Source organism: Ammospiza caudacuta, chromosome 10 (genome assembly GCF_027887145.1).
Source record: "Ammospiza caudacuta isolate bAmmCau1 chromosome 10, bAmmCau1.pri, whole genome shotgun sequence".
In the NCBI taxonomy this organism is placed as follows: domain Eukaryota; kingdom Metazoa; phylum Chordata; class Aves; order Passeriformes; family Passerellidae; genus Ammospiza; species Ammospiza caudacuta.
The window spans coordinates 2531013-2601185 of record NC_080602.1 but is presented as its reverse complement, the minus strand read 5'-3'; the positions used below and the strand labels follow the sequence as shown (position 1 = coordinate 2601185).

The 70173-nt window shown below is 53.0% G+C and overlaps 1 protein-coding gene across 1 annotated transcript; it reads left to right on the top strand.

Annotated features, from left to right (window-relative positions):
- Positions 1 to 12165: 12165 nt before the first annotated feature.
- Positions 12166 to 27112, top strand: LOC131562098 (serine/threonine-protein kinase pim-1-like). Its single transcript, XM_058811672.1, has 7 exons — positions 12166 to 12187; positions 17386 to 17513; positions 24610 to 25197; positions 25324 to 25374; positions 25572 to 25938; positions 26581 to 26757; positions 27006 to 27112. Exons 1-7 carry the CDS (start codon positions 12166 to 12168, stop codon positions 27110 to 27112), a joined length of 1440 nt encoding a protein of 479 aa, XP_058667655.1.
- Positions 27113 to 70173: the final 43061 nt, after the last annotated feature.

Genomic DNA, 70173 nt, shown 5'->3' with positions numbered 1-70173 from the left:
TAAAGCCTCATTAGTCAAAAGCTAAATTTTGCTACCAGAAGCAGCATAGGCTTAGAGTGCATGGCAGTCTCTACAGCTTCACTCTCATCCTAGGCTCCTGAAGCCCAGAGCTGCAAGTAGTGATGGCTGGGACTTGTCAGTCCCGTGTGCCCACTTGATAGAACCTATTGTTCACTGCTCTGTAAAGGGGCAGGAAGGAGAAGCGGGTTGTTGAAGTAATTGTAACTTAGCAACATGCTCACCTTCTTGGTAGGGGAATCCTCAGCAGGGTCATTCTCTTTGCTTAGGAGGAAATTTGCCATCTCCATCTGCATAATGCTGCGTTTGGGAATGTAGCGATCCCCCCCGGCCTTTGTGGGGTAGCTTTGAATTTTGGATCCAGATTTACCTGCATTCACATATGAAAATATTGTCTCACAGCTATTTAACAGCCTGTATTAGAGCTTTCACGGGAGCAAACCCAACACTCTTCCACATCACACCCACCAGACAAGTAGGACTCTGAGGTCTCATGCCACACAGTCACAACTAACTTATATTTTCCTCCCTGCCACCAAGTTGGTTAGGGACAGTGTGGTGCAACTCCTTGGGTCTAGTGCAACAATTCCAGAGTCCAGAGATAAGGGGAAGATACAAAAACGCTCACAGGATGTAAAGCTGTCAGCTGACAGTCCTGCCCACACTCGTCCTAGCATACAGCTGTGCCAGCAAGGCTCAGCTGGGCGAACAGCAGCTGGCCAGCCCCAGTGCTCAGAGCTCTGCCCCTCATGCTGGCAAGGAGGTGGGTGGCTGTCAGGAGCACAGCCCACCTCCTCCTGCCTGAGCAGCAGCCGGTAGGGCAGCGTGGCAGGGAGCCCAGAGCCCCGTGGCTACGGACAAGCAGCCTGGGCCAGGCTCCCACACTCAACCTCGGCCGCCGGTGGCCGGCGCTCACCGGCTGTCGTGGACGGCGTCTTGCTGGAGCTGTGGGAGCGACTGGCCGGCTTCAGGGGCGACACGCCGACAGGGCTGGGCCCGGGGCCGCTCTCCTTGGCCTTGCGCTGCCATCGCGCAGGCGGCGCGGTCGGGATCAGCGTGTCCAGCTTCAGCAGCCCGTGCAGGTCCGCCTCCAACAGGAACTGCGCCGTGGTCCTGCGGGCGGGCGGGGTTAGCCGTGCCCACCGGCCGGGCTGAGCCTACTCCGACAGCCCCGCCGGCCTCCCCCCACCGGACCGTGCAAGCGCTCCGGCCGCTCCTCCCCGCCAAAGCACACCCCCACTCTCCCCAGCCGCTCCTCGGGACACTCCGTCAGCCGATACGCCCTCCCTCCGCTCCTCGGGGCTCCTTGATCAGCCGGCACCTCTTCCAGCCGCTCTTTGGGGCTCCCTCCGATAAGCGACATTCTCCCTTCCCCTGCCCGCCTCACCACAGCCTCCCCTCTCGGGACTGCGCCTCCAGGCCGCCTCTCCGGCCCTGTGGCACGCTCACCTCAGCGGCGGCGCCGCCGCTCGGCCGCCCCGCAGCATTTCAAACGGCGGGCGGACGGGGCCGCGCTTGGCCGCTTCACACCCACCGGCCGCGCACTGTCCGGCGACGGCCGCGCGACGCAACGCGATTGGCTGAGCCGCGGGACGGGGCGGAGCGCTCCGCGCGTGAAGTGAGGGGGCGGGACCGGGGACGGGACCGGGGACGGGACCGGGCGGGACCAGGGCGGGGCGTTCTTGCTAAGGTGAGGCGATCCGGGCCGGGGGCGCGGCGGCGCAGGAGGAACCAGGCGGGGGCTCGGGGGGAACAGGAGTTTATGGCGGGGTGGGGGCGGTCGTGGCTGCCCGCGGCTCCCAGCCGCTCATGAGCAGGTAGGACTGGTTGGCGATGTCAGTGCTGGACAGGCGGCCCCCAGCGTGCTCCGGCGGCGGGCCCGCCTCACGCCGCGGGCCGGGCAGCACCTCCAGCAGGCAGGGCAGGACGGTCTCCTCCGGGGCTGCTTGTCGAAGGCATGGCCTGGGGCGACATGGAAAGGACGGGGTAGGGGCTGCCCTTCGAGCTGCCCCCGGGAGCAGCTGAGTCGCCCTGCCCACCCACTCACCTGGCCGTGCTTGCTGCTTTCCTGGAGGAAGCTGCCCAGAGCACGGTGCAGCTCAGGAACGGGCGGCCAGAGTTTCTGCTTCATGTTGCTGGCTACGCAGGAAGGGGCATCGAATTGACCCTCAGACTTGAGGTGCCCTAATGCCCCATGCAAGGTGCCCAGGCTTGGTGCTGGACCCCCCCGCCTGCCCCCGGCACAGCCCTTACCTGTAGAGGGAGGGGAAGGTGCAGCGCAGCCCCAGGAGCACTGCTGAGAAGAGCAGCAGCACCACCGTAACACTGGGGATGAGCCAGCCTGCATCGGAGGAGGAATGCCGGAACTGTAGCCTTTCCCAGAGACACCATCTCTGAGCCCCTCGCAGCCCCCTGCCCCGTGCCCCCCTCCCCATTTCCAGCACTGTTCGCCTCTTGCCGTCAGCCGTGTGGCTCCTGCGGCCGCAGCCTCCAGCCCTGCCCCTTACCCGCATCGGCCACGGCATCAACCACAACGGGTTTGGGCCCGGCGCTCCAGCTGCCCCGGTACCACGGCCCGCTGGGCCGGGCCCGCACCTGCGCGGGGTAGCGGGAGCCTGGCCGCAGCTCCAGGACCTCGTTCCTCGCTGCTCGCGGAACCTGCAGGACCTGCGGGGCAGAGCCGAGCTGGAGGCAGGGCTGCTGTGGGCTGGCACCAAGGGGCGGGTCCCGCTTGGCCCGACCCCGCGCCTGCCGTGTGTCAGCAGCGGAGGGGTCAGCGCTGCTCGGGGTACCCTGGGCAGGCCTTGCCTTCCAGTCATGGCTGTTCTCCATGGCATAGCGGACCTGGTAGTCCAGCTGCTCTGCAGGCAGCTCCAGGGGCGGCAGCCACTGCAGGCTCAGCCGGCCCTGCGACGCTGTTGCCTGCACAAGCTGTGGGGCATCTGTGAGCACTGCTGGTGTTGGGGATAGGCATTTGTCGCTCCTGTGAAATGGGACATGGGACACTGTGTCCCCTGTGAGCCAAGCAGGGGCTGCGGTGGCACTGGGACTCACCAGCCTGGTGCAGCCAAAAGGGCTCCTTGAAGTAGCTGAGTGTGGGCAGCATGTGGGTCCTGGTGACATTCACCAGGACAGAGATGGCACTGCCAGCCTTGGGCTGGAAGGTGCAGGCATAGGTGCCCTGTGCCCCCCTGCTTACCTCCTCGCACTGTTGCCATGCATCTTCCCTGTGGGAGGAGTGGGGAGCCAGTCAGTCTCACCAAAGCATACCCACAGCCAGCAGTCCTCCTGCTCTTCCCCAGGAAAGCTACTGCTGCTTGTAGTTGGAGGTGCAATGTGGTGAGGGGGTATGAGATTGGTGGTGGAAGGGCAGGACAGAGCAGGGCATGGGCAAGGGGCCCAGTGTGGGATATTGGGACGCAGCAGGACCAGTGGTCTCTGGGATGTGCCTGCATGGGTGCCACCTGCCTGCCATGCCCCTTACCTTGTGCCAGCCCCGCTCGGAGGTGGCCGGTAGAGGAGCTGGTGGGAGCTGTGGGGCTCTGCAGGGTCCCAGCCCCGCTCGCAGCGCACGTGCCGCAGGTCAGGGGTTCTGCAGCACAGCCCGATGTCTCCTGGGCAGGGAGAGCCAGGACAGGGAGGGGGCTGCTTCCCCTTGGCCCCCCAAAACTTGGGAGTCACACCTTGCTACAACAGGACCCCCAGCCCTGCAGCCCCAGGCGTGGGTGCCTCCCTGCTGCTGCTGCCAGCACCCTGCAGAGGGGATGGCTGCTCACCGGAGGAGTGGGGGGTCTCTGCAGCCAGAGCCTGCGACCAGGGCCCCCAGACGCCGTCCATGGAGGTACCGTCGGGCTTGCTGCACAGCTGGTACAGATGTGGTACCTCACCCCTGGCTCCAAGGCCCCGGAGCACCACCCAAGTGTTGGCCTGGACCAGCCTCTGCAGGAGAGGGGCCAAGCTGAGGAGCAACTGCAGGCTCCAAACGCCCCTGCCCATCCCTGACACCTCTATGTACCTGTCCCAGTGCTGCTCATTTCAGAGGGTGCTGCCTTGGTGGAGAGAAAAATCAATCTTCTGCCTTGCAGGGAGCTGAACGAGAAGGGACTCTTCACCATCCAACACCTGGCTGGGTCCCATTCAGAGGTCCTGCTTTGAAGCCTCCGTGAGGTTTGCTTGGCAGTTACCAGCGAGGTGAGAACGTTGTTCTGAATTGTCCCCCATACTTCATACACGGTGTGTAGAGTAGGTATGTGCTTGTTCATCTCCATGTGTGCTCAGGGTCTGCCTTCATTTCTGGTTTTAGACCTGAGATTTCTAATTTCTGTCAGCTGTCTGTAGGATCTGTGGGCACATGCAGCTGTATTTACTGGCAGGTCGGGTATCTGACACTCATCCTTGAGTGCAAATGCAGAAACTGAGACGCTAATGATGTTATTTCCCAGAGTCCCAGTTTCTGCCCAAGCTGTAATTCAACAATGCAAATTATTCTGTAGAACTGAGCCTGTGTTTTCTGTTTCCTGGCTGAGTGCTTCAACTGCTGGTGTTGCTTTTTTGAACAGGAGCACCTGACTCTTTTATCTTTATGACTTGTGCTTTGATGATTTGAAAGCAGCCCTTGCTTTAATTTTCTAGTAAAAGGGCCTAAAATCAAAGCTGTGGACATTTTAGAAGTGTTAAGTAGAACACTGAATGAAATTTTTATTTTAGCCCTGAAGTGAGCAGGTCTGAGGCCAGAAATTGGTGCCAGAGTAAGTGCCTTTCTGTGCTTGTGCTCTCCAGCTCTTCCTGTACTTGTACGTTCCCCTGGACCCAGTGGGATGTGTTGTCATTTCCTGGGACTTCTCCTGAAGGCAACTGGTTTTCTTTCCAACGTAATTCTTATGTTTCCCCTCATGGCTTCCCCAGGTGACCAACCTCCGTTCCAAGGTGTCCTGCTCTGCCATTGTCACTCTGGGAGAGCTCTCTGTGACCTTGAAGAAGGACATGGACTCTGAGGTGGATGAGGTTGCTCGGGTCCTTCTCCAGATGGTGTCCAACTCCCCAGAATTTGTTCAGAAAGCAGCCAGTCAGACCCTGGGGATCCTGGTGGAGAATGTGACTCCTGCACGAGCAATGACTGCTCTCATGGACATGGGACTCAAGTAGGTTCTTCTTCTTTTAGTGATATTCTTCACCTTTGTGTGTGTGGGAGGGAGAAGAGAATGGGAATGGTTGGAGGGAAGGGTCCTGTATCCTGCATCTTCTATGAACTCAGTGACTTGATTCTCCAACCAACCTCACTTCTGTCCTCTTGTCACCTATTTCTGCCCTCCTGCAGCCCATCAGTTCTCAGAATCACAGAAGTGTAGAATATGGGGAGCTGGAAGGGGCCCATCAGGACCATGGAGTCCAGCTCCTGGCCTTGCCCAGAGCAGCCCAAGGGTCACACCAAGTTCCTGAGATTGCTGTCCAAATGCTCCTTCAGCCCTGTCAGGCTTGGTGCTGTGACCACTGCCCTGGGGAGCCTGTTCCAGTGCCCAACCACCCTCTGGGTGAAAAACCCTTTTTCCTGATACCCAAACTAAAGCTCCTCTGACTCAGCTTCCTGCTGCTTCCTGGAGTTCTCCCAGTCTGTCAGATTTTCCTAGATGTGGTGACTGATGGGGAAGGAAAAGTGCCTGCAAAGGCCAAGGATAGAGCCTTGTGCTTTTGTGGGCAGAGGGGCAATTGCAATTGTAGCTGTGAGCAGTGTTTGGTATTTCACAGTGCTAACCACAGAGGCCCTGGGAAAACCACGTCTCCTCATGATGCCATTAACTTGGGAAATGAGGAGGGTCCTTGCTGGGGCGTGGAGCACATGGGGGACAATCTGCTGGGTGTGGCACAGCCTGCACAGCAGGTGCAGCTCCTGCCAAAGGAGTCTTGTATGACTGTCCTGGCTTAGAGCTCTACTTTCTATGCAAACTGATGTTTCATGTTAGCCTTGAGAAGATGAATCACTTTACAGGCACCTCCACAGGCTGACAGCCATGGGACAGTTGGAGCAAATGCTGCCTTAAATGTTGGTGCTGGGCCTGATAGTTCCCAAGAGACACTCTCTAGAACAGGGCAGCCTGGCTAAACTGCCTGCCCCCCTTTCCTCAGCTTAGCAATAGGGTAAAACATTCAGATGGATCCATTGCCAAGCCCCACAGCAGAAACAGGCTGCATTGCTGGATATTCTGCAACTTCACAGCCCACCACGTGTTTTCCCTGCATTTGTTGTTTTCCAAAGGTCTGCAGATTTGGGGATAAATGGGTGGAAAGAGCCTCAGTCCTGCTGTAGCTCTGTGTACTGGGTGTCCTCTGATGGGTCAGCATCAATTGTCCTTAATTTCTAAATTATTCATATGTCATCTATTTCTTTAATCTTTCTCCGAGCAAATACTGTGAAAGAAACTGAGTATCAGACAGTGCAGGGAGACTGAATTCCTCCCTCTTCCGTGCAGGCAGGCCTAGTGTGCAATGCTACCTTTGTGTTTAGCTGAGGACAGAGCCTTGTGCAGGTGTCTGAAGGCGCAGGGAGAGCCCAGGCTCCTTCCCCCAGCAAGGGCAGGGAGCAGCTCTGGCCAAGGCCGGCGCTGCCGCTGCTCCTTGTCCCTGTGCCCAGGGTTTGCTCTCTCCTCCCCAGCAGCCGCCCCGCCCCGGTGCGCGAGTGTGCGGCCCAACTCCTCCTGTCCCTGGTGGAGAGAATTGGAGTCACCCAGCTCGCAGGCACCCCCAGGGCTGAGAGGCTGCCACACGTGGCAGGGAAGCTTGCTCAGGACTGCCACAAGGACACAAGTAATGATCTTCATTCCACCTCCCAAAACAGGAAAACCGCTTTGTGTCTGGCTGTAAAGGTGAAACCACACAAGAGTGGAAACTAAAGGGAATATGAAGTTACCTCACGGTGTGAATAAGGGTCACAGAACCATGGAATATGCTGAGTTGGAAGGGCCCATCAGGGTCATCGAGCCCATCTCCTGGCCATGTGCAGTGACCCCAAGAGTCACTCCATGTGCTTGAGAGCATTGTCCAAACTCTTCTTGAGCTCTGTCAGCCTTGGCACTGTGACCACTGCTCTGGGCTGCCTGGGCAAATGGCTGTGCTGGGAAACCTGAGGTTGGCCAGCAAAAAGGAGCATTGCCACCTTTTTCCTGTGGCTTGAAGGATTCTTTACTGAGATCAAAGGAGCTCAGATCAGCCAGTCCAACACTTTTGTTTGGCCTTAGGTGCACAACACAAAGCCAAAGTGTTGGCTAATGTTCATCACTGAAGGATCCCAACATCCATTTCTCATTAACTTCAGACTTTCCAGAAATATTTCAGGGGTCTTTAGCCAAAATATTCAGTCTTTCTAAACCTGTTCTGCAGATTTCTAGAATGCTGTTATCTGTGGCTCAGTGAGTTCCAAACTTCTTCTTGAAGAAAACTGTGGTTTCCTACTGGCAAATCCACCCAAATCACCAAAATCCCCTTCCTTTGGTGATGAAATTCCCATGAATAGCTGCCAAGAACACCAGAGCAACTAGCTGCCCCTGTTCATACCCATAGTATAGAATAATCAAGAGGATGCATGAGGTGTTTTGTCCTGGCTTCCCTGCCAGGTAAAGAAAGGCAAATTATTGTGCAATGGCAGCAAGACACTGCTATTAGGCTCTGACAACAAAGCAGATGTGTTTTGCTTGTTCCCTGGGATCCTTTGATGCCACAGAAGCACACCCCCAGTTTCAGAGTGAAATGGTATTTTTCTGTGGCCCCACATTCTCCTCTTGCCTCTTGTGTTCAGCTGACAGCACTGTGCAGTGTCAAGTGAGGTAAATCTCCCTCTTTGCTGAGTAGGCAATGCCTTCTTGTGCAGGGATTGCACCTGATGAGTTTAAGGTATCAGTCTCTTCTGGTAACGCTCTTCCTGTGTTTGTTCACTTTTGTTTTGTTTCCTTCCTTCATTCCTTCCTTCCTTAGGCATTATGGACAGGAGATGGTGAAGATGTTGCTCAATCATCAACAATGTAAAACAGTTTTGGAACAATCTCTTTCCCCCCGTGACCTGGAAGATATTCTGACAAGAATTAGGAAGAAAATAAGTGCTTGGCAGGAGAAATGTCTCCTTTGTGCAAGTATTGCCACTGCTAATATGAGATCAAACATACCCAATCCGTCTTTAGCTCATCCCTCTTCTGCTGAATCATTTTGCTCCTGGGAATGAGCTGTTAATCCTCAGCCTGTTCATCTGCAGACCACAAAGGAACTGATATTACTAGGGAAAAGTGGGGTTTTGAATATTTTCAATACTGGTCACAAAGAGGAAAGGGAAAGAGGAGAAAATGGATTTACATTTAAGCGTAAGCACCCAACATGCTCTCCCTACCCTGCCCCCTGTAAAGCAATTAAGTGAGAATTGTGCTTCTGAAGATAACAGAGTCTTTGCAAAGGACACTGGAAGTAGTAGTGCCAAGAAAATTCCCAAATTTACAAAAGATGTCCAAGCCAATCCTAGTTACTACAATGACTGTCTGTCTTTTGGGAATACTGCCCTGCTGTCCAGCCATGTGGGGCTGGAAGAAGCTTGGTGAATTCAGCAGCATCCAGTGAAAAATCCGTTGTTTGTTTGAGGGAGGCAATTTTATTTTTTCTATCGACATTATAGAAGGGAGCCTGCCTTTGTGCAGGCACAGGGAGAGTGAGTGTTGAACCAAATCAACTTCCAACACACTGGGCCAACCCTCAAAGAGTCCAATTTATTCTGTTGATTCCTTCACAAACACTAATTGCCGGCCAGTTTGCATTATTCCCATTAATGCTCAAGACTAAGGAATTTGGGATTTTAGACTGCTGCTGAGTCTGGTAGCACCCATAACCTGCCTTGGGCTATTCAAAACAAAGAGTTGGCATCACTGAATCTCTGGTCTGTTTTCATCTGTAAGTTAGGAAATGTTTCCCTAAGCCTTGGTAGCAGTGATCCTGGTTTTAACTTGTGTTTTCAACAGGGAATTTCCTGTTTTATACTCTAAAGATTGATGGGGTTTCTCTGTGTCTTTGTAGGGGTTGGAAAACCAGAAGGCTGAAGGCCCATCTGTCAAGGAGCCGGTGAAGGAGAGGAACGATGGCTCAGAGGAGCCCCAGGCCACATTGTCTGCTGGCAAACGGTACTGAGCACTTTTGTCAGATGTGACAAAGCACATGGCAAGCTTTGCATGCCTCTTCCTCAGGAAAAACTGTCTGGCAGAAATGACCAATGCCACAGATTGTTTCCTTTCCCTACAAATGCTCTAGGATAAAAAATGTCTACTGGTGCATTGTGCTGAACACAACTTCTCTGGAGGGGTTTCCACAAAAATGGAGAGACAAACAGACACCCATTGGTGGCAGCTCAGACGATCCAGTGCAGTGGCAAGGGCAGTGTTGTGGAGGCTGGGAGAGAGCCAAGTTTCTGCTGCATGACTTGGGACAAGTAAATTCAAACAGGGCTTTTTTTCACCTGAGTGGAGTCTTTTTCAGATGGGTGTTTTGATGAGAAATCTCAGTCTGGAAGCAAGATGCCCTTCCACAAAGATGCAGTTCTCATCCATGTGGTTTGGCCTGGCGGAATCGTGGTTTCCTTACCCTCAAACAGTGCCAAGTTTGAGTAGTAAGGAGCAAGGCAATTCCTGAACAACTTCAGTCAACAGGTGTCTCAATGTGCACTTTTTGCTTTGAAATTCCTGTCCTTCACGTAATCTGCTTGATGGACAGCATGTTTGGTTTATTTCCCCCTGTGCTGCAATCAGCATTTAAGACAGGAATTTGCTCCTTGCTGTCTCTTCATGGCAGCTGCAGAGCTGCTTGTACCTGTTCTGCTCTGATAGCAGAGGGGATTTATTTAGCTCTGTCCTGCTCAGCAGTGGCAGGAAAGTGACCACATGCCTCAGTAGCACAGCTGGCATCCTCCTGTGGTCATGGAAGAGACAGGTTGATCAGGAGAATTGTTCCTGGTGGGGTTGTTAAGCTGTGCATCTGGTCTCCAGGGAAGCAAATGAAATGTGAGTGTAGTTCTGGGATGTCTGGCTTCTGTTTTTATCTCTCTTACTGATTTTCTGAATCTTTCAAATATGGCCCTGTTTATCTGTTCAGAATGCATCTGAGCTACTTTTCCAGATTGTCATGCCTGGTTGCAGAGACAATTCTCCAGAGTGATGAGTTCCCTTATTCTAAGACACACACGTCCCATATGAGGAGGCATTTAAACTTGGCAGTAGTGTCTCTCTTTCTCCACAAAGCAAAGTGACCTGTGTGCCCTGGCAGCCATCTGAAGATAGATCAGATGCATCTCATCCTTGGCTTTCCTGAGTGAGCACTGGTGAGAATGTCACTTGCAGATTGTCTCCTGTAATGATTGTCATGAGGTCCATGTTGTTCTTCAGAGCCCCATGACTTTGCAGCTTGAAATCACATAATTAGGAAAGCTGCTCAAGATGTTTTGCTCACAATTAACTGCAGGTATTGTCTGTGGCTGCAGCTGTCTCCATAGAGAGCAGCAGGCACAACTTTGCCAGGCATTTTTCTGGGGAAGGCTGTGAGAAGATCAGAGAAAAGAATGAGAAACAATTCTTATCCTCACTTGCTGCACCTGTTGTTGTGAACACGTGGAATGTGTTATGGAGATTTGTTTACCAAAGGGTAATTTCTTAATTGGCCACTGGTGATGGTGTTTTGGATTCAATTGCCCAATCTAGTCTGTCTGTATCAGACTGTCTGTGAGGGCAATGAGTTTCAGTATAGTATAGTATAGTATAGTATAGTATAGTATAGTATAGTATAGTATAGTATAGTATAGTATAGTATAGTATGATAGAGTGATTGATCAGCCTTCTGGAATCATGGAGTCAATGCTAATTATTTCCATTATGGGGATGCCATGCTATGATAATTATCACCACCAGGTCCTCATTTGGTTTTATTTTCCAGGTGAAATCTCCCTCTGATGGACACCTCCTACCCCGTGCAAAAGCCCAGGTCACATCACCTCCAGCTGTGGAAGAAACGGAGCTGCTCCAGAAGCTTCACCATCTCCTGGAAGCCAAGGGTTTTCAGGCACGGATGGAAGGAGTGGAACTCCTCCTAGACCTGTGCACAACCAGCCCCCAGCTCATCTCCACTAACATTGCCCAAGTATGTGGGGTATCTTCGCTGCTCCTTTCCTTTAGTTCCTTTCCAAAGCCTGTAGCAGCAAAGTTAATTCAGTGTGTCTTGGCACTCTGTCCTGGCTGTTTGGGACACGCTGGTCCCTCTCACCCAGACAAATGTAATTCAGGTCCAGGCTTCAGGACAAGTTATTTCAGTCCAGCTGTATTTGTCTGGCAGGTGCCTATTGATGCTGTTCATCAGATGATGGCAGAATTTTCTGCTGGTGTAACTGCTGCTCTCTCCTACTCCCAGCTGGGTGAAGTGAAGGGAATCCAGCCCCTGAAAGCATGGCAATTGTTCTCCAGACCAAAAATGGGTTTGCACAGGGAAGAGAAGTATCAGGCTGGGTTGGTTTAAACCCAGTTGTTTTATTTAAGGATACTTCTATATACTCCATCTTGTCTTACACAGGCACAGCTCTGGCTACTCATTTCCATCCTTGTTCCTATTCCTCTTGGTAAAGACAGTGCTCACCCTTCTTGGGAGTCTTTTTTTCTCTTTGGAAAAGGAGGAAAACGGCTAAGGACTCATCTCTGCCTTCTCCTCCCAGTAGCTGCTTTTTCCCTTTCTCCAGGGAAAGGTGCCTGATAATGTGGCTGTCAAGGGACTGAACCTGCTCTGATGAGAGCTGTACAGCACATTACATTTCAGAAGTCCACCTGTTACTTAGAGAAATTGTCTGGATCCTGGAAGAGTTGATCAGGGCCCTGCTCTTCTCCAGACACTGGCTCTAAGACAAACAAAGAAAACTTAGATCTCCTCCAGCCATAGTTTTGGCAAAATCATAATTGCCCTCAGTACTTGAGGCAACTGTATAGAAAACCAGGCATTGTAAACATCTGCTTCCATTCAAAGCAAAGGTACTCTTTAGCATTAATAAATGGAATTGATTTAATGATTTATAGATGGAGAGAAATACCATAGCAACCATTCAGTCCCCAGCCAAACCTCCTAAAAACAGAAGAAAATCTTTCAACCAGCATGAGGCTGCGCCACCATTCCAGTGAGTGGCCCACAGGAAAACAGCGAAATTGTGCAAGCGAGTGCTGACCTGACAGAAAGGATCACTTTCATCTTTGACATTGCTGACTGCTACAGCTACTCTTCAAACAGGGGCATTTGAATCCAGCTTTCACATTGCTTGTTCTCTTCACAGATTTTTGATTGTTTTGTCCTGAGAATATCTGACAGCCACAAGAAAGTGAAGCAGAGGGCACTGGACGTGCTGGCTGAAATCACAGGGGCCCTGAAAGATGCCTTGAACCCGGTGATCATTGGTTTGGTGGAAGGAATAACAAAGAACCTGAACTCAAAGGATCCCAGGGTTCGTGGGGCAGCTGTGAAAGCACTGGGAGAATCCATTGCTCATTTGGGTAAGGCTGAGCCCTGGCAGGGACTCTCCTCAGCTTCGTCTCTGTCTCTCCTGCACAAGAGAGCACTGAGTGCCTTGACAGCTGCTCTTGTCTGGGGAACACTGCAGCTGACACCCACCAGAGGCTGTGCAGGTGCAGTCCTTATGCACCATCCCCAACAGGCTGGAATGGGATCAGCAATTCCCAACAGTCCCAGGAGCCCTTGGCTCTGTGCTGCTTGTCTGAAGAGCAAGTCCTGGGCTGCAGCTCTGCTACAGTTCAGAGGCAAAGGGAGTTTGGAGTTTGCTTGGGCCCCGTCTGACTTCCCAAATGAACAGCTTTGGTGTTGGCATGAAGGGACACTGACCCATCAGAGCTTCTGCAGGGCAGCCACCTGGGAGGCTCTACATTAGAGGCATTAGCTGCCTATTTCCCACTTTTCTTCTTTGTCTTCTATGTTCAAAGGGGAACTTGTGATTCCCCAAGTTCATTTCTTTATATCAAACAGGTATAAACCCAGCTGTCAAGGATGCCTTGTTCCACATGTTATTTTGCGTGGGGCAAGATGGCCACAGCAATTAACTACATAGGCAAGGGCTGCTCTAAATTCCTTTGCCACACAGATTTATGTCAGCTCTGAGAATGCTGCAGTGGGGAAATATGCCTGCAAAAAGGAGTGTTGAAGAGGCAGGTCTTCAAGGGGAGCTTCCACTTTCTCCTCCCCAGCTGCTCTGTGAACTCAGGAACTGCCTGACTCAGTGCCTTTCTGTGACCCAAGTATGGGGCTCTTCCTTTGTGCTCTGGGATGCAAACCCTTTTCACTGCTTCCATGTGACTGAACTCCTGAGGTCCCTGATGTGAAATGTTTTAACACAGCTCCAGCTACAGCAAACAACTTTGGATTTACAAATGTGAAAGGATGTGGGATCTCAGCACCTCAGGACTCATGTGCAGAGTGACCGAGACCACCCTTGGGGGGCTCGGGAGTCCTGGAATGTTGCCAGAAGTGTCTGGAGGCTGGACTTTGATCCTACACGGGAGACGACACCTGTATGAGGATGGGAGGATTTCACTGGGGTAAATGGTGAAGGGATAAGTTAATTAGAGTGTGAAACACAGGGTTTAGGATTTCTGTACAGGGGGTCTAAAGAAGTAAGATGGAGGAATTGGGGCGTGTCCTGTTCTTCTTCTTCTTCTTCTTAGCCTCCATCTTCTGTGGTGATGTTGGCACTTTGGGATTGGTTATTACTAAAAGTGCACCGGTTAATAAGGGTAGAAGGTATTGGGGAAAATTGATAAATATTGTATACATAATTTTGAGTATAAAGATAGGGGGCTCTCAGTGTGCTCATGGCTGACTTGCTGTGCAGACCTCTGTCGGGCCGAGAGAAAATCTTTTAGATAAACAACTAATAAACACTGAAGACCGAGAAAAAACCTGAAGCCACTTTTCATCCTTTGGAGCGCGGGCTGCCCAAGACCATCCCCGAGCCTTTCCAGGCCATAAAACTGCCGAGAAACCGACAAAAGGAGAGCTTTTATTTTGGAATTTAAAACCCTGCCAAGTAGGCTGGAAGGAAAGAAGAAAAGGATTCAAAAATCCACAGAAATGTACTTTATTTTATAAAATGGGGTTGGCCCTGCCCTTTCTCCTATGACCTAAGAAAAGTGAGCAGAAACGTGTGTTTCCCTTGTAGATAAAGTGTCCCTGCTGAAAGAGTTCAGCTACCAATGGAATCACCTGAGTGGCCAAGCCCTGCTGGATGTCACCGAGCGTATCACAGGCTTGGCCTCCCCTTCTGAGCCCAGAGCTCTTCCCAGGGAGCATTTACAGGGAATGCCTGTGAGCAGACAGCAGAGCAGCTCCTCCAAACCAGGAGGTGCTGAGCGTGTCCCTGCTGCCCCATGGCCAAGGCAGGTGGGTTTGGCAGGTTTTCCCTGGCTGCTGCAGAGCTGGGCAGCACCTGAGATGGGGGCGGCGCTCGGCCTGGGGCTGAGCTCTCACTGGGGCAGCTCAGAACCACCTCCAGCAAAGGGAGGGCTAAAAATGCCCCAGCTGGCTCCTCTCTGGGGAGCTCAGGGGCATCTGTGATCTTTGAGGGGAAATGGTGGCCAATGCTGTTTCAGGGCATCAGTTTGTTTTGTCCTCACAGAATTCTTGTTTTTCTCTTGGAAAGTTTTGAGGCTGAACCGTGCAGGGCCTGGGGGTCACAGCTTAGGCCAGAACTCAACAGAGGTACCAGAGGCAGGGGTTTAGTGCAAGGCAGCCTCTGGGGCACAGGGACAGAAGCAGAGTGCTGAGGCTCCTGCCTGTGCTGTCAGAGGGGCCTTGGACTGAGCCTTTCAGGGTGTGCAAACAGTGTCTGCCTGGGTCAGCGCTGCCCAAAATGCTACAAATGCAGCTGATAATTGATTCCTCAGAGGAGCTTGCTGTGTCAGCCAGAGCCAAGGAATGGAAAAAGGATAATCTCAATATATAGCAGAGAAGATGATTGATAGCCTTGCTTTATCTGGGGCTAAATCCACTGCTAATTATGCCAACATCTTTGAATGCAAGGTTTAATACACTTTGTGTCTTCATTAGGAATCTCAAAAGGGCATGTTCAGTGATTGGGAATGTCAAAGGCCCTTTAAAGAGCATTTGAATAAAGTACATCTCCAGCAACAGGGAATTTAGTTTAGCTGTTCTTTGAAAGAGAGGTCATCTTTTTTAAAAAAATGATTTAACCATAAATTTGGAGTACTTTAGAAAGAGCAGATGCCCTCTCTGCAATATAGTAGGAACAGACAGGTGCTCCTCCTGTTCAGTAGTCACCAATGTCTTTAATTGCATTTAAACTCAAATGAATTCCCATTTTAAAATGGGTTCCATAACCCTTTCCTGCTAAGCAGAATTGGTTTTGGGTACTTGCAGGAGCTCTTTCATTGTTGCTGACTGCTGGTGGATTAACAGCATAGAGAAAATGAAGTCTCTTCCACCACAGAATATTAAATGGCTGCTAGATAACATTTTGTCTGATCAGAAAACAAGAATGGTCTCCAAAGCATTTCAGGTTTTGATCTCTCAGCCAAATCTGCCATGCAAGAAGCCTGTTGGTAGTAACTTTTGGTCTGTGTTTGATATAGTTCAGTTCAGAAAATGAGCAGAGATATTTGAGAGACAATATGAGAAAACACTCGTATTTTGGTTATATTTGAGTCCCCTGTGTAGCATTTTTCTTTCTCTATGCCCTTATTCAAGTGGACATCATAAGAAAAAATGCCATTAAGATTGAGAGGGGAAGTGGCATTAAAATGTGGAGATGCCCAAATGCCAAGGCAATGGGGTCTGAGTAACTATCTAAGACACCCTGAGGTTTGAACCAGGTCTTTGCTGGAAGCCCCAAAAGAATTCTGCCAAAGACCCCAGCTGGCCACTGATGTTTCTCATCCAGCTGTCAGGCAGCAGCCATCTCTGGTGGGCTGGAGTTTTGAGGTGTGTTCTAACCCTGCCCTTTGCTGTGTGCCACTGAGCACAGGGAAGAGCCAGATTAGACATTTGGCACTTGGCATCAAAGTTACAAAAATGGAATAATTACTTTTATTAGAAATCTCTCCATTTCCTCTCTATGGTGCATTTCCAAATCTTCAGTGTGGGTTTAGACAACTTCTTAATGGAAATCAAAGGCAATTGGACATTTCATTCATTGTTTATGCAGAGATTGTGAAATAATTTAGTAAAGGTAGGAAGTCTGCCGCAGGGACAAGGGCTCTGGTTGGAGCAGTTAGTGCTGAGGGGTTGGTGGTTCTGTTTCCAGGATGCTCAGCTGCTTTGCCTGTTTCTGGACCAAGGGGCTCTGGGTGCTGTTTTGCTGCTCTTGGCCAGAGAGGCTGGCAAGAAGCAGAAGCAGAGGCAGATCCTTGTTGCAGTGAGGCTGGTGGGTAAGGAGCTGTGTCTCTGTCCCGGCAGTGCTTGTGCAGGGGGTTCATGCCAGGAGCCCTGAAGTCGCCCAGCGCGACGCCCTGCCCGTGCTCTGGTCCTGCCTGGAGAACAAGGCGCTGCCTGTGCGGAGCGCCAGCGTCCGCACCGTGGCCACCAAGCTGGCCTCTGCCCTCTGCAAGGTGATGGGCACCCAGCTGAAGGAATGTGCTGCCAGCAAGCCTCCACATGTGCGGGAAAACCTCTCCAAAATGCTGGGCTGGTGAAGGCGAGATGTTCTCCAGAAGGCTGAGGAAGCGCTGAGTTGGAAACCTCTGGATTTGCCTTTTGAGCTGTGCCAAAAATGACGAAATCCTAAGGAAGGGTGTGCATCTGCCCCACTCTCTCCATTGCCCTTCCTAGTCATGGCATGGGGGCCTGAAGCAGCTCCAGATGGAGGACAAGGTGAAGGCAATCATGGCTCAGCCTCACACAGAGGTGAGGGGGGAGCTGGGCCAATCTCTGCTGGCAGGAAGGGTCTTGTGGCAGCCCAGAGAGGCTGTGCACATTGCCAGGGAACAGCTGTGCCCTGCATGTGCCCCTGCAATGAGCTGTGCTGCTGCCAGTGCCCCTGGAGCTGTGGGGCTGCTGAGCTGTGGGGCAGGCAGAGGAGCAGGAGGGTGCCTGTGCAGCTGAGCCATTCCTGGGGAGCACAGGGCTCTGGGCTCCCTGCTGTCCCAGGGCAGCCCAGAGGCCAGGCTGGGCCTGTGCCAGCTCTGGGCAAGTGGCTCAGGGTTTGCCCTGGCCTGCCTCAGTGTCTGCCAGCAGGAGCATGTTTCCCTGTGCAGCTGTTTACACATCTCCAGGAAATGTGTCCCATGAAATACAGAGCTTCAGATGCTTTAGGTTTGCATTGTGGCCTCTGTTAAACTTTGTGTCTCCATTTTGCAGATCTGGCTGGTTATGGTCTTACCGAGAAGTTGTCTCGGGACACTTCCGATGTTCTCTCACCCACAAAGTCCTTGTCTCTCATCCAGAAGAGCTCTCTATCCTCCAAGCTCAGGAAGAAGCTGCCGCCTGTATGGAGAGTGCTTGAAGAAAAGGATTGATGCGTTAGGCTTCATAGTTATAGATGTACATATGTTCTGATCTTTAGATGTAGTTTTGAATTAATGTGTTTTGATTCTGTCTTTAAGTTTTGATGACATGTCTTTAATTCTATATATTTCATTTTGATGATGAAAAAAAAGTAAATAAATAAACAAAATCGAAAAAACCAAGAGGAGAATGTGAGACCAGGACCTGCTGGCGTAGAGATTATGGGAGTGCAGCTCACTCAGTGTGCCAGTGTCTCACCACATCCTTTCCTCATTGGGCCTCTCCTCTTCCACTTTGGCCATGTTATCTTTGTGTCATTTGTGCTGCTCTTTGTTACTTAGCATTACAACAGTCACCTGTTGACCTGTTTGAGGGACAATGGATCCAAAAGATCCTGTATAATCAAAGGTTTTCTACCTAGGTGTGTTCTGTGCTCACCAAAGGCCTGAGCAAAGAAACCAAGAGAAGTGTGCCCAAATCCCAAAGCTTTTCTCCTTTGCAATCTCCCACTGATCTGGCTCACAGGTGTCTTCAATCACAATTCCATAGGTAAGAAGAGGTCATGTATTTCACTGGGAAATGATGCACTGCTTTGGCAAAGTCACCCATATGTATATTTATCCGGGACAGCAGTGCAGCTGTGTTGTTTGCACCTTGTTTGCAGAAGGATGAGTGCCCTGGGAGGCCAATAACAAGTGACAAGGGCTCCTCAAATCTGCACTGCAGCCTGGGTGCCATTCAGCCCAGAGCTAGGGGATCATTTGTTCCAAAGGACCAGTGCTTGCCAGTGGAATGAATTCCTGCACAGCTGGAAGAAGCAATTCTGGATTCAGCTCCAGCTCTTGGTGGGCAGCATGATCATTGACAATGCTGCCCTTCCAGAAATTATTCTGAAGTTTCCTTTCATAGTCATTTGAAGCTTTTAAACTTCACATTTCAATTTGCTTTGCATTAGGGTAAAACACTTCTGGGCCCAGTGCAAGCTGTAACCTTTTGACAGGAAAGTCCTCATGGTTGCCAGCTTCTGATGTTACACAATGTCACCTGGCTGCCTGTGTTTGCTTAGCTCTGGGTCTAGTCCCGGCCTAGCAAAGCCCAGGCAGGGTGGAACGTTGCAGGGAAAACTGGTCCATGAGCTTATGGGGTTGCCATCAGCAGCAGAGTCAATGTGCCCTTTGGGGACTTCTCTGGAGACAAAATTAGGGACCTACCCCATGCCACAATATTCTCTTAGATCTTTCTGAAATATCCTAGAAAAGGCTGTGAAACTTCACATCTCCTTGCACACCCACTGTTTGAAGAGGGGCATTTTTGTCCCTCCTCAAAGTCATTGCTCTTGCACACCAGAAACATGAACATCAACCAACAGGAATGATGCATGGTCCTGCTGCTGCTGCTCCAGAGCACTGGGCAGTGCAGACCTGGGTGTTACCAATATGAGCACTTAATTAGCATTTCATGCTCCTTCACGCTGTCCAGATCTCAGGGCTTTTTGTTTCAAAGCAGCCACTGCACCATCTCTAGAGAAGAACAGGAAATGGGAAACAGAGACTGCCAGCCTTGCAGGGGTGTGAGAGAAAACCTGACGTGTCTGCATCAAAAGATGAATGGGAAGAGTGTAATTGCCAAAGCAAATGCTTTGTTAGGATAGCAGAAGCAGTTCTTTACTGCATGCTTGCATGAAGATCATTTGGAATCTCCTTTTTGTGTCTCATGCAGAAAAGGAGCTCTTAATAATACCACGCTACATAAACCAGATTGGGATGCAGCTCTGTAGTGGTTCACAATGAAGCAGACGGCCTGCTTTGTCACTGCCAGCCCTGCTGAGCCTGCGAGGGACCATAGTGTATCCCATGCCTGTTTTGCCTCCAAGCAGAGCTTGGTTTTCCTCATTAGTGTGAAGTAATTACAAGAGTAATAAAATGGACAATTAGACTGGCCGCTTTGGAGGATACGCTCATGCTTTGGCATGTCAGTCCTGTACCTCATGCACCCAAGGCTTGTTACTCATCATGAAATATTTTAACAAAAAACCTCCGCTCTCATGTTACATCTGAATAAAACTGCATCAGATCATCAAGAATTCTGCTGTCAGGAACAAGACAAGAGCCTTCCGACACTCACTTGCAGCTGTCCTGGATTGCTGCAGCCCTTTGTGCAAAGCTGCTGCAGACAGAGTGTTTGGAGTTGGTTTGGGCCTTTATGAAAGATCTGTGGAGCAGTGTGCAGGGCTCTCCTGGCAGGAAACTGTTTGTCCAAGCCCAGGGACACGGTGCCGGCAGGAGCGGAGCGGCCCCGCTCCCAGCCCGAGAGTCTGTGGGCTGAGCCACGCCGGGGAGACAAGGCAGCGAGGGGCTCCAGCCCAGCTGCTTCACTGCCCTGCCCGCCCCATGGAGCTCTGCCGTGGGAGAAAGCCGACACCGGATGAGTCCCCGAGCTTCCATCAGCTGCTGGAACTGCTCCGTGACAGCTCCTGTTCTTCCGAGAGAGACCCCGGCGCCTTCTTGGAACGCGTGTCATGGGGGATTCTGTTTGATAATAAACTGTTGGGGGTTTTCCACTTTCATCTATCAGTAATAATTTCCCATTGCTGGAAAGGGATTGCAGGAACACTTTAGAGGAGACGACTTATTGCACAGTATCCTGTTTGAAGTTGTCTCAAACTGTGTGAGACAGATGGCTTCACACAGGAGCATCCCCAAGGCTGCTGAGGGGAAGGCACAGAGGAAGACAAACCCAGTATTTCTGAGGGAACTCCTTGACACCAACCCAACCTGAGTTGTCAAACAGCAGACCTGATGTTTCGAGACATGGGCCACAGGGGAAACCTTTCAGTGTGTTTGGTCCAGGCTGGGCTATGCTTGAGGAAAAGGTGTGTCAGTGTGTTGGATAATACTCTTTTCTTGACCTAGAGATGGGGCAACTGAGAGGTGTTTTAAAAACTTCTATTCCATTTTCAGTCTCATGAGAAGGGTGAGACAATACAGATGTTATAATACGCGCCATCACAATCAGAAGCCAATTACTTCCTAATTATAATACATTATAAGCGTTTCTTGGTCTATCAGCCTTTTGCCATGCCATGTTGTAGATGCCTTAAAGCCAATTATTTAAAACTACTCTTTGTGGGTCCCACTACAATGCATCTTTCATAGCTCTGTTTTTCCAAAATCTTATTTGCAAGGCCATCTTTTGAAACTTTTTTCCAGCTGCATTTCTCTCTCAACAATATCTGTCCTATTCCATGGAAATTTTTAAGTTAGCATTTCTTGTCTCAAGATTTATATACAGATTCATACTTTGTGGGCCTTCTATTAGGCTCTAAAAACTTTCTACAAATCCATTTCCCACATCAGTGCACTTGGCTCCTTCTCTCCTCATTGTGCCTGGCAAGCACAGGAGCCCAGAGCTCCTGCAGAACCCATCCCAGCACTCAGTGGGAGCAAACTTGTGTCCAGTCCTCACCCGGAGCTGCGGTGCCCAGCATTCCACCACTCTGGAATGAGGAACTGTTCCTGCTCTTTCAGAAGGAGCTAAGGAGCTTTGGCCTTCAGATCAATTGTCTGCAGGCTCCTGCAGTGCCTGGTGCTGCTCCCTTGCCAGCGGCACCCCAGGCCAGGGGGGCACATCTGGGCTGCTGTGTCTGGCTCTGGGGCTCCCTGTTCTGGGCAGTGAGGAGGAGCTGCAGAGGCTCTGCAGGACTGACAGGATGGGCTTTGGGGCTGGCAGGAGAAGCTGAGGGACCTGGGCTGCTGGAGCTTCTGAAGAGGAGGCCCAGGGCTCCTCCTGCAACTGGTCCAAGGGTAGTTCCAGAGAATCCCAGAATTAGCAAGGTTGGAAAAGATCTTGGAGATCATCAAGTCCAGCCTGTGCCCTGAAACCGCCTTGTCTCCCCTGAGCCTCCTCTTCTCCAGGATAAACAACCCCAGCTCCCTCAGCTGCTCCTCACAGGACTTGTGCTCCACACCCCTCCCCAGCCTTGCTACCCTTCTCTGGACACGCTCCAGCCCCTCCATGTCCTAAATTGGGGGCCCAGAAGTGGACACAGCACTCAAGGTGCTGCCCAAGCAGTGCTGAGCACAGGGGAAGAATCCCTGCCCTGCTCCTGCTGGCCACACCATTCCTGATCCAGGCCAGGAGCCATTGGCCTCCTTGGCCACCTTGGCACTCTGCTGGCTCATGTCCAGCCTGCTGTCCATCAGTGTCCCCACGTCCCTTTCTGCCTGGCTGCTGTCCAGCCCCTCTGGCACCTTGCTAAAGGAGGGAGGCAGGGAGGGAACGGGTCCAGATCCAGTCCTTCCTGAAATGTGGTGTTTGCTGGCACTGCCAGTTCCCAGATCTTGATATTTCCCTATTCTGGTACAGCCCAAGTCCAGCAACTTGCTGGCAAAGAAATCCAAAACCAAGCAAAGACCTGGTACCTACAGCAACCCGATCTCGGGTTTGCTGACACCACCAGTACCCAGATCAGGAATGTTTCAGATGCTTGCACAGCCTAATTCCAGCAGTTTGCTGGCATAGAAAATTAGCATCTGGAAATTTCTCAGTGCCAGCAAAACCTAAATGCAGCAATTTTCTGGCAAAGAAAGCCAGAACCCAGCAGCTTCCCGGTGCTGCCACCAGCACCACCCAGATCTGGTGTTTGCTGCACAAGCGCCCCGATCTTGAAATTTCCCTGTCCTGGCACAGCCCAAGTCCAGCAATTTGCTGGCACAGAAAGCCAAAATCCGGCAATTTCCTGATGCCAATACAGGTGCCCAGACCTGGTGTTTGCTGCCACTGCCAGTGCTCACATCTGGATATTTCCCTGTTCTGGCAGAGCCAAGTCCAGCAATTTTCTGGTCAAGAAAGCCAAAATGTGGCAATTCCCTGCTACTGTCATTGGCAATGCCAAGATCCGGTGTTTGCTGGCACCACCAGTGCCCAGATGCGGGAATTGCCCGGTGCCAGCACAGCCCAAGTCTAGTGATTTCTGGCAAAGAAAGCCAAAACCTTGCAAATACCTGGTACCTACAGCAACCCAGTCTTGTGTTTGCTGACACCACAAGTGCCCAGATCCAGAATTTTTCAGGTTCCTGCACAGCATAATTCCAGCAATATGCTGGCACTGAAAGTTAGCATTTGGCAATTTCCTGGTGCTGGCACATTCCCTACCCAGATCTGGTGTGCACTGGCACTGCCAGTGCCCACATCTGGCAATTTCCCTCTTCTGGCACCACCCATGTCCAGAATTTGTTGGCAAAGTAAGCTAAAACCTGTCAATTTCCCCTTGCCAGCACTGCACAATCTGGAGTTTGCTGGCCGCAGGATCCCAAGAAAGAAGGAAGGAAAGAAGGAAGACAAAGAGGAAGGCATCCAGATACAGTCCTGCCTGGAGCCTGGAGCCTGAAATGGGCTGTTTGCTGCCACTGCCAGTGCCCAGATCTGGAAATTTTCCTATTCTGGCACAGCCCAAGTGCAGCAATTTGCTGGCACAGAAATCCAAAACCTGTGGCAGCTTCCTCTTACTGGCTCTGGCACCACCCACATCTTGTGTTTCATGTAACCAGAACCCAGATTTGGAAATTTCTCAGTGCCAGCAGAGCACAAATCCAGCAGATTTCTATCACTGGCAACGACATCACCTAGATCTGGTGTTTGCTGGCAACACCAGTGCCCAGATCTGAAAACTTCCTAGTGCTGGCACAGCCCAAGTCCAGCGATTTGCTGGCACAGAAAGCCAAAATTTGGAAATCTGCAGGTTCTGGCTCCAGCACCATCCAGCTCTGGTGTTAGCTGAGACCACCAGTGCTCAGACTTGGAAACTTCCTGATGCCTTCACAGCCCATGTCTAGCAATTGTTTTTTAGCTAGCTGGGGCAGGGAAGTTCCTTGGACTGTGACTTTCTTTTTTCTTGGAACTGTTTACACCTGCTCTGGACTGAAAACCCAGACAAACACCGACAGCAGCAGCTCACACCTGTGGCCCCCCGAGCTCTGGGACGCTGCATTCCAGCACCAGAGGGACTTAGAAGAGACCGAGGGAGCCAACTACAACCCACAAAAAGGACCTTCTGAATTTGCCATCTCTTCAGCACTGTCCGAGGTTTTATTTAATATTATTCATTTTTCATGCTTGTGAATACTTTACTTGTTAAACAAACTGGGGTTTTTAACTTTTCTCAAGGGAAGTCTTTTCCTGAACTAGTCGGGGAGGGGACGCTTGAACTTGCTTTCTAGATGGACCCCTTTTGGAGATTTCCTCCCAAAATTTGCCCTAAACCAGAACAGTCACAATGAAAACTTCACATGTGGCATAATTCCCTGATGGAAAATCTTGCAACAGAAACTTGACCTCGTTCTCCATGAGAGGTTCTTGGGGAGAGCAGACAGGAGGAGATTCCTGGAAAACTGAAACAGCTTTCCAGAAGTAAAATGAAAATGAAAGAAACAATCTAAGATGTTTTCCCTTATCTATTTCTATGCTCCCCTTTTTCATGTTGCATCCCAGTAATTCCAGATGCATCTCATCTCTAAGATCGATGACGTAGTGATTTTTAGACACTAAAATACCATGAGCCACACACAGTTTTCCTTCCCCTGTTTTTACTGCAAAGCAACACTGGAGATGTAAATGCAGTGCTGGGCTCAGGTGGGAATCCTACCCCAAGGGAAGGTGGCCCGACAGTGTTTGCCCCTCAGCAAGGACAATGCACAGCAGCGAGCGAGGGGATCACTGTGCCAGTGTGCAGGAGTCAGGGCTCTGCATTTGGGCTCAAGGCTGCAAAGTTCCCGTGTTTGGGCAGACGGAGGGGCTGTCCCCGGGGCGCGCGGGGCTCGAACGTGGGGCTCGTGGGGCGAGCGGGGAACGGACACGGGGACGAACGGCCCCGGTGCTTCAGTTGCAGCGGCGGCAGCGGCGGCAGCAGCAGCGGCGACAGCAGCAGCAGCAAACAGATAGTTTTAAGCACTCTTTCTATTTCTCTTTTTCTTTCTCTTCTTCTTTCTCTTTCTCTCCCTTTCCCGCTGTCGGGCACCCTTCTCTCGGGGTCCCTTGTCCGGCGTCCCTCTCCTCTCCCCTCCTCCCTCCCCCCTGCAGGGCAGGGCCATGCCCCCGGCCCGCCCCCGGCCCCGGGCGGGGCTGCCCCGTGCCCGGCCCCGGCCGTCCCGCCGCGGTCTCGCCTCCGCCCGGCTCTGGGTGTACTGGCGGTGGCGCTGCTGGGCGGGCATCAGTGCCTGGTGCGGGGGCGGCATCGCCGCCCTTCGGCTCCGCCTGGCCCGAGCCCGGCCCCGGACCCGACCTCGGCCCCGCCCCCGGCCACAGCCCCGGCGCCGGCCCCGGCCCCGGCTTCTCCCGGGGCCCGCGGAGCGCACACGCGGCGCGGCCGCTCCCGCCGCCTCCGCTGCGGCTTCCCCGGCCCGAGCTCCGCCGCTCGGCAGCGCGGCCGCCGGCCCCGAGCCTCCCGTGCCGCGTTCCCGGGAGCGAACGCCGGGGCATGGCCGGCCCGGGGCGGGTGAGGGGCGCTCGGGGGCCGTTGCTGGACCCGGGCCGAGCTCTGACAGCCGCGTCCCGCCCGCAGGGACGGCGCAGGAGGCCCTGCAGGAGCGGTACCGGCTGGGATCGCTGCTGGGACGCGGCGGCTTCGGCAGAGTCTTTGCGGCCACGCGGCTCTCGGACGGCGCCCCGGTGAGCGGCGGGGCCGGCGGCGGGCGCAGGAGGAGGAGGGGATGCAGGAGGAGGAGGGCGGAGAGCGGAGGATGGGGCTCGCAGTACGGGCAGCGAGCTCACCCCGCTGCTGCCCTTGGCTTGCAGGTGGCCATCAAAAGGGTGCCACGGAACCGCGTCCGGCACTGGGGCGAGCTGGTGAGTGAGCGGGGCCAGCAGCCGGGGCTGCCGGCCGGGGATGAGCCGGGGCCCGGCACGGTGGGAGCCGCCAGGACGCCCCGAGGGAGAGCGGGCGTGGGGCCAGCGCAGGGCGCAGAGCATCCCGGGCTGGCTGAGGGCTTCCCCAGACCCGGCACGGCATCGGCCCCACTGACGGCGTCGTGCTCCTTCCGCAGCCCGACGGCACCAGCGCACCCCTGGAGGTTGTGCTGCTGACCAAGGTGTCTACTGGCTTCCCCGGTGTGGTCCAGCTGCTGGAGTGGCTCGAGCTCCCCAACTGCATCGTGATGGTGCTGGAGCGGCCAGAGCAGTGTCAGGACCTGCAGCGTTTCATTCGGGCACGGCGGTTCCTGCCCGAGGAGGAGGCGCGGGAGCTGTTCCACCAGGTGCTGGAGGCCGTGCGGCACTGCACCAGCTGCGGGGTCCTGCACAGGGACATCAAGCCAGAGAACATCCTGGTTGACCTGGACACCGGGCAGGCCAAACTGATTGACTTTGGCTGTGGCACCTACCTGCAGGACACAGTCTACACTCACTTTGCAGGTGAGCCTACACAGGGCTGTGCTCCCGCTGCTGACATCTCATGGCCCAACATCTCCCAGCCCAAGCTGGCTGTGGCAGCGGGGATTCTCCCTTTTGCTGCCAGTCAGGGCACTGAATCTTCAGCTGAGTTGCTTTAGAGCAGGGCTGGGTGGGCAGCCATCTTCCAGCCCTGCTGGCAGCCTTTGCCAGCCACTCTGCCCAGGACTGGGGCTTGGCTGGGGCAGCCAGCCCGACCAAACCCCCCGTGGGTGGGGGTAGCAGAGAGGGAGGGCGGAACCTGTGCCCCAGCCACTTTGGTGTGCAGATGAGAGGAAGGGCTTGGACTGCTCCACTCGCCCTGTTTGCCTTGGCTTCATAATATTTTTGGGGCAATGCAGGCAGGGAGGATATGGGCAGGTTTTTTCCCCAGCATGGAGTGGGTTTTTCCTTTGCATGTCATGGTTGAGCCTAGCCAGGGCTGCCCTCTTCCAGCACCAGAGGCTTCTTTTCCAACCCTAACTTTGTGCACAAGTCCCAGGTGCTGGCGAGAGGGCAGTGGTCACCCTGTGTGCCCCTGATGCAGCCCCCGCAGGTGCAGGGATGCTGGGGCCAGGCTCTGGGAGAAGCAGCATCCCCCTGATGAACTCCATCTGTATTCCATAGGAACACTGTCGTACAGCCCCCCGGAATGGAACGACTTTGGCTGGTACCATGGCGAGGCAGCAACGGTCTGGTCCCTGGGCATCCTGCTGCACCAGATGGTCTGCGGGGAGCACCCTTTCAGGAGGGGCCAGAACCTCAGCTGGGGCCAGCTCCCGCTGCCACAACGGCTCTCTCAAGGTGGATCCTCTTGTCTGGGCACGGGGGGAATGCCAGTGCTGGGAGCCAGCAGCGGGGTCGTGGGCATCCCGCTCTGGCAGCTGCTGAGGAGGTGGCACATGTCCTGCTCTCCTCCAAAACAGGGAATTGATGGGAAAGTTTAGGCCCAGCTCTGAGCACATCCAGCATGGCCTGGGCATGGGAATAGTGGGGCAAAGCAGACAGGAGCCTTCTCTGGCTGACCTTCAGTTTCTGCTTTTTCTCCCCAGAGTGCAAAGACCTGATCAGGTGGTGTTTATCCGTGAACTCCTTGGACAGACCCACACTGGAAGACCTGTTCTGTGATCCTTGGATGTGGGATATTCCTCTGCCATAGAAGAAGGGAGAGAGCCACAGGCACACTTTGATCCAGAGCCCTGGTAAGTTCCTACTCCACATGTGCCTTGGCAGTCAGAAGCAAAGGAACCCAGAGTTTTTTGTGCTGCCAGTGTCACAGCACCGGGGTCATGGGATGGGAACACGCAGCCCTTGTGCTGGAGCTGAGCTGCTCTGCCCAGCACTGGTGGCCGCCATCCCAGCTGGTTTTGCTTGTCCTGGTTCCCTGACAGCTGGGGCCCTGGGCAGAGCCCTGAGAGCCTGGTCTGCCCCCAGGGAAGGAGAAGGAGCCCCTGGAGAAGCTGTACCGGGTGGGGATGATGCTGCTGCTGCTGCTGCTGGAGACAGCGAGGGTGACATCAGTAATGACAAGCTCTTCTCAGCCTGGCCACGGGAGGCTGAAGGTGATGGACTTTGATTCTGGCACCTTCTTCAAAGCCAAACTCCACAGGGAATTTGCAGGTGAGTCCCCACCCAGGGAAATTCTGCCAGATTTGGGCATTGCCCAGCATGGCGGGGAACCAAAGGCTCCCCCTTTGCTGGGGCAGATGCAACTCATTCTTCAGTGGCTGCCCAGCTGCTTTTGGCAGGGCTGGGAGGATGGGCTGGGGTGGGTACGAAATGGGAGTGGGCTCCTGGCCCTGCCAACAGCCCCAGCACCCACCGTGCCCCGGGCTGGGGCTGGGGCAGCGAGCCCGACACAAACAAAGCCCATGGTGGGAGCAGAGGTGGGACTCCAGAACCTGTGCACAGCTGCTTTGCTGTGCAGGCAAGGAAGGGCTGGGCTGCTCCACTGCCCTTGTTTGCTTTGGGGTCACCGTGATTTTGGGGGGGCAGTGCAGGGGGGAAGAGAGAAAGTGTGGGTTTCTCACAGCCATGGCTGGGTTTTTCCCTACCATGTAGGGGTTGGGCCTTCCTCAAGGGCCTGACAGAGATAAGAGTTTTTACCGTTTTTCTTTTTTTCCCTTTTTGTCTCTAAACTCTTTTCAATAATGTGTTTTTTGTTATTCCAGAGGAAGCATTCGAGGTGGTCCAGTGTGGATGGGGAAGTGCTTGGGAGCAGCTGTGGCGTGGATGGGCCGTGCCCTTGAAGAAGGCTGAGGACATCGTTTGGGAGCAGCTTTTCTTGCAGCCGTGGCTGGCGTGAGGTGGGTCCCTGTGTGCTTGGCAGGGTGGTATCAGAGCTTTTGGGAGCTGGCAGCGAGCACAGGAGCATCCTGCTCTGGGCAGCTGCTGAGGGCTGGATGTGCCGTGGCTGGCTGCAGGCTGGGCACATGTGCTGCCCTCCTGCTCTGTGCCAAAGGCAGCAGGGATGGGCAGCTCTGGGCACAGCTCTGGGCACAGCCAGCATGGCCTGGGCACCGCAGGCCTTGGCACAAGGGCACAGGAGCCCTCAGCTGACGGGCGGTTTCTGCTTTCTCTCCTTGCAGCTGGGCTCTGCGGGTGCTGAGGCTGCTCTGGGCTCTGCCAGGGCTCAGCTGGGCTCAGCCCTGGGCCCAGCTGGGCTGGCTCTGCCCTCACATTGCTCTGACAGCTCTGCATCAGACGAGCCCGTTGCGAGCACAGCGCCTGAGCTTTCTGCTTTGGCAGGTGAGTGAGACTCTGCTGCAGGCCCAGAGATTGCAGCTGGGGACACACATCCAATTGGCAAGGACCCAAACTCTCCACAGTCCCAGCTGAACGCCTGGATCTGCACAGGGTGTTTTGTCTGTCCCATTCTTCCTTCTTTATTGGCTGGAATTGTGCAATTGCACTTTCTTCCTCCTCTAGCAGTGTCACGAGTGGGCCAAAGCTGGCGAGTGGGCCGTGCTCCTGAGGCAGTGCAGTCTGGAGCTGGTGGATGGAGAATTGCCCTTCTGCACTTCCAAACCAGAGCAAAAAGCCGTAAGTGGGACTTTGTGACTCTAAGAAACTCCTGGCAGTTTCAAAGGGAATGTGCAGCTCATTCGCAGGGTGAGAAGGAAGGTCATCTTCTAAAGGATTTGGGCTTTGACAGAGTTTCCATTCCCAGTCCTGCTTGGAGCTGGAAGGGCACAAAGCAACTTCCTCTTGCTTTGAGCACAATTTCAAATACCAGTGTTGGGAAAAAAGCCCAAAATCTTTTAAGAGGCTGCTGAGGTCAGTAAGATGGATCCATGCCATCAGCACATTTACAATGTAAAGAACTGAGTTCTCTTCTGAAAAAGATCATTTACCTCTTAATGCAAAGAATGTATCTTTGCATTTATGTTTTGGTTTTTTCACTAACATTGTGTTATGTTTTTTCACTAACACTTGGATTTTATTCTTATCTTTTACAATTTACCTATTTTTTTCCTTTTTCCTTTTTTTTCCCTCTAAATCGAAAACATGTCCTACAAAAGGAATGTCCTTTGCTCCTGGTTCCCATGTGGAGCAGCTCCCTTCCTGCTGGCTGAGCTGCTCAGGCAGAGCCCAGCAGCTCCTGGCCCTGCAGGGCTGAGGCTTTTCCCCGTTGCTGGGCACAGACTGATGGAGCAGCACTGCTGAACTCGAGCACACAGAGGGACCAGCAGCAGCTGCCTTTGGCCACCTGGGGCTCCAAGGCCCAAACTCTGAGCAGCCAGGGCTGGAAGAGACTGGCAGCATCTGATCCCTGACTCTGGGCAGACAGGGCTGCACAAATGACCCCACAGCAGCAGCAGCAGCACATGGAGCTGACTTTGAGCACAGCCCCTGCCCCTCTTCCCTCCCGTGTGCAGCGGTGTCACAGCAGCCTGAGGCACCTGGGAGCCCCCAGTGCCAGCAGGGACTGGAGATGGCAGCCCTGGGCTCCTGGAGGCTGTGCAAGGAACGGAGCTGGGCACTCCCTGTGCATGGGGAGCTTCCAGATGGAAAAGGCTGCTGTGCCCAGGCAGCTGCAAGGGCACAGAAAGGAGGCTCTGGAGCACTGGATCTGTGCCAGTGCCACAGTCCTGGGCAGCAGCCAGCGAGCCCTGGGGGAACAGAGGGCACAGCAAGAGGGACAGAAGCAGGCAAGGGCAGAGACTGGAGAGAGCCAGGCCTGGGAGCAGGAACAGCTGCTCCATTGCACTCTTGGAGAAAGCTCTTGGCTGGTTCAAAGCACTGAAAGGTGTGAAGGGCAGAGAGGAGGCCACAGCAAACAATGCTCCTGTTTGCACAGCCTCCCCTCTCCGTGTCCCAGAAGGAATTGCATGGACTGTGTTCTTCTCTCTGAGCCGTCTCGTTCAGCATGAGCAGCTCAGCACCAGGAGCTGAAGGAGCTGAAGCCTCAGGCCACAGGAGCTGGGCAAGAGGGAACTTTTGGAGCAAAGGAATGCTGCTAAAATAGCCCCAGCTGAATGCAGTGGATAGAATCATGGAATCACAGAATCCTTTCTGTTGGAAAAGCCCTCTGAGCTCACCCAGTGCAGCCGGTCACCCAGCAGTGCCAAGCCCAGCACTAAACCACGTCCCTGAAGTGCCAAGGCCTGGACACCAGCCCTGAGTGAGGCCTGGACAGCAGGCCCTGAGCCAAAGGTGGCCTCTGGATGAACCTTCCAAGCAAAGGTTCTCTTTGTATCTGCTCCCTGATGAAATATGCATGGTCATTAGCCCTGTGATAGATGTAGCCACTCACTAGTGAAACATGTATTGACCTTTGTGTATTTAGAAGCCAGACAAGGCCATGAAATCTGACATCTGGCCTTGTTTGGGGCTGTATGGTCAAAGTCAGCTCCCTTGGTTCCTCCTTGAGCCCTGGCCAGGCTTTGGGAGGGACCCAAGAGGAGGATGAAAGCAGATGTTGCCACACTAGCAGTGCTGTCAGTTTGTTCATTCAGCACTGTCAGAGCTGGGCCCTCTCGCAGCGGGGTTGGAGCCTCACCTGGGGCTGGAGGCACCTGCAGGAATTCCCAGTGCCCAGGAGTGGCTCTGCAGCCCTTGGCTGTGACAGCTTCCCCAGCTGCTGTGTGGGTCTGGGGGATGGTAAAGGCTGAGGGTAAATGCTGCTGGATCTTTGTTAATCACTGCAGGCAATCTTTGGTGGGGATGGTTGGGTGCATTGCTGAGCTGCTCCTTTTGTGATTCTTTGCTGCTCTGAGCTGCAGGAAATGACACTGATTCCTTCAGCTGGAGTCTGTGTCTTTGGTGCTGACTTTGGCCACTGGTAAAACAAAACTGGCACAGTCTGGCCAGATGCCAACAAAATGTCACTTGTTCAGTGTCAATGTGAGGAATCAGTCCCATCAGAAATACCCAGCTGGGAAGCCCTTCCCTGGAGTTCCCTGGCTCTGGAGTGGGCTGAGGTTGGAGCCCTGTGGGAGTAGTGGGGCAGTCGGGTAAAAGAAGCTGCACCCCTGGATGGCTTCAAATGCATCCAATAATTGCATATGGAAAAGGAAAGAGTACATAGGAAACAGCACCTTCAGAAGGAACAATTATGGTTGGAATGCTCCCACATGGAGCAAGAGAAGAAGGTTTTAGTCTTGAGCTCAGATGCATTTGTGCAAGTGAAATATCTATATACATAATAATTATATATGTATTTATAGTATAATAAGACTTCAATATATCTATTTATATATATTTATTTATGTCTGTATCTATCTATATTTCTATATCACTATCTATGTATAAAATTATATAATAATGTGAAATAGTGCTGACAATACTAATTTGGTATCTTTGGCTGCTCAGGGATGTAACACTAAATACTCTACAGAACAGGATTGGCCAGGACCCTAATGTCAGTGGTCAACTTTGGGAGATTGTATACAATGAAAAAAGGAGGAAGGGAGGAAATTGGCTATTTTTGCAGGGTTTGCTGATACTGTGATGCAGAGTGCTTTGTCTGTTCCTGTGAAAAATACAGTGATTTTGCCTGCAGGGTTTTTCATGTACCAGATTATGCACAAGCTGCAGGATTGGTTGCATGGGTGAAGGGGTTGTTAAAAGAGCAGTTGGAAAAATGAGGAGATGGGAACCTTTGCCCATGGAGAACCCATCTCCCAGATGTGCTCCATGTCCTTCACAATGGCCCACTGGGGAAATGGAAACCCCCTGGCTGTGCACGGCTGCCCCCAGTTTGCAAATCCAGCCATGGGCAGTGAGACTTGGGGTGCCTGGGAAATTGTTCTGGCTGTGATGGCCCCTGGCAGGGCCAGCCCAGAGGCTGCAGAGCTGGGCCTTCATGCATTGGAATTCATTAGGAAAAATTCAAAGCCAATGAGAGCTATCAATCCTGAAACAGGAATTCAGATTCCTTCAGGACACTTTGATTTGGTAACTGCTCCCTTGGAGCTTGGCCTTGCAAAGTGTTCCTGTCATGGCAGGAGGAAATGATGCAGAATATCAAGGAGAAATTACAGTAATTCTGTAAACAATAACAAACAAGATTGGATTGTTCAACCCCATGACAGGGTAGCACAATTACTGATTTTGCAATTTTAAGAACGATTGTGAAAACAGGAGATCCACCTCCAGTCACCACCATTTGTGCAGATAAAGGGTTTGGAGGCAGCAGCCCTAATAATGGAGCCAGAGTGTGGGTCCCGAGGCCAAAAGGCCCTCCCGAGGCAGCTGAAGGAGCAGCTCCTGGGAAAGACAACTCTGCGTCCTGAACCCTGGGCAGGAACAATGGGAATGTGTCCCTGCAGCCAAGGATTCTGTGTGAGAACAAGTAGATCTGCCAGGATATGGTTTTACACATCCTGCCAGACCAGATCTCCCTGTTTGCCCCAAGGGCCCCTTTGGAAAATGCTCTGATCCACCCGGCTCCACGGGAAAGCTGCTGTGACACTGAGGGACTTGCACAGCAATTCCATCCAGGAGCCTGGGTGCCCCTCAGGGACTGGGACCCGGCCCCTTCCAGCCAGAGGGGAAAGGGCCCCCCAAGCCTTGTTAGCCACAGACAGCATGGGAAAGCTGAACAGCAAAGGGCCTGGGGGCATTATTCTGGAATTAAAAAGGTGCCAGCTCCAGGCACAACAGAATTCTTGTTCCTAATTGGAATGAGATTGAGAAAAAAGAATGAAGAATGGTGTCACTAAAGTACTACTGATGTCTGTAAGGTGTACCTTGATAGTCAGCCAGAATCTTTGCCTGCCAAAAACACCTCTAGTGTTTCACCAAGGGATTGGTCATCAAAATGTAATAATGAGTTATGATGGATTGCTGAGCTTCTTTTGTAATTCTTTCCTAATGATGATGTGCTTTGCTGAGCTTATCGTTTTGTAAATCTCTGCAGCTGTGTATGATATAAATGACACAATTCCTTAAGTTGTTGTCTGTGTCTTTGGTAGTGACCCTGCCCACTGGTGAAACAGGGCCCTCTCTTGCCTAAGTGTTCCCTGAGAAGGCAAAAGCCCTCCCTCCAAAATTCCCCCCTTCCTCCTTGTTCCCCCCCTTCATACCCTGAGCATGATGTGCTCTGCTCTGGGCTATGCCCGGGCTCAGTTGGGGTCTCCTGTCCTGGCTGTGTCCCCTGCCCAGCTCCCCCGCAGCCCCAGCCCCTCCCCAGCGTGGCTGGACGAGGGGCAGGACAGGCCTTGGCTGTGCTGCAGCTCAGCAAGAACAAAACCATCTCTGCGTGCTCAGCGCTGTGCTCAGCACCCGGCCCAGCAGTGTCTCAGTGCCAGGGGCTGTGCCCTCAGTCCCTGCCGGGGGTTTCCATGGCAACTGCCAGGCCAGGTGACCCAGGTGTCCCCCCAGTGCCGGTTGCCATGGAAACAGTGCCCAGCCCTGCCCCTTTCTGTCTGGCTGACCTGGCCTTTGGCCCTGGCAGTGCCGGTGGCTGCTGGTTCCTGGTGCCAGAGCGGCCAGCGCGGCACAGGGCAGGTGGCCATGGCACAGCCCCCAGCAAGGGATCCCCTCTGGCTCTGGGCACTGACACCAGCCCTGAGCAAGGGACCAGGGCAGCTTTCCATGGCCACCAACCATCACAACGGGTCCGGGCATTGGTTGCCATTGCACCAAACCATGGAACGGGTCCCTGTGGCCATTGCCATGGCACCTGGTGGCACCAACGAGTGTCACTGCAATTGTACCTGGAACAGCCCTGGCACCGCTTTGTCCCAGGGTTGCCATGGCAGCTGAGGGCAGCAACAGCTGGGGCTCTGCAAGGGCCCTGGGGCAGACGGGAAGGAGCAGCAGAGCAGGGGCTGATCCATCCCCAAGGTGCTGGACAGCCCAGGGCAGCGTCCCAGAGCGTCCTGATGTAGCTGCCAACAACATCCCCCCTCTGCAGCCCTGGCCTCTCCCCCAGCTCACACAGGTGCCCCATCCTTGCACGCACAGACACGGCAGCACTGGCTCAGCAGCCCCTGTTTGCATTGCACACAGCAGGGGGAGCACCCCCATGCTGTTGCTGTGGGGACATGAACCTGAGGGAGCACAAATGCCATCAGCCCCTGGGGCCAGCAAGGGCTGGGGGACACCAGGGAAACCACTCAGCTTTGTCCTGGCCTCTGCAGTCAGCCAGAAAGTTTGTTCCCATCAGCTGGGAGTTTCCTGTCCCACTGCAGACGCTGTTGCTCAGAGCCAGGGCTGCCTGGCAGCCACCCCCAAACTGCCCTGAGCATTTCCTTGGCTTCACCTTTGCTTTCTTTCCTCTTCCTGATACAAATGTCTTCCCATTGCCCACCCCTGTTCCCTCCCCTGCAAACAGCCCATCCCTGCTTGCCCTTTCCTCTCTGGCCCCACTCCCCATTGCAGTTCCTGACTTGGCCCCATGGGAACGTCCCTTGGGCAGCAGGATCATCCTGCAAGTGCTGCAGGAATTGTCTGCAGGCTCCTGCAGCGCCTGGTGCTGTTCCCTTGCCAGAGGCACCCCAGGCCAGGAGGGCACATCTGGGCTGCTGTGTCTGGCTCTGGGGCTCCCTGTTCTGGGCAGTGAGGAGGAGCTGCAGAGGCTCTGCAGGACTGACAGGACGGGCTTTGGGGCTGGCAGGAGAAGCTGAGGGACCTGGGCTGCTGGAGCTTCTGAAGAGGAGGCCCAGGGCTCCTCCTGCAACTGCTCCAAGGGTGGCTTCAGAGAATCCCAGAATCAGCAAGGGTGGAAGAGACCATGGAGATCATAAAGTCCAACCTGTGCCCTGACACTACCTTGTCTCCCGTGGGCCTCCTCTTCTCCAGGATAAACAACCCCAGCTCCCTCAGCTGCTATTTACAGCTCTTGTGTTCCAGCTCCATCACCAGCCTTGCTGCCCTTCTCTGGACACACTCCAGCCCCTCCATGTCCTTCCTAAATTGAGGGGCCCAGACTTGGACACAGCACTCGAGGCGCTGCCCAAGCAGTGCTGAGCACAGGGGAAGAATCCCTGCCCTGCTCCTGCTGGCCACACCATTCCTGATCCAGGCCAGGAGCCACTGGCCATCTTGGCCACCTTGGCACTCTGCTGGCTCATGTCCAGCCTGCTGTCCATCAGTCCCTGCAGGTCCCTTTCTGCCTGGCTGCTCTCCAGACACTCTGTCCCCAGCCTGTAGCGCTGCAGGGGTTGTTGTGGCCAAAGTGCAGGACCGGCACTTGGACTTGTTAAACCTCACCTTGTTGGATTTGGGCCCTGGATCCAGCCTGTCCAGGGCCCTCTGCAGAGCTCTCGTACCCTGCAGCAGATCAACATTCACACCCAGCTTGGTGTCATCTGCAAATATGGTAATTTTCTATTTTTTTTAACACATGTGGTAATTATTTACCCAAAATCATTAACATATTTTCCCTCCCCTTAACCCATGTGTTCTTCTGTCCTGGGGGTCTCTCTGGTAGTCCCTGGTGCTTGTGGACCCCAATGTTCCCATGGGCCTGGCTGAGCTGGCAGGACACTGAGGCTGCTGAACTTCTAGTTCCCCTTCTCACACAATGGGCATTGTGTGGTTTCCACAGGCCTGGGGCTTTGGAGAACAAACTCCAGGTGTCAGCTCAGCTGGTGGAGACAATTTATCATCTGCTAATATGAGGTCACAGAGTGGGCTGTGACATCACAGAGTGGGTTATGTGAGGTCATTGAGAAGCGATGACATCACAGGCATCCTATGTGACATCACAGAGCCAGCTGTGACATCACAGGGCAGGGGTCTGAAATCACAGAGCAGATTCTGACATCACAGAGTTGGCTGTGACATCAGAGACCAGCTGTGTGACATTAGAGAATGGGCTGTGACATCACAGAGGGGCTGTGTGACATCCCAGCAGGGCTGTGTCAGGTCACTGGGTTGGTCACTCTGCCCCAGCTCCCCCTCACAGTTTCTCCCAACAAGTCCAATGCTGTCCATGCCCAGCGTGGTCCCTGTCCCCCAGGATCCCCCCGGCCCACCTGGAGCCACAGCCTCCACCAAAGGATGTTCCACAGGATCCACCCCAGAGCCTGACAGGGGAAAAGGGGCCAGGGCTGTGTGACCAGGACATCAAGGACGGGGATTATCCAGGTCACTGTGGCCAGGTTTGGGTTCCCCAGGGCAGAAAAGATGTCTGGCAGCTGGAGCAGGGTCTGGGAAGGGCCTCCAAGGTGGGGCTGGAGCCCTTGGGCTGTGAGCAGAGGCTGAGGGAGTTGGGCTTGTCCAGCCTGGAGCAGGGAAGGCTGAGGGGCTCCTCATGCCAGCCTGGCAGTGCCAGCGAGGAGGGGATGGAGAACACAGAGCCAGGCTCTTCACCGGGGAGCCTGGTGGGAGACAAAAGCCAATGAGTGGGAGGGGAAAGAGGGGAGATCAGGCAGGGCATGAGGAGATGAAATGAGTCAGGTTGGTTTCAGCATTTCCTTAACACCAAGAGCAGCCTGACCTCCCCTCTCTATCCACCACTGACAGCTTTGCAAATCAGGAATTGTTTGAGCTGTTTTGCCCCCACTCCAGGATGGACATCCTGATACAAGAACTTAATTCTGTTTGTATCTATCACAGAACCATGTTTGTCTAAAATTAATTTTAGTATGGAAATCACCTGTGGATCATGCACTCATCAGACGCTGCTGGGACATTGCACATGGCTCAGGGAAGAGCATGATTGTTATTAAATTGTGTCCTGTTCAATTGTGGTCTGTTGGCCATGAAGAGAAACTTTCTGTGCCTCTGAGTCTCACCAGTTCCTGACCCCCAAACGACACAAACCTGATGAGTTGTGCTTCCCACTCCAGTGGTGGCACTTGGACCTCCCTCCATCCCCAGAGCAGAGCTCTCTTGTCCCAGAAAGTCCCTGGTAATGCAGGGACGAAGGAAACAGGACAGGCTGGGGGATCAGGGGCAGGGCACAGCCAGGGATTTGGGGTGGTTGTGAGCCCAGGGCAGGACCCAGCCCTTGGCCTTGGTGATCCTCATCCAGCTGTCCTGGGCCCATGGATGGCTCCAGCCTGGCCAGATCCCTCCCCAGGAGAGCTTCCCACCCTCCAGCACAGCCACACTCCCACCCAGCTTGGGCTCACCTGGGAACTGACTGAGGGTGCCCTTGATGGCCTTGTTCAGATCAGCAATAAAGAGATTGAAATGACCTGGCCAAAATCCTGAGCCCTGGGGACACCCCTGGATGTGACTCCATTCCTCAGCTGCTCTGAGTGCCAGGGGTTGGATGAGGGAAATGGTGGGGATGTGTTTCAGGAATGCCAAGGGCCAAGGCCTGAGCCCCAGCCCCTGGCCAGGCAGATCCTGTCCCTCCCTCCTTGCTCAGGGCTCTTCCCGGGATGGGCACTGGCATGTGGGCATGTGCAATGCCAAGGGCAGGAGCATGGGGCGGCCCCTGCCAGGCTGCTGAGCAGTGACGAGGAGGCAATGAGGCCCCAGGCCTGCAAGGGTCACTTGTCCCCTCGTGGCCTCAGGCCCTGGGCCAGCAGCCATGGCCAAAGTGCTGCCCAAGTTGGCTCTGGCAGGGCTGTCTTGCAGCTGCTGCCCATCCCTGTGCCCTGTGCAGCCCAGGCTGTCCCACGGTGTCCCTGCCCTGCGCCTCTGTCCCTGCAGGCTGTCGGCATCCCCCGGCTGCCCCACCTGGCTGGGCCCTTCCTTTGCTGACAGCTCTGCCTCCTGCCTGCCCCTGCCTGCCCACACAGAGCCTGGGGCTGCTCCAGGCTCCTGCTGGGGGCCGTGCTGCACCACAGCCCTGCCCTGGGAGGGAAATTCCTTTCTCCTGGTACCAGTCTGGGCCTCCCCAGCTGCCCTTAGCATTAATACTTCCTCTCTCTGGCTGTTTTCCATTATATCAAAAGGATCCACCATCCCTGAAGCTGCTCTTTAAACACTCTCATGGCTCTGCTCCACTGTCCTCAGTCTCCAACCCACTGAGCACAGAGCTCCATTGTCCCTATACTGTGCTCATGTGCCCAAGGCCTCCAAACCCCTCCTTGGGACACATCTGAGCCCTCTCCAAGGTGTTTCCAAATCAAAACATTCAGCTCATAGTCTAAGAAAATCACAAGAGACAGCCGGACCTGTCTGTCCTGGTTACTTTTGTCTGGGAGCAATCCTTGGATATACAGAATTTGGGAGGCCAAATTCTAATTTTGGCCATGGTCCCTGGACAAGAAGGCTGTTTCTTTTCCATAGGAATGAAGGAACAGAGCCCCTCTGTTTCAGGGGCAGATGAGAGATGACCACCAGAGGCCAAGGCCAGCCAGGGCTGGCAGGTTTTGTTTTGCAAGATACCCTTGCCTAGAGGAAATAGTTTAGGCAGAGTACCAATTTTGGCAATGGGCATCTGAAAAGTGAGATAGTTCTTTTCCATAGCAAGGAAAGCATGGAGCCTCAGTGCTCCAGGAGCTGATGAGAGGCAGCCCTTGACTTCCCAAGATCAGCCAGAGCTGTCAGGTGGCCCCTGGGAGGCCAAGCCAGCCAGAGCTGTTCCATGTTCCCTGGGTTCCATGGGGCCCCACAGTGTCCCAACAGTCCCTTGCTTCCAGGTGGCCCTTGGAGGCGTGGTTTTGCAGTGATGATGGTGCTGCCAGGGTGCCGGTGGCACTGGGTGAGCGTCAGGGTCTCTTCCCACCTCGATGACTCTGGGATTTCCTGCTGAGCGCTCTGGCACCAATCGTGTCCCACGCGTGCTGTTTGGGGCTGGCCCCAGCAGTGACTGTGGGTGCTGGGGAGATGCTCCAGGCTGGCTGGGGCAGCTGAGGCTGCAGGGCCATGTCCAGGCCGAGGCCGCCCGTGCGGCTCCCTGGGGCCCCGCGCAGGGAGCAGCCACCATCGGCCGGCCCGGGCTGGGCAGGGCCATGGGCGCTGCTCCTGCAGCTGCCGCGCCAGGCAGGGCCAGCAGAGCAGCGCCCGCAGTGCCCGCAGCGCCCGCCTGAGGCGGCCGGGCCGTTTGCTCGGGGCAGCCGCTGCTGCCTGCGGGCCTGCGCTCCCAGCTGGCCAGCTAAAGCGCCGCCAGGGCTCTGCGGGGCAGGCCCTGGGCTCTGTGGCCCTGCCTCAGGCCCCTGCTGGCCCACGGAGCCTTCGCTGCACAGGGAGGGAAGCGAGGCACGCAGGGACTCTGCTGACTGCCCCTCAACCCAGACCTCCTGAGGGAAGGGTAGTGGCAGCCCATCTGCCGCAAGATCTGCCAGCCTTTGGACCCTGCCTTCCCCTTCAGACAGCTCGTGGATGCTGACTTCATTCAGTCACTGTCCTCCTCCTCCCACAGCAAGGGAGTGGGTGCGAAGCTGAAGATCCTGTTACCTTCACAGCAGTCCTGTGGCAGGTCTGTGCTGCTGCTGTCTTCCTCCATGGAATCATCTCAGAGTTCTCTGAGCTCTGGTTCGCTGCAGTCTTCCCAGCTGGAGAGGTCTTGGGAGCTGCTGAACTCTCCTTGGGACAGCTCTGGCTCTGCCTCACCTTGGCACTCTTGGCACAGCTCAGTCTGGGTGTAGGATTCCTAGTCTTCATCATTGCCAGCTGAGGTGCCCTCCTCACTCTCCTTCTCTGCCAGCACTGAGCCCTGCTCTGCCTCTTCCAGCTGCTCCCTGGGAGGTTGGGCTCCCAGTGGGCTGGGTGAGGGGCTGTCCAGGCAGCTGGGGCTGTCTGGAGCAGGCACTGGGCTCTGTGTCCCTGCTGATGGCACCTCCTCCCTGGGGGCAGGAGAATGTGCCTGCTTCTCCCGGCTGTTCACACTTCCTTCCCCTCGCTGGCTCAGCTTTGGCTCAGTCACCTCCTCTTCCATTGGGGGCAGCTCCTGGACTGTTGCCCTTTGCTGCCCCTGGTAGGGCTGTTGCTGTGCCCCATCTCCCCACAGCACCCTCACAGCCGCCTTCCACTGCTGCAACTCATGGGCACTCCTTGCTCTGCGTGGGGACACTTCCTTGGCTGCCATTGCTGGCACTGACTGGGAGAATTCACAGCTTGTCACCTCTTCCCTCAGGCCAAGCTCTCGGGCCCCAACATCTCCCCACTTGTTATCTCTGTCAAGTTTCTTCTCTTCCTCCTCCTCCTCAGTGTCTGACCGTGGCCAGGCTGAGGCATCCACTGCCCCCACCAAGTGCCTGCTGAGAGCCTGGTCTTGCCCCCAGCTGGGCAGGGGGCTGGGTGACTGGAAGGAGTTGAGCTTTGTCTTGCTCTCTTCCATCTTGGAGCTCCTGTAGCACGGACAGATCCCAGGAGCTGCTTCCTTCTACAAGAGTAGCTCTCATGGGACTGGGCACCCCAGGGCTCTGCGCCCCTTATATACACCCTCAGTCATGGTGGGGCTCTCTGATGTCACAATGGTCTCTGGGCACCACCATGTCCTGCATCATCAAGGGCCCTGTGTCACAAAGGGCCACACCCAGCAGCCCTTCAGCAGCTGAGCCCACTGGAAGCTGCATGGAGAAGCCCCTGGCCTTGAGCATTTGCAGCCCTTGCTGTGCCCAGGCCGTTCCCACAGTCCCACCGTGCACCCACTATGTCATGGTCCTACTTGACAGGCTGACCTGCACCCTCAGAGCCCTGCCTTGGCAGAGTGGGCTGCTGTGGACACGAGCCATTGGCCAGACGGACGCAGCCAGGCACTTGTGGGCAGTGGCTCCATGTGCAGCATCAGACTGGGCATGGGGGACTGTTGAGAGTTTTTTGCAGATTGAGGAGTTCTTGCTAGACAATGGCCATATTCAGCCGATGCACAATCCAGCCTGCTTGTACTAATGAACAATGGTCACGTTCACAAACAATGAATAATGGACATATTCAGAAATGGGCTTGGTATATTCTTGAAAGCGATAAAAGAAGAAGAGTTGTTAAGACTCAGGAGGTTTGTCAGCGAGCTTGGGAAAGTAAGAAAAAAGTGAGCCATGGGTGGGCCAGACAACCACAGCAAGACATGTGAAAAATTAGGTGATCCAATCAGCATTCTAATTTAGACGTGTGAACAGCTAGGATTAACCAATCATGTATTAGCTAGAGACATGTGGACAGTAGAGATTTTTTAAAAATATAGTCTTTTTAGGGATAATAAATTTGGCTTCACTGGATCATGTTGGTCATGGTGTGATATCCCTGAACCTCCGTGCCCCGCACACAGGCACTCCAGCTGGAGCTCATCTTCCTTCTCCCGAGCCTGTTTCCATGTGTCCCTTGGTGCACACAGCCCCAGGCCCCCTATAAACAAGAGCTGCCCGCTGTCTCTTCACGTGCCTGAGCTCCTGCTTTCTCTCATGGCAGCAAAACCAGGCTGTTCACAGGCAGGGAGCGGAGCCCTGTTCCCACAGGAGGCTCTCGTGAGCCCCTTCCCCACTGTGCAGGCAGCCCTTCTCCTACCTGCCCAGAATGCTCTTGGCACAGCAGAGCACAAGCTGGCTGACTCTGGGCTCAGCACAGCCCAAACAGAGGGGCAGGAAGACACAGCTGCGGCTGTTTTGCAGCCATGCCTCAGAGAGATGGGAAGGGTCCCCTGCCTCTGGTCTCGCTTGGTTGGGTTTCTGACTGGCTCTGAGGCAGGGGCTGTGGTTCCTTGCTTGTGGGAAGACCAGAGCTGCCAGAAGCACGCCCAGCGTGCAGGCACTGCCTGACGGCGCTCAGGCCGCTGGGATGGTGGCGCCCCTGAGTCCCAGCCACTGCGCTGCTGCTGCTGCTCCATTTGCTTTCAGGCACACCCAAAGCTCACTGCTAGGCCACGGTGGTCTCTGGTTCTGCCTTCTTCCTGTCCCTGTGTACGGATGGAGCATTGCTGTGCTTTCAGGAAGCTCTTTGTGAAACCTTCCGCCAACGCAAGCTCCTTTGCCCTCAGTGGATGCTTGCCATGGAATCCCGCACAGCTGGGTTCACAGCAAACTCAAGCTGGCTCTTCTAAAAGCCAGGCTCCTTATCGCCTTCAGCATGCTCAGCACAACCTTTAACTCCATGCTGCTGTGCAGCTGGAGCAGCAGGACAGGGACCTTTGCAGCCTGAGCTGCCCTTGTTCCTCTCTGTCCATGCCCAGAATGCAGCGCAGAGGAGAACGGCAGCAGGGCCGTGCATGTCTCCGGGCTCAGGTTTTGTGTTGCTTCAGCTGCACGGAGATGCGGGTAAAGTGAAAAACCCAAACAGTTTATTAAGGGAAAGCGAAGCAAAGGGGTGAGCTGGGAAGCAGAAAAGGGGATGGGCAGGGCCTGAGGGCTGCAGGGAGGGAATTGCCAACAGGGAGAGAGATGGCAGGAGCTCCTGGAGCTTCCCACAGGCTCAGCTGTGAGCAGCCAGAGCTGTGCCTGGAGCTCCAGCTGGTCCATCCTGCTCTGCAGGGGGGTCGCATCTTCAATGGGCACTGGAAATCGCTGATGAACGCTGGTACATCTGATCCATCTTCTTTCAAAGATCATCTGAAGCAGTTTGCTCATGCACGATGGACTCTCATCTTCCTTCAGGGCTTGAAGAGCTGGAAGAGAGAAGAACAGTGCCAAGGTCAGAGGCCAGATTGAGGAAATCCAAGGAAAGCCTCCTGCCAGGGCCATGCCAGCCGGCTGCAGTGGCCCGGGCTCAGCTCCCGCTACAGATGGGGCAGCAGCCAGGCCGGGGGCAGGGAGGGGCGCCAGGCTTGGGGCTCACCCATGAACCTGGCGGCAGCCTCTCGCAGGGTCCTCTGTGGGCTCTCGTCCTGCAGCAGCTGCGGGGAGCACCGACACAGAAGGCTCGGCGCGGGCTCTGCCCCTCGGCCGGGCACTCCCTGAGCCCAGCACCTCCCGAGTCGGCCCGCACGGCCCAGGGCAGGGAGCAGCGTGGAGGGCGCAGGCTGGCGGGCCTGGCTGCGGCGCTGGGCAGGGCCACAGCCGCCAGGCCCCCGCACCAAGCACTGGGAGCAGGGCTCGGGCTCCCGGGCTGTCCTTACCAGGCTCTCAGCGAACTTAATCCGCCGCACCTTCGTCAACAACTCCTCGAGGTCCCTCCTCCTCAGGAAGCGTGCCGCACAAAGCAGGGCTTGGAAAGAGGCCTGGAGAGCGGCAGAGAGCTGCAGGTGACACCAGAGCCCAGGGCACGGGACCTGTGTCCCTGCACCACAGCCAGGGGAGGCTGGAGCCCGCCAGACGCCAGGGCAGGAGGCAGCTGAGCCCCCTGCCAGGGATGCGGCACCGTCACACAAAACCTCACCTCGGCCACCTGCAGGTTCTCATGGTGCCAGCGCAAGAACAGAGGGAGCAGGCTCTGGTTCACGATTGTTGTGAGAAGCTCTTCCCCCTCTTCCACTACCAGCTCCATCACCTTGCAAAAGAGCTGAATGGAGAGCAGCTGCACATGGCTGTTGTCCTGGAAGGAAAGGAAAAGTCCTAAGCAACAACTGCTTTGGGCCCATTGGGGCAAAGGCTCAGAACTGCACAGAGCACAAAGTTTCCAGGCAATGTCCAGTGCCTTTGGCTGGGGGCACAGAGCCTTACATTCTCAAAGTGTGGCAGGAGGGACTCAGCCAGCTTCAGGGCGGTGACGCTGAGTAGCAGGAGGTCTTTGTCCCGGAACATATGTGTGAGCACACAGAGGCTCATCCGGACCACCTCTGCATCTGGATCTGCCAGCTGCTGCACCAGGTGTTGATACAGGCCGCGTATTCCTCCTCCCTGTGTGCAAGACCAGGCTGTGCTGTGAAGCCGTGAATGGCTGCAGCACCAACAGCTGCTTGGGGCACTGGGGCAGCTGAAGCAGGAGGCAGGAGAGCTGGGAGCAGCTGCCTCTGCTGCCAAAGCCCAGCCAAGCCCAGAGGTCTGCGTTGCCCAGCCCCACACTGCCAGCGTGGCTTCAGCCACTGCCCCATTCTCACCAGCGAGGGCTCCTTGCTGAGCACCACGAGGCCTCTGAGTGCCAGGCGCAGCCTGTGCCTGCACTGGCTCGGCAGGAGCCTGGATACCACCAGCAGGGCACTGGGACCGTGTTTGCTCAGGTCCAGGCACTCCAGGAGCTGAAAGGCACAGGAGGGCAGTGACAGGGACCCGGCTGGCAGGAGCCTGGAGCTGCACAGGGCCGGGCCAAGGCAGCAGCACAGACGTGGGCAGCGTCCCAGGCGGCTGCAGCTACAAGAGGCCCAAGAGCTGGGAGGCAGCTCAGCCAGGCAGCGCTGGCCATCAGGCTCACCTCCACAAAGAAGGCCAGGGCAGGCAGATGCCAGCAGGGCTGCTTCCCCATGAGCAGGCTGAGCAGGTGCGAGGCCATGAAGGGACACAAGGGGCTCAAGCCACGGCGCATCTCCCTGCCAGGGGAAAAAGGCACCAAGGCCCTGAGCCCTCCCAGGGTGGGCAAACCTCTCCCAGCAATGACTCACAGAGGTCTGATCTTTCCCCAGCACTCTGCAAGGGCACATGGACCCCTTGGGAGGTGGCTGCTGCTGGGCATCCTCCTCTCCCAGCCTTTTCCAGTCTGCTCGGCCCTCCCTCGCTGACAAGGCCTTCTCACTTACAGCCCTGGGGACTGTGTGGGGCAATCTGGACACGGGGCACAAATGCTGGCGGTGGTGGCAGGAGTAAGGGATCTCACCTGGCCAGCAGAGCCGCTGCATAGTGCTGGGTGTCGGCACAGAGCAGCTTCTCCCAGACACGCTTGTGCTCCAGAGCCACCAGCTTATTGTCAAAGCCCAGGTGGGAGAGCAGAGCCTTCATGGTCTGCGCTGCAAACCTGTGTGCCAAGCCAAGGCCAGGTCACTCTGGGAAGGCTGGTCCTGGCCATGAGGGTGTGGGAAGGACAGGGCGACTGGCACCTGTGGGGGTGGCAGGGAAGGCCGTGCTCATCCTGGCACGCTCTCCAGAATCTCCAGGTTTCAACGTCCCCTGGCATCTGTTCTGTGGTGGTGACAATTTGCAAGAACAGAGCCACAAACAGTTGGGGACAATGAAACAGAATGGCACAGTGCCACTCGCACATGGGGGCAATCCTCCACAGCACCAGAGTTGCCTGCAAGAGACAAAGCAGCCTGAGGCAGCGCTCAGTGCCAGGGTGTCCATGAGGCAGGGCCCAAGGGGAGACGCAGGGGGAGCACGCGGCCTGCTCTCTCTGAGCCTGCCTCTACGCCAGCTTTCAGCCCAGGCAGGGAGCTGCAGGCGGGGGAGAGCAGGGAGAGCTGCTGGAGAAGCGACTAGGAGGACGAGCAAAGGCCAGCTCCAGAAACTCACAGCCAGGGCAAAGACAGCCTTGTCCCCGCAGGAGAAGCTGCCGTAGGGTGGCTGCTCCTCCATGGCAGAGAGCAGTGCTGGAAGCACCTCCTGGGCAGCCACTCCAGACGTGCCCATGGCTCTCCACATCAGCGCGGCGGCTCTGTGGGAGCAGAGCTGTGCGTCAGCACCGTGCCCCATGCAGCTGCATGGGGCCGGGGGACAGAGCCCCGGTGCCCTGAGGGGCAGGGAGGGAGCACGTCAGAGGCTCAGGAAACAGAGGGACCCGAGGCTCCCACAGCTCTCCGCCTGTCTGGCAGAGCCCGCTGGACAGGCTGTACAGGGTGAGGGACCCTACAGGCCAGTGAGCATCAAGCCCTCAAGGCAGTTGTGCTCCGTACCTGTCACACTTTGGGGCACAGCGCAAGAGGCTCATCACCACTTGAGCAGGGTGTTCCTCCATCAGGCTCAGAATCTCCATTTGCAGCCCGGTGTCCACGGTGACACAGGACGCCAGTCTGTGGAGAATATCCCTGACCATGGCTAGCACCTGGAGGAGGCAGCATTGGGGAAGACTTGGAGTGCTGTCCAAGGGAGTAACTTGCCCAGCTTCCCCCAAGAAGTGCTTGCCTTCCCACCCCACTGTGATGGCCTCAAAGGCTAAGGGGGTCCAGCGAACGTAGATTAAGGGGCCACGTGATCCTGGGAGGCCTTCAGCCCTGGCCCCAGGCTGCTTACCTGCTGTGGAGAAGCAGCACCCTTCTGGAAAACCTCCAGAGTGGGTGCAGGAGTCCTGGTCAGGGTGGGCATGGCCTGAGTGTATAGCCTGCCCTGAGCCTGGGTGTGGATGGTGGCCATGCCCTCAGTCAGGGCCATGTCAGCCTCCGCCCTGCCCTGGGCTGTGTCCTGCTCAGAGGCTGCTGCGAGCTCCGAGGACGCTGAACTGGCAGCAGGCTCTGCCCGCAGGTGGCCGGGCCTGGAGTCGGGCTGGGCTGTGCCCTTGGTGCCAGTGCCGCTGGTCTTTGTGCGGCCAAGGCGCAGGAGCCTCCACAGTGTATGCAGCAGAAGTAAGGGCTGGAAGAGAGGGACGTTCCATGGCCTGCTCCAAGTGCAGGGCTCGGCCAAGCAGTGCCAGCAGGCCCGGCCCAGGGGGGACGGCTGCAGTTACCTGCGCTGCTCGGTGGAAATGGCCACGAGTGGGCTCCTGCTCATGAGTCTGGTCCTTGGCTGCATCTGGCAAAGAGCGAGCGCAGCCAGAGCTGAGGGGCTGCGGGAGAGGCCGGAGAGCACAGCCCAGCCCTGCGCTCCCCAGGCAGGGACAGGCCCCCGGGAGCCCAGGGGGATGGAGCACGGCCATTGGGGGTCAGCCCCAGCCCCTGTGCCATCCTGTCCATAGGGACGTCCGCAGGGATGGGATGGGATGGGATGGGATGGGATGGGATGGGATGGGATGGGATGGGATGGGATGGGATGGGATGGGATGGGACGGGACGGGATGGGATGGGATGGGATGGGATGGGGCCAGACCGGCTGCAGGCACCTGCCCTGCGGCCCAGCTCCACCACTCACCGTCCTGCAGTGGCTGCAACTGCTGTGGCTCTGCAGGATGCTGCGCTGGGGCAGCTGCAGGGCCATTTTTTTTCTTCCCTCGAAGCCCCTTGAACAGGCTGGGCAGTCTGCCTGCCATCTCGAGGCAGTCTGCCTGAACTCGAGGGCACCTTCGAGACAGATGCCTCGGCAAAGGCCCAAGTGAGCGAGCGCTGCAGTCGTGCCTTGCAGGCACCTGCAACAGGGAAGCCTCAGGAAGGCTACAGGATAGCAAGTCCTGCACTCTGTTCTCGAAGGGCTCCTGCCACAAGGACAGGAGACTCCTCGTGAACGACAGTGGTCACCAAGTCCCCGGGCCTGGCCACGAGGGCACTGGCCGCAGGGATGGAAGATGCCTCGGAAAAGCTCCGAGACACCGAATCCCGAGGTCTGGCCGTGAGGCCAGCCACAGGAGGAATGCCTTGGAAAAGCTCCGGGTCAGCAACCAACAAGCCGGCTGTGCGGGGACACCTCACAGCACCGCTCTGTCACCTCCTGTCCTGTTGCATGCCCAAAGCACAGTGGCATTGCCTCGTCACCACCAGCACCCATGTCACCACGTGTCACAAAGGGTCCTGTTCCATTCCATTCCATGGTAACCGTGCTGTGCCGTGTCAGCAAGGGCCCTTGCACACGCTGCCAAGTGCTCTGGGGCTACCCCCACCCCACCCATAGTGCCTCTGATTGGAAGAAATCCATTGCCCCAAGTGTCTAAGACAGCCCAGGACACCCCAAGCCCAGCCAAGTGCTCGGGGAAAGACTCTCCACGGTACCAGCCCAGGACAGACAAGCTCGGTGCTGGCTCTGGAGCAGAGCAGCCTCCAGCAAGCACGAGGCAAACGCATCTTGCCAAGAGTTAAAACACACCAGAGAGGGGAGGTGGCATGAATGTGTGCATCAAGGCCTTTGAATTCACAGCTCCCCAAGAGAGCTTTGGAGCACTCGGCTGGACAAACAGGATCTGTCTCAGACCTGTGCTCAAAGGTGGGCAACAAACCCTGCCGCAGGTGCCTGGCTTGGTCTCTACAGGCCCAGGCAGATGCCAAAGCTTGTCTTCACATCCTTGGCCTGCCCCTCTGCCAAGTCCAAGGGGCCTCAAGGACTAAAGGAAACACAGGGAGTCAAATGGAGACACCTGCATCTGTCTCACTGGGGGCTCCTGGAGAAGCAGTTTCCTTAGGAATCAAGCCCCTCTCTTCCAAGGGCACTTCCCCAGATGTGTACATTTCCTGGGCAACACCAACACACTCTTAAGTGCGGAGTGCGGAAGTTTATGGACATCACACCATGACCAATATGATCCAGTGAAGTTAAATTTATTATTCTTTAAATGACTCTATTTATAATAAATCTCTATTGTCCTTGCGTCTCTAGCTAATACATGATTGCTTAATCCAAGCTGTTCACGTGTCTAAAATAGAATGCTGATTGGATCACTTAATTTTTCACGTGTCTTACTGTGGTTGTCTGGCCCACCCATGGCTCACTTTCCCAAGCTTGCTGACAAACTTGCTGAGTCCTGATGACTCTTCTTCTTGTACCTTTTTCAAGGATATACCGAGCCCATTTCTGAATATGTCCATAATTCATTCTTTGTGAATGTGTTCATTGTCCATTATTACAAGCAGGCTGGCTTCAGTGCATTGGCTGAATATGGCCATTGTCTTACCAAAACTCCTCAACCTGTAAAATATCTTCAACAGTTCCCTGCTTTTGTTTTTGCACAAGCCAGACTGATTTAATAGTACGGTCAATTACTTTTTGCAGAAAGCATAGTAAGCAAGGCACTATAAGCAGAATTGAAAAAAGAATACAAAGACAATAATACCTAGAATTATTTATTAATTACATAGCCAAGAATACATAATACAGGCAGTAATACATAATGGCAAAGCATACTAAGTCCTTGAGCCAGCCTGTTATTCCCCAGGATTTTAGCCACTCATCAAAAGAATTCTAAACAACTGTCAGCTTTTTCATATTCTCCTTAAGCAATGACAGTTTCTTGTCAATAGATTCAGAGTGGTCAAAAAGATTCATGCAACACATCCCTTCAAAATCTTCATACCCATCTCCTTGTGCTAGCAACAAAAAATCTATAGCAGCCCTATCCTGTAACACAGTGTGGTGTATGCTGCCTACATCAGTGGTGAGTTCCTTCAGTATTGCAGATGTAATGTTAATTTGTTTTCCTGTCTAACAAGCCAATCATTTGAATTATGTAAGGGCCTTTGATGAAGCTAATGTTGGTGTAAAAAGTGATGCCAATTTAACCGAAGGGCAATTCCACAATTCTACATTATCCTTGCAGTCTGAGCCTAATAGATGCACACTACGTTTTGGACGTTGGAATTTGTGCCTGATGTCAAGCATCTGATGAATGCTAGGGGCAAACAGTGTCAATTTCCCAAAATAGCACAGTCCCCCTAATGCTTTCTGAGGAATTGGAGGCCGAGCTTTATCTCCACAAAAGAGAAACAAAAGTAGAAAAAAGTTATTGCAGAAGGTAGTGTAGAAGGGACTTTTCTCTCCAATGATGTAGAAGCTTTTTCTGTAGTAACTAATGCTGCAAGTAGAGTTTGAGAACCTTTCAACTGGAAGATTTTAGAAAAGTTGAGAGCTGCAATTTCACAATTTGGTTGAAAATCCCAACTTGCACAGTCACTTCTGCAGTATATTTTTTCCATCTAACACATTTATTCCAGCTGATGTGCATACCCTAATAAGACTTAGAATGCCACCCCATCAGCGGGTGATGTTTCAAAAAATCTGCGAGGAAAAGTGTGATCAAGAAGCAGCAAGACCTAGAGTGCAGGGTGATCCTCTGTATGGTTTAACAGCACAACAGTTACTTGGCAAAGGGCCCTGGGCTGCTGCCACTGCCCAGGCTAGGAGCATTGATCAAGTCTTACAGATGAGCCAACCAGCATATAATGCTATCCTTGCACTTCCAGATAAGTTACACACCATGTCTTTTGCACAGATTCGTCAAAGAAAGAATGAAGACTTTGATAAATTTGTAGACAAATTGCATGAAGCTATCGATAATCATTCTGATTTAAATTCAGACACAAAGATACAATTGGATGGACTTTGGGATCATTTCTCCATTCCAAATGGCTTTCCCTTCAGTCACAAGAGCCTTCCATCTCTTCCAAAAATTGCCTGCTGAAACTCTTCTGCTCCCTTGCAAAGCAGTTCACTACTCCAGCATAACCCTGTAAGCACGAACAGATGACTCTTCAACTAATTATAGTAGAAAAGAAGGGTATTTATTGCAGCCCTGGACACATGTGAACTAGTTTCCAAAGACACGTGCAAGGAGTTGCAGACTCCTGCTCTCTATTTCTACAGAAAAGGTTTCACATTAGGTTTCTAAGGGCCCATAATACATAATTATTACCTGCCGGCTTTGCATTTTTATCAACTGAATATCTATTACAGCTGCTCAATTATATTCCCTTAACTGGGTGGGTGGGATTTTGATATGAGGGAGTGGTTGTATGGGAGGAATAAAGCCGTCTTCCTCATGGTGAACTCTTCTCCCATGGCCAGCTGGCAAGACCTTTGGACCTGCTGCTCATGGTCCAAGCCTCTCCTAACTGTTCAATTATTCTTATTTCTATTGTCTCTGCTTCTTCACAATTGCTTCCTCTATCCCTGTCACTCCTAACTTTATGCTCCTAATATATTTGGTACTCTTTAACTAAGGGGCGTGATTTCTGCTAGCTGTATTACTAACTTAGCTTCTTACCTCATTTGAAAATCTTAACTAAAACATGCAGTCTTCTACTATCCCAATTCTATTCCCAGCTGGCCCCTCGACTCATCCTCACTTTTCAATTATCCTAATTCCATTTTCAGCTAACCCCTTGACTCACCTCAGGCACATCCCCGACTGCCTCTCTCCCAGCAGCTCAGAGCTGCATTGCCCAGCGCTTGCTGTGCAACAGAGAGCACAAAGCAGGCTGCCTGGTGGGCCTGAATTTCTGCCAAACACGCTGCATCTCACACCTTTGCTCTGGCTCAGTGCAGAACTGCAGGGTTGCAGGCGCTTCCTCCCAGAGCTGCGTGAGGCGCTGGCTCCTGCAGATGGGCCCTGCCAAGCTGTCCCTGCCTCACGCTGGCCTCGCTTCCCTGGCACAAGTGCCGGGCCTGAAGGAGCTGCCCTGTGCTCCAGCCTGCCGAGCAGCCCGGCTCCCTGCCCCGGTGCCCAGAGTGCTGCACACACTGCTGGCCTTTGCCAGGAGTTGCAGGGCAGCCGGCAGAAGAGGAGGAATCCTCAGCCAGCCCAGCGGCCCGCGGCTGCCCTTGGCCTTTCTCTGCTCCTGGGCACACTCCAGACAGCCATGGCCTCCAGGCCGGGCTGTGCCCAGCACGGCTGCGCTTCCCCTCGGCAGCAGCCAGCTGCCACCTGGGCCCTGAGAGCGGAGGATTCGCCCGCTCCCAGCAAGAGGCACCCAGGGCCCGGCTGCTGCCTCTTGCAGCTCCAAGGGCCTCCTTCCAGCCTGCCTCTGCCGGGGCTCAGGCTGCTCCGGCCTCTGCCGGGGCTCTGCTGGGGCTCCAGCCCGGGCAAGGCCGGGCCCGCTCTCACCTCACAGGCGCTGACAGCTCTGCGCCACAGGAGACCTTCCCCAGCACCCTCTCTGATCTTTCTGCTTTCTCACTTGAGCAAGGCTCTCCTCCAGCCAAAGAGATTATTGCATTTAGGGATACAAATCCAAGTGGCAGGAACCCCATTGCTCTCCAGTCACAGCTGAAGGCCTGCATCTGCACAAGATGTTTGGGCTGCCTCATTCTTCCTTTGGTTTTGCCTTCAAATGCCATTGCCCTGTCTGCCTCAACTAGAAATACCACAGCTGTGCCATAACCAGCCAGTGGGTCATATTCCAAAGGCAGTGTGCTCTGGAGAGGATGAATGAAGAAGAGCCCTCCTCACTTATGAAACCATACAAAAAAAGCCATATGTGTGACTTAGCACCAATAAAAAACAAATGGTAATTCAGAAGGAAATGTTGAATTTTCTGAAGGGGTCAGAAGGAGGAGAATCTTCCAAGTGAGTTGATGTTTCAGAAACTTTATTAATTACAACTCTAATCTATAATTCTATGCTACAAATCTCTTTAGCAACCCTACTCTACAATCCTACTCTAAATTGGTAACAGAGATAACATCTTGACATGATTGCTATGTTCTCGTCTCCTAGGGTTAGGGTTAGGGTTAGGCTTAGGCTTAGGCTTAGGCTTAGGCTTAGGCTTAGGCTTAGGTTTAGGGTTAGGTTTAGGCTTAGACTTAGGTTCAGGTTTGGGTTTAGGTTTAGGCTTTGGCTTAGGCTTAGGATTGGGGTTAGGGAAAGGGTAAGGGATAGAGATAGGGATAGGGTTAGGGTTTGGGTTAGCATTTAAGGTTAGGGTTAGGTTTTAGGTTTAGAGTTTAGGGTTAGGGTTATTCATCTTCTTCACTGAGTTGATGACTTGTGCCAGGATGAATGGTGGCTTGGCTGAAGTTACAAATGGATGCTGTCAACCGGAAAAAAAAAAAAATACAACAAAGAACAGTGAACCATTACTTTCCAAGCTCATTGCGTCAGGGACTCAATCAGGATACATCAAGTTCCTGGAAAGACCCAGAAAGAGGAGCAGTGGGACCATCTGCTCCCCAGTCATCCCCAATGTGCAAGACCTTGCCATCACAGGCAAACCTGGCCCAGAATCCCACTCATCTGTTTATTGTGATGTCTTCATCATGCTGGGATTTTTGCCCTGCCAGTGCTCTAGAAATGTCTTGCGTGCGCTTTCTGTCCCTGGGTTTTCCTCCTTTCAGGAAACTCCAATGACTCACATAGGTCCCTGCCTTTGAAAGACAGGCACTGTGCTGATTCCCACAGGAACAGAAAGCAGTGTCTGCCTTTCCATGCCCTGCCCCTCGTGTGCTGGATGGCACCTTCCTTCCCAGCAGGGCCAGCCCAGTGGCACTGGGCCCTGCAGTTCCCTCTCTGCCACACAACCTGGCAGTAACCCTGGCACAGTTCCCGTCTGCTTGAGTGTGCCAGGCAGCAGATGGGGCTGGGACAAGTCCCTCCCAGCTGTCCCTGTTTGCGTGGCAGAAACCTCTGAGGGTGGGCTGGGGGGCACAAACCAGGGCCCCTCAGAGGCTCACAGTGAGCCCCCCACAGCCCCTCCTGCCCACAGCCAAATCTCTGACCCCTAGGCTGGGACTGGCTTCCTTGGGTTCCTCCACCACCATTTCATGTCTCTGTACCCTGCATTGCTCTACTTCAATTCTTTTGCCATTAGATAAAACTGAACACTCCACCAAATCACAAAAGAGGGCAACAGACACAGTCAGAGGACAAGAGCACCTCTCCTCACAGGAAATGCAGAGGGAGCTGGAGTTATTCAGTTTTGTGAAGGACAGGCCCCAGGGAGACTTTATTGCCACTTTCCAAGACTTCAGAGTGGCTTTGAAGAAAGTGCGGGACATCTTTTTTAACAGGACCAGTTACAATAGGATATGCACAAATATTTTTAAACACTAAGGGCATCTAATCTTACTAGGTCTAAGGAAGAACTTGTTTACTCGGAGCATGGTGCCACCCTGGCACAGCTTGCCCCAAGAGCCTGTAGGAGCCCCATCCCTGCAACCATTCCGGCTCCGGTGGCAAAGGGCTCTGAGCAACCTGATCTCTTTAAAGATGTCCCTGCTCATTGCAGGACACTTGCACCAGAGGACATTTACAGGGCCCTGCCAGCCCAGCCCAGTCTAGGATTCCTCACCATTTTCATTTGAAGAGCAGCAAGAGTGGAGGTGAGGAGGAAGGGGGCTCATCTGCTGCCTTGGGCTTGAGTGGAGGAGGAGCCCATCCCTCAGAGCCTGTTTCACCTGCAGCCCCTTCACATTTTACCTGCAGGAGCTCCTTGGCAGACCAGTGCTGCTCCTCGTCTGTCTGCAGGCAGCAGCTCAGGAAGTCACGCAGCAAAGCCGAGAGGAGCTTGGGCTGCCGCAGCTGTGGAGTCCCTACTGTGGCTATCAGGTATGTAGCCTGGAGAGAAAGGAGACACCAGGCTCCACCTCCTGCTTTCACATCTCTAAGGCTCTCCCACATCCCTTTGTTTAACCTCTGTTCTTCAGTGGCAGTTTCTGCCCTGGCACAGACCCAGAGATGACTTTCCTTTACCAACCAAAAACCCAAACCCCGATGCAGCCACAGCTTTTCCACCATCCTGCAGATCTTGCCTTGGCAGCTGATTTCATTGCCTGACCTAGTTAGTGGGAACTACATCAGCAAAAGGACATTTGCTTCTCTGAGGATTCATGCCAGCTTGAGAGGGCTTTTGGAAGAGGGACTTTGCTATACTAGCTAATTTCAAGGGTTAGTATATGAAAGGCATCTCTGCAGTGCTTGTTGGTCCTTTAAGCGCACGTGCCCTAGAACAAAACTCATCAAGCTTTTTGTGCTGTTCTTGAAAACAATGGGAATTGGAAGAAAAGAAAGGAAATCCATCAGTTAATACCCAGGTAGGGAAACAAACATTTACAATCTCCTCTTCAACACAGACACATTAAGATGCCTGCACAAATGTATTGGGATGAAAATGCCTGCTTGGGCACACAGGAGCCACCTGCATCTCTGTCTCTCAGCAGTCTGAAAATTTCAGCTTCCCATTTTTGCAGCAAAAGAAAAATCGTCTAGGTCAGAAGAAGGAGAGGTTCCATCCCTATGGACACCCTCTAGTCATTTGGCTGCTCAAGTCAATGCATTAATGGTAGGCCCATGCCAGAAAGTGCCAGGAAACAAACAGGAGGTTTTGGCAGGCTCTCCACATCACCAGGCTCTGGCTTGGTGACGTGCAGAATGTTGCTTGGGCTAGGAGAGAAACACGGTCACTGAGTGTTTCAGCAGCACTGCACAAGAAGCAGAAGAGACTCTGTGCATTACACCCTCATGCCCATGTTTTCCAGTGAGAAGAAACTGCACACAGGGTTAGGTTCCTCTCTAAAGACCACGGTTTTAGAAACTTTGTTGGGTTTGGGTATCCTTCCTTCATTTCTGGAAAGATAACAACACTTTTAAGATGCTTTTTTCCTGTTATTAAGGCCATCTACACAGACAAAAGAACTGGAACCACTAACCCAAAGGAAAGTGTTGAGTGAGAATGGAGTTTGTTTGGAGTTTGTTTGCATGTGGTAAGGCTTGAGTTCCCCCACTGATGCAACCAAAAGTCCAGCAGATGCTGATGTGTTGCAGGGACATTTGTAGGAGGGGACCTTGGTGGAAGTAGTTCCAGCAGAAGGCAATAGGATTTTGTCCAGTGGCACACAGGACATGGGACAGGTGAGAAAGACAGTGGGATCAGTTAGTATTTGCTCCTTACCGTGCCAGAACTTTCGCCCAAGTAAGGAGGTTCTTGTTCTATCATTTCAATTCCCACAATTCCAAAAGACCATATGTCCACTTTGGGGCCATATGGTTGACCTGTCACCACTTCAGGCGCCATCCACCAAGGAGTCCCGGTTACCGAGCACCGTCTGCTCTGCTCAGGGGTGAGCTGAGTAGCGAGGCCAAAATCAGCTGAGGAGAAAGCAAAATACTGGTTTTATCTGAATTCTGTGCAATTAGGAAAGCAAGCAAAAGAATTCCCCACCAGAAGTTTGAAATTGCTCTGTTGAATCTCCTGGCATTGGTGACTTTAAAACTCCCCCCATGTTTTACACTGCCTCTAGCAGTGGCTTTTGTCCTTTGGAAACTTTAGACTTGTAACTCCCTCCCTCTGGAAGGGACCCACACAGAGCAAGGCCACTCTTGACTGCTTGTGGCTCCTTCTACCTCTGTGCACGTTGCAACTGTGCCCTCAGCTCGCAGCAGGGGTCCCTGCACTGCCACCAGCACCATTTTTGGGGAGCTGGCAGTCACGCCAAGCAGCCCCACACCCACATCCCTGGAACGCTGCACCTGACCAAGAATATACTGACCCAGTTTGACAGAACCGTCGGTTCTGAGAAGGATGTTGTCACTCTTCACGTCTCGATGGATCACATCGTTTGCATGAAGAAAATCCAGTCGTTGCAGGCACTGAGCAAGAAAACAGAAACAGAAGGGCAAAAATGAGTGATGTAATTTCATCACACAAGAAAGGAAACAAAGAATCTAAAAGATTCCCTCTCCAGGGGAATGGGGAGTAATGGCAGAACAGTAATGGCCACTGAGAGGAAGAGCTTGCTGCTCCAACACTTGCAGAGCAGGACCTTTCTGAGGAAAGGCACGTCAGCTTTTGAAAGAGCAACAGCACCTGCTGTTGTAGGCTGTCCCCTGCCAACCAGCCAGGATGACTCCTGCTGCAGCGCATGTGCTCAGAAGCAAAGAGCATTCTGGCTGCACTCCTATCCTTTTTAGCTGAGCACTGAGAGAAACGAGTCTCTCTCTTCTTTCTTTGCTGTTTGTTTCAAATCCTGCCACCAGCACCTTTGCTTTTACAGGCAAGGAATGCAGTGAAGACAGACTCCAGGCAAACATGTAGAGAGGCAAGGTGGAGAACAGCAAATACAAATACAAGAGACAGAGCGAGAATACAACAGCAGGAGATAAGAGTACTGGCACTGAGTACAGGGAGTGCAGGGGCACTGGCAGGCCTTTCACTTGAGATGCTTTTACTTGCCCATAGCATACCAGCAACACAGAAACAAAGCTCGGCACAAGAAACCTCTCCTGTTCTGAGCCCCTGTTTCCCAGACAATCCTGCCCAAGCCCTTGGAAACACAGCTGGGATTGCTGACCTCCCGACTGATGGCTGCCATCTCATCTTCAGACAGGCAGGTCTGGCTGACGATGTCGCTCAGGACACCTCCATCCATGTACTCTATAACCAGCAAGAGTTCCTCGCCCAGAAGGTAGCTGAAAGAAGGAAACAAGGGGGTAGAGATGAACATGCATGGCTATGTTGATTTTTAGCTTCCAGGTTTCTTATTTCCAGATGCCTTTGTGACAAGGACAGAATCAAAGGAATAGACATTCCCTCTTGGCTGTGCATTATTTGCAATCTGAGCAGTCTCATAGAGAAAGACACATCCTTGAAAAAGGAGATGTCTTAGATGGCCAGCAAATGAAAAGTGCAGTTTAGAAACAGCCCAGATAAAAACATGTCAGCCATGGTGTTTCTGGAAATAAGCACCTAGTCTTCCTGGCATGCATAGCAATGGCAAAGAGGGGCAACAATCCACTTTAGGATGGTTCATCTGCACTTAAGAAACTTTAAAAAATCAATCCCAAATAAATGTGGAGGCAGTGAACTTTGAGGCTATTGAGTTAGGAAGATACAGCTGATCCAGGTTTTGAATAATTTTGGAGTAATTATCAAATTAGGTGTGCCAGGGAAGACTCATGCAGACAAGATGCACTCTCTTCTCATCCATTGGAGATGAGTAGAGAAATATGAATAAATAAAAATTAACAGCTTTACTTGCTGCCACTGACCAAAGTGGGTTTTGAACCTCTCATGTTTGCTTCATGTAAGCACACATCCATGGGATAAGACCATGACCTCTCACCTGTCTAAATAATTCACAACATTGGGACTCCTATACCTCTTCATGATCATTATTTCATTAAAGGTTAGCTCCTTCCTCCTCACTCCTTGAAGATTTATTTTTTTTATTGCCACCTAAAATGACATTGAAAATCAGTAACTTGAGAGGTTGGTGGCACGAGACCACGAGGCACGTGGAGCGAGTGATTTTGCAATGACACAGCTGAGCTGTGCCAAACTGCCTTGTGATTAGGCACTGCAGTAATCAGGAACTGACATTCCAACAGCCCATTTCTCTGCTCCCTTGGGAGCCAGTTACAGGGCATGTGGGGCCACTGACATTTGGCCTTGACCACTTGGTAACAGCGGTGTCTCAGTTATCACCCACAAACCTCTGACCGCACTCTCTGCTGCTTTGTTTGGGACTCAGAAGAAGGAATCCATGCCTTAATACTCTGTGGGTACATCTTGTGATATGGGCAGGGCTTAGGGCTTTCAGGGACGCCTTGCAGATCTCTCCCTACGTGCAGTTCCCAAGTGCAGCACTGCAGGTGGCTAAGGAACTACCAGTAACTGTCGCAGACATTTCTCCACAGAAATCCTTTCTTTCATATTTCTGTGTCTTCGGGAGCCAGAGGCCCCCGAAGAGAAGGTAAACAATTATTATCAGCTGCTGTGGAATGCAACAGGATTCACCTTGATTGGCTCATTTTCTATGTTTATAATTAAGAGCCAATCACCAGTTCAAGCCAGGGGACTGAGTCCTTGGCCACAACTTTGTTGTGGGTTCTTTTCTATCTCTTCTTAGCTTAGCTAGCTGCTCTGCAAACCTCTCTATATTCCTTTTAGTATAACTATAATGTATTATATCATATATTAATAAATCAAGCCTTCTGATCAAGATACAAGATTCACCGTCTCTCTATCACCAGCCAGCAGCCCACACAGGTCGCTGTAATATCTGGTGACCCCTCGTGTCAGAGCAAAAATTAATCTGATAAGACCAGAGGAGCAAAATTGCTGCACTGGGTAAAAATCCTGTATGTGTGGCATTTGATGGTTGCTTTGAAGTGACCTCAGAAAGTGGATTCAAGCCAGGAGCTGAAGAACCGAAGATCCTGATTTGGACAGAGTTCACAGCCAAGGCCGACCACAAAGAGAACCTTTCTTCTGGAAAACCATCAGGAAAGATGATGGAAAAGAGCAGCAGACCTGTGGAGCTGGCCAGAGCAAGCTGGACTCTTTCAAAAGGTACTGTTCACTTTTCTATCCCTGATGAACCAGCCCTTCGTAGCTTGTGGCTGTTCGTATGGCAAACACATGCCTTGCCAGAAGAGATTCAATTCTCCCCTGCAGAGGAAAAACTCATAGCCCTCTGGAAATACTGGTGCAGAGAAGATGGTTGCTTTTTGTCAAAAACAGATATCTATGGGTTCTTTAGATGGGCAAAGCTTTTTGGGTTCTTTACTGAAGTTCTGTATGCTTTAGATGCTTTTGTCTGGGAGTGCATGGACTCGATTATCCAGTGCGTCTACCTGGAGGGACGCGTGTTGCCTTCCATCTACCCAGCATTTATAAAGCTTTTCCCTGTCCTGAAACGCAGAGCAGCTTGTTTTCAATGGATTTCTAACTGTTATGGCCAGGCTCCGTTTCCACCGCCCTTGGCAGAAGACCCCGTGGGTGACGACTTTGGGTTTTTTCCCCCCCCCTGCTTCGCGGCGGGGGGGGCCGAAACTTCACGGCGCGAAGAAGTTTTTTTTACTCTTGCTCCGGAGCATGCTCAGATGGAGTGTTCTCCTTCCCCCCCCTCTCTCTCTCCGGGGGGATGGGAGCGGCCGCTCAAGCCAGCGCCGGCCTCTCAGACTCCGCCTTCACATATGGGGGCGGCACCGGTCTCCGAGGTTTCCTCCATGGCCCTGCTAGAGCCATCACTCCAGGAGATCCCGTCTCCGCCTCTCCAGGAGGTCCCGCCCGCGGTTTCACCGGCCTCCCTGCCCCCGCCAGAGCCTGCGTCGGAGAAGGCCGAAGAGACAGCACTTCCGTCGATTGACCTGTTGCTAAGCAACAGCGACGCTCCGCTGTCTCTCCCGGTTCCACTGGTGCCTGCTTGCACTGCGACGGCGACTGCGACTGCGCCTCCGCAGCGGACCCCGGAGTCAGCAGCAGAAAACGCCGTTGAACCTGCGGGACCCTCGAAGCAGCCCGCGGCGGATCCCACGCTTAGCGCGGTTCCCCCCCCGGTTCCGTCTCCCTCCCCGGTTCCGGCTCCGTCCCCTCTGCTTCCACCGGACATCCCAGCAGCCTCCCTGGAGGCTGGTCTCTCCTTCAGTGGGGCCGGGGCTGCCCGCCACCTCACTCTTGCGGCAGTCCGGCTGCCGGCTTTCAAGCTCGGCGGTTTGGGGGGTGGTTTTTCGGGGATTGTCCCATGGAGGCCGCCGCCTCTCTTGTGCCCTAGCGGCGAGGGGGAGTGGGCTCCCGAAAGTTTTGCCTTTGGTCCCCAACCCAGTGGGGGTGGTGCCGTGATGCTGTGGGAAACAAACATTCCCAGACCCGAGATGAAGATTCTCGGGGCAGCTTCTATTTCCCTGCTGCTGGCATGCCTCAGTGGTTTAGGGGAAAGGAAGCGTCTCACTACCCGTGCTGCCATTGTGCTGGCAACAAGGTTCAGGCCGGCGGGAATGCAGAGCCTTCCTCATGGGTTTGGCCTGGGATGCTGGGCTCAGGAGGTTCCTGGGCCAGGGCCATCATTTGGCCTCCTTGTGTTTCTAGGGGTTCTGGTTTGTCCTACCGGTCCGGGTCCCCCTGTGTGAGCCAGTTTTGGGGTTCCTGGTCCAGTATGGGCCAGGGCCCCCAGGGCCTTTCCTTGTCTGGCACTGCTCTGCTCTGCTGCTGCTCTTTTGCTTTTCGATAAAAAAAAACAAAAAAACAAAAAAAAAAAAAATTTTAAAAATTAAATAAAAAAGATTGAAAATAGGCGGGCAGCAGCTCTGAAGTGCTGAAGCACTGAAGGGCCAGAAAAGGACATTCTAAAAATTGTTCAAATTGTTTCAAATTGTTTAAAATTGTGTTATGCTGTTTCAGGACAAAAAGGACTCTAAGGACTCTCAGATGTCCAAAAGAAACAACTTCAGCTGATGGACTGTTCCTGAAACTCAGCTGCATGGACTTGAATTCTCTTTGCAATGTTTCTTGCAATTTTCTTATACTGTAGGATTGTTTTAGTGAATTATTAGTATTCTATATTTTATAGGTGAAGGAATTTCCTGTTCATTCCACATCAGCATTTTTCTTTTATTTTTATACAATTTAGAGAGGTGAGATGTCGCAGACATTTCTCCACAGAAATCCTTTCTTTCATATTTCTGTGTCTTCGGGAGCCAGAGGCCTCCGAAGAGAAGGTAAACAATTATTATCAGCTGCTGTGGAATGCAACAGGATTCACCTTGATTGGCTCATTTTCTATGTTTATAATTAAGAGCCAATCACCAGTTCAAGCCAGGGGACTGAGTCCTTGGCCACAACTTTGTTGTGGGTTCTTTTCTATTTCTTCTTAGCTTAGCTAGCTGCTCTGCAAACCTCTCTCTATATTCTTTTTAGTATAACTATAATGTATTATATCATATATTAATAAATTCAGCCTTCTGATCAAGATACAAGATTCACCGTCTCTCTCTCACCAGCAGCGACCGACACAGGTCGCTGTAATAAGTAACTTTCAGATGGATTTGCTGGCAGCCAGAAATGAGAATTCAGGACTCTGAAGCTGCAGCCCCAAAGAGCAGTGAGGTGCTCGCAGGCACCACCTTTGTTTTAGCAATGGAGAGCGAGTGAGCGCGTCCTTCTCTGAAAGGAACCGCTGCCCTCCGTGCCTTCCTTCTGGCAGCTGAGGAGGACAAAGTCCCAAATGTGTTCTGTGGGCTGGCACCAGTCTTTGCTTCTTGTGCCTTTTCAGCACAGCTCTGCCCAAAGCTCCAGCCACAGCTCACACCAGAGGGGAAAGCCCTCGAGTGCAGCAGAGCCTGCAGGGGCTGTTGACATTTACCTCTCCTCCTGTGGCACTGTTGAGTGCTCTGTAAACATCTCCAAAAGTCCTAGAAACAAAACAGAAGCAGAGAAAGGAGAAGCTGTTTAGATCTTGCAGTGAAAGCCAGCCCACACAAGAGATCTCTGCTGGAAGTGTCAAAACCTGCAGGATGCAGGAGGGCTCTGCCAGGAGGCAGATGATGCATTTTCCTCTCAAGTGCATGGGCACTGGGCCTGTTCCTGAAGCACTGGGGTCCAATTTCTAAAGGGAGTTTAGTCTTTCCTCTTGGGTTTCACTGTCTAAACAGTGTGGTTCCTATCCTGACCACAGAGTGTTTCCCTCTTCAAACCAGGGGAAAGAATTGTTCCTGGGAACAGTTATCTCACAGCTTTGATAGGGCATAGGTTGCTCTTTCAGGCAAGCAAGTTTCTTCTCTTTTCATTAGTGTGCCAGTATGATTTTGAGACATACACAAAATGCTAAAGAAATTAACACAGAGCTGTCCCACACTTGAGAGACAAGGAGACCTTCCAGGTCCTGTTCCTTGATGCAGGCAAGACCTCGGTAGCAAGGCATCTCTGACAATGCCTTCTGAGCCCACTCACAAATTCTGAGCAGCATTGAGAGATGGGACAATCTATCCCCAGTGTGTGATCATCTTTGCAGCTGGCCTGACTTCACGCTGGATAGACATTCCACCCCAAAAACACCTGGCCCATGGTTGTACAGGAGTAACTGCTGTTGGACTCACCCGCTGCCAATAAAATTCAGATGCGTGTATTTCATCAGGGGATTTTCAGTGGTGTTCACCATTCTCCCTGAGGGAAACAAAATGCAAGATGCTGACTTTAAAGCAGAGATCCCAGCTTCCAGGAGATACAAAAGGCAGCCCCAGCGCCTGGAGCTCTGAGCCCTTTGTGGTCGGCTGGGTAACAACAACCACAACCAGGCAGACAGCCCTGCAGCACAGGTGGCCAGCACAGAGACTGATTTGTACAGTCCTTTGAAGAGTTCTCTTGACAGGAAACAAAGCACAGGGACATACAATCCCAGGAGAGGAGGACATCTTCCCCACCTTTCAGCAGTTTGCCAAAGGAATGCCTTCCCATTTGTAAACCAGAGCCGCTCCAGCTGTAACCGATCCTGACGGGGCTTTCAGCATCAGGACCCTGACTTGTTTATGAGCAGGCTGAGCTCAAAGCTGCCCCTCTCCCAGCTAAGGAAGGCTCCAGCCTCTGCAGTCCCTCCAGCCCTCAGGGACAGGGCACTGACCACAACAAGGCTGGCAAAGCCCGAGCATGAGCACTGACAGGCACTGATGGGAAGAAGCCAGAGTGAGCCTGAGCCCCAGACAAGCTGTTGCCCCCATTCAGGACACAACAGGATGGGCTTTGAGATCAGCCACACCCAGGCACAGATCAGTGCCCTTTTTGTCCCAACAGGTGATGGCAGACACAGAATCCACTGGGCTCTGGTCTCAGCCCCACCAGGTCTCTTATCTGAGAGCACAGCACTGGCAGCTGTTACGGGCAAGAAGCAGATTCATTGGGTTGTGCTGCAGAATCACAAAGGGCTTGATGTGTTTTTCTAGAGACTGATCTGAGCAGGGCCTGGGCCAATGGGTAGGATTCTAAGAGTCATGGGAAAGAGTGGGAATCAGGTATGGAAAAGTGCCATGGATATGAGGGATATACCATGGCTGGGCTGGAGGCTCTCTCCTGAGAAATGCCCGCAGTACAGTTTTATCTGATCACGCCACTTGGATGTGTCTCCTGGACACATCTTGATAAGCATAAAACTAGAAGATTAAATAAAGTTTGTTATCAAAGTCTCTGTTTTTTCTTTGGGGGCACATGGAAAACACCTTGTGCTCTCTATTTGTCCTGTAACCTGATGTTCTTTCAAAGTAGTTCTTATTGACAAAAAGATAGCATTCTCTTCTTGACAAAAATATAGCATTCTCATGAAAATAAACTGCAGATGTAGTAGTGGTAACAGGAACAGTCATAAAAATGACATCAGTAAAACGTGGGGTAGAAGGGCTCCTTCAGGATGGAGAAAAACACAACAAAAAACCCCCACCAAAAATGAGCAACAGAAAAGCAATCCCACCCCGCCCCTCCAAAAAAAAATCCCCAACCAAAAGGACAAAACTCCAAAGTCAGTCTATTTCTGTGAAGTTTTTTTGCTGTGATGACTGGTTGGAAGTCAGGAGTCTAAGGAGAATTTAGGAAGCTAAAAATTCTGTTCAGTTTGGCCACTAGCACACAGGACTTGCCTAGATCATTTGCTAGGTCACACCTTCTGCTGATCCAAGAACAATCCCTGCTTCAGCCTTTAGCAGAGAGGGAAGCTCAGGCAAACCCAAGCCAGTCCCAGGTGCCCTCAGAGGCAGCAGGAACACCCAGAGCTCTCTCGCTGCCCCGGAGCACAGCACTGCCTCTGGGGAGTCCTAAATGGCCCTGTGACACCGAGCTCAGGAGGAGCATTTGGTACAGCTCTGCTGACACCTGCACACAACACACTGTTCCTCAGATAAGAAACACCCCAGACGTACCCAGCAGCTCCAGGTACTCCTCCTCAGTCTCCTGTTCCCGGGATGTGCCCGAGCCTGAGTTCCCAGGTTTCACAGAAGGGCTTCCTCCAGGTGATGCTGCTGCAGCAGCAGGTTCAGAGCCCATGATGTGCTGGACCTGGAGCATTTCTGGTGGGCACTGTTCCTGTGCCTCACTCCTAACTTGGGGTCCTTCATTGCCACACATTCCCTGCAAGTCTTCGCAGGCTGCCCGGTGAGATGTCAACACTTGCACCTCAAGTCAAACAGAACAAAGCAGTCAGACACTACAGCTTGTCCCTGTCAGCCAGGAGTCATCGACTGTGAGGAAAGGCAAAGAACAGATTGACAGGGGATACAACAGCTTGTTTCAATCCTCCATCCTGGGTCACCAAGTTCCACTGTAAAAACACCTCAAGAAAAAAGGAGAGCAGGAACAGGCCAGCAGGAATCAATTTGGATGACTGCTGGCCAAAAGGCCAAAGGACAAGTTTCACTGTCCAGGGCAGCAGTTGAGATTCAGCACACCAGGAAATGTCCTTCAGAGTGACTGTGATACACACACTACAGCAGCATGGCACTCAGAGGCATGGCCCCACTCCCTGCTGCTCTGCACTGGAAAGGCAAGAAGGGCAGAAACCACCAGATTGGTGACTGCAGTGGCTGCATCCCTCTTTCACTCACTTGGTTTTGCAGAGACTGACGGAAGCGATTAAGTTTCTCTCTGATGATTTTCATTTCTTCCTCCAGCCGCTTATGCCTTGCCTTGATCATACTGTGAGCTGTCTGAAGCTCTGCATCCAGCTGTTCCTTCATGTTCTCTAACAAACAAAAGAGAGGACATTTCATGAGTGGAGTGTCTGCCACTCTTTCACTCACCTGGTTTTGTTGATCGCCCCTCTGCTGGTGGAGATTCTCCTCTTGAATTCTTCCCATGTCTTCCTTGTTCTTTCTCTTCACTGCCATGATGTCACTCTGAGCTTCGGGCAGCTCTGCTTGTGGCTCTGCCTTGATGTTCTGTACACACAAAAGCAGAGCAAGGGACTGAGAGCTGCCATCAGGCTCAGCTTTTTTCCTCTTGCAGCCTCCAAATCACATTTATTCAGCCCCTTCTTTCTGCTTCCCTCCCCACATCCGCCTCCATTGCAAACCTCCTGTCCCAGGGCTGATCTCTGCAGATTGCAAGGCTCTGTGCCTCCATTGCCTGTGGGACTCCTGGCCTCCTCAGTCCCAAGAGCTCTGGTTTATGCCCCTCTTCCTGCCCTTCCCTCTGTGCCCTGGCCAGTCAGGCTTACCTGGCCATTCTCCTGTGGCTCTTCCACCTGCTGCCTGAGCTGCTCTTCCTGCCCTCGGGCAGGGAACAGCTCTCCCTGAGTCTGGCATGGCAGCTCAGATGAGGCAGTGTGCTCCTGCTCTTTCTCTAGAAGCACCTGCACAGAAAGCAAGAGAAGATGGGTTTCAACTTCCCATACGCCCTTTGTGGGCCAAGACTCACAGACTGCTGGGCTCACACGTTCCCAAAGCACTGTGCTGCTGCTCTCCTGGGTCGTTCTCTGCCTGAGGGGAGGCACAGATTCCAAAGTGACCCTGGCCCTACAATCAGGGGCCATCTGGGACTGAAGCTCCAGCAGCCTCTCAGGCAGCTGACAGGGAAGGGGTGGCATTTCTCAAGGGTCTGGTGAGGGCCTCCCTCTGCTTCTGCCGTGTCCTGTTTGTCTTTCAGTAGTGACTGACTCCCTGCCCTGTCCCACAGCTCCATCCTGGCTCTGCAGGGGCTTCCTGGGTGAGCTCACTCCTTGTGAGAGACACTTCTGGAGTTCACGTTCTCTTCAGGCCTGCACCAGCATTCCTCCTTCCTGACATCCACACTCTTGTTAGAAAACCGGGTCATTCAGGAGATAAGGATGCATGCAAAGATCTCTGATGGAAGTCAGAGAACGTCTATGGCCACCTCAGTATATGGAGGAGGACCAAGGTGTTTCTTCTCCCTCTTTTGTCAACGGAGAATTCTGACCAGCAGTAACAGAGTTTCTCATAAGGCCCCATTAACGAATGCACTTACACAGCCCTGGGGATGCCAGTGAAGGAAACCATGTGTCATGTATGGCATGGCATGTATGACCAGAGTCACCAGACCCCAGCTACAGCATGGGATAGTTCCACTCCCTTAAGACATGCAAAAATTTAAAGGACAAATGAAGGCTTCAGGTCAGAAAAGGCTGGAGTAGGAAAACATGACGGGAAAAAGCAACCATCTCTGGAGGGGGAAACATCTCTGCCTGCTCAGGATCAGTCAATGGAACTTGTCTCTACTTCTCTCCTGAAGGGATGCCTTTAGGTGAGCTTTGCATCTTCCACTGCTTTGGAGCAGAGCCAGGAAGATTAAAATAGATAGATAGACAGATCTCACTTTTATCATCTCTCTTTACTGTGCTCTAGTATTTATATTCTTTGAATGGAGAGAGATATAATTCTCTCTCCTAGTTTTTTTTAAGGGAAGGTAGTGAGAAACTCATAGAAGGAGAGAAAACAATTACTATCTCTCCTTGCTGTTCTTGTTTTTTAGTACATGAAGAATGTGTTATAGTGATTGTTTACTGAAAGTGATTTGTTAAGTGGATTTTAGTGATAGTTGTCTAGACTGATTAGATAATTAGATAAAAGGCTGTGTGGAGACAGTCACAAGTTTTTCTTTCGTATGTTTTTAGTATAATATCTCTTTAGTATAGTTTTAATATAGTACTAGTGTAATATAACATAGCTTAATAAAGCATTTGTTTAAACTTCTAAATCATAGAGTGAAAGCACATTTTTCGCCACGTGGGGGTCACCCTGAATCAATCCTGTCCTTTCTGTCGCTACACACATCAGCACTCGGCAGCAGTGCCCCAACCAGCAGCCATCCTGAACTTGCTCTCCTGTTGCTTCAGTAACCCACACTCTTGGGGAATCTGGAGCATGTAGGTCCTTATGGAATGCAATCAGACCCAGAGCATTGCACTGGGAACGGCTCCCTTTGTGCATCTGTGCTCGGGCAAGTTCTTCTCTTGGACTCGCCCACACTGATGGTGCTAAAGTGGCTGGAATCAGAAATGCAGCCCAGCCCCTCCCAGCTCCTCTAATCTCTGAGCACCAGCTGGAATGCAAGGGCATTGATTTCCTACTCAGTTCCCAAACACAACACACACTGATTACCTGGGCAGCCAAAAGACATGGGAGCCGTTAACTTGAAAAGGATGGGCAAGCCCTACTGGCTGGTCTGGCAACAGAACAGCTCGTTCTGCACCAACATCCCTGCCCCAAACTATGTGTTCTTGTGCAAAAATACTGCACTCTCCAGAACTGCCCTCTTGAAAACTAAAATTCTAGCAGAATTTCTGCCAGTGCTGTAAAAGTGTAGGAAAGACTGAGGAAAAAGCTCCCTTGCTCCCTGGAGAAGGAGAAATTGCACAAGGCTTTTCCTTCTAGCAAACAAACAAATCAACAAAATATGAAAGTGTTACCCACACCAGTGTCTAAAGCACTTGGATGCAGTGAAGGGATGTTTGGCAGGGAAACAGCCCTCGTGCTGAGCATTGGCTCTATGGATCCAAGGCAGGGATCTATGGAAGTCTGCCTGAAGGTCCCTCATGAGCCCCCATTGTCCAGGCTAAAGCTCCCTCAGCACCTCCTCCCTGGCCTTGGCCTGAGCAGAGAATGGGTTGGGGGAATTCCAGGGTGGGGGAAGCAAGACTGAGGAGTTTGCAGGGAGGGTTGGGGAAGCTGTGAGGGGTGAGGGTATCTGGCTGTGCCTCCCCAACATTTTCATTTTCCTGCAGCAGAAGGAAGAGGCCGTTTGTGCTGAGTGTCACATGGTGGCGGGGGAAGGGTCTTTCCTGGGGAGCACATCCAGGGGTCTCCTGTCCTGGGGGGATCCGGTCCCAGAGGGGACACATGCTGGACAAGAGGGTCCTGTCCTGGAGCATGGCAGCTCCGGGGGGCTCCAGACTTCTCCATTCTTGCTCGGCCCCTGCAGGATCTGAGCTGACAAGAGCAGCTGGGGAATAGAGCCCTGGCCAGGAAGGAGCTCCCAAACTCCTGCTCCTTGAAGCCAGTGGCCATGCAAGGGTGAGGCCCAGCCACGGCCCAGCCCCACTGCACAGGGATGGCCATTGCCCAGCCCTGCTCTGGCCAGCCCAGGTGGCAGCCAGCACCTGAGGGTCCCCCCTGCCCCCTTGGCTTTGATTCTGGCAGCTTTAGAGCTACTGTCGAGGTGAGAATTCTGTGGGTGGAAAAAGGCCTGCCTGTGGTTTTCTCAGCCCTGCAAGAAGCACAAACCCCAAAGGGAGTCCAAGCAGTGGCTCTGTGAGGGCCTTTAATGGTATTCAGAGCAGGGCAGGCTAGAAACCCACCCTGCAGGGGCAGCTGTGGGGAAACCAGTCTGGAGATGCAGCAATATATAATTTTGTCCCTGTGCCCAAGGGACTGAGAGAGCTCCAGCATTACTGCAAATCCCACAGCAATCTGCTCAACAGCCTGACCCGGACCCTCCTCCTCCTCCCTGCCTTGCCGTGCATGGACAGTGGCCGGATGCCCCGCACCCACCACAGCCGCTCTCTCACTGCCCTCCGCACCTGGATGGGAGAGAAAATTGAGCAAAGGGTTCCTGGGTTGAGACAAGGTCCAGGAGAGATCACTCATCAAATCCTGTCACTGGTAAAACTGCCTTGGAATTAGAGATATGAATTGAATTTATTGCTGTCAAAATCAGAGCAGATAAGAAGTCTAATAAACCCTTCCATACACCTTCTCCCCATTATGAATAACTATGTAGTCATTGGCTTTCAGTATATTGGTTTCCCCCAATTATTTTGACATAATACAGTTTGTAATCACTTTTTAACTGCTTTTGATACACTACTATTTTTCACCTTTTTACCCTAATCCCTGTGTAGAATATATATTTCAGTGTGATTATTATGTTATAGTTTAGGCTCTCACAAAAGATCAAGATAGAGACAATGTGCTGTGTGTTATAACATTAACTGTTGCAGAAGTAGCTAATGCCTTTATTTGTGTAACTAAGTGACAATGATGAGAATAACTCAGATAATTTTGTGAAATAGCTAATGTTGATTTAATGTACTGGTGGGGTATCTGATCTGTATGAGAAGAACACATTGAGAAGTAGCAAGTAAAGAAACATCAAAAGGAACCTCCATTCCCATGGCACCTCAATCTTCAGTGATTTCCCCATCTTCAGGACCCCCATTCCCAGGGACCCCTCCCTAGGATCCCCCATTCCCCTGGACACCCATCCTCAGGTCCCTAAACCTCCTGAGCTCCCCACTCTTGAGAACTCCATTTCCCACCATGTGCCATACAGTCTTGTCCCCAGCCTGTGCCCAGCTTGTGGCCACCCTGCCCCCACCAAGGGGACGGACAGACCTCGCTTCTTTCTCCTTCATCCGAAGAGCCGCCAGCCAGGGCAGCGGTGGCCACAGCAGCGAGCGACAGCCAGTCCACATGGCTTGGGACACTGGGATGGCCGGGAAGGTGGCGCTGCTCCTGTGGGGTGTCACAGACATTTTTTCATAGAAATCCTTTCTTTGGGATTTTTTCATCTTCTGGGAAGCTGAGGCCCCAGAAAGAGAATGTAAACAATAATTATCAGCTGCTGTGAAATGCAATAGGTGCACCTGAGATTGGCTCATGTTCCATGTGTACAATTAAGGGCCAATCACAGGGCAAGCTCTCTGGAACAGAGTCACAGAGAACTCTCTTGTTTTTGGATTCTATTCTATTCTTAGCTTAGCAGCTTCTGCAACTTTTCTCTCTATTCCTTTTAGTATAGTCATAATGTATTATATTTCATATGTCAATAAATCCAGCCTTCTGATCATGAACCAAGATTCTCTTCCATCTCTCTCACCCTGAGAAACCCTCATCAAGTCGCTGCAATAGTGGGGT

Coding starts and splice junctions, on each gene's coding strand:
- LOC131562098 (XM_058811672.1), top strand. CDS start 12,166: ATGAGGCTGCGCCACCATTCCA. Junction 12,188..17,385: donor GAGGCTGCGCCACCATTCCA/GTGAGTGGCCCA, acceptor TCCATTTTGCAG/ATCTGGCTGGTTATGGTCTT. Junction 25,198..25,323: donor GGCTCTCGGACGGCGCCCCG/GTGAGCGGCGGG, acceptor CTTGGCTTGCAG/GTGGCCATCAAAAGGGTGCC.